Source organism: Pyxicephalus adspersus, chromosome 9 (genome assembly GCF_032062135.1).
Source record: "Pyxicephalus adspersus chromosome 9, UCB_Pads_2.0, whole genome shotgun sequence".
Taxonomy (NCBI): Eukaryota; Metazoa; Chordata; class Amphibia; order Anura; family Pyxicephalidae; genus Pyxicephalus; species Pyxicephalus adspersus.
The window spans coordinates 14,031,782-14,103,870 of NC_092866.1; positions in this window are offsets into that span (position 1 = coordinate 14,031,782).

Consider the following 72,089-nt stretch of genomic DNA (forward strand, 5'->3'; position numbering starts at 1 on the left):
ACTGGGGAGGGGGGGTGCACGGGCCAGACCCGCGGAACACTTCCCCCGGATCTGAGCCTGCAATGGGGGAGTGACACAGCCCGCCCACTCTCCCATTGCAGGCTCAGATCTGCGATAAGAGAGTGAGCAGGGTTATGCCATCATGATGTCACGTTCAGTGGCGTCATGATGGCATAACCCCGCCCATTCTCCCATCGGCCCGGCCCCTCTGTCAAATTTTATTTCAGATTGTAGTCCCTGACTAAAAAAGTTTGGCCACCCCTAGTCTAATAGATATCTACTTCTGTGATTTTAATTAGGCTTTCCTGTTACAATATGTGTGACCTCATATATGGAATGAATGCGTCAAAGGATGTCAAGGCATAGAATAATACCTATTTGCAACACATGAGCTTAGTTTTATATCTTTTAGAAAGGTCTGCTCCTATCTTGTTCTTCAATGCTCAACCAACCAGTCTTGCAATCTGGAACCCTAGTGTTCCTCCCGAGGCTGATCGGGCTTCCCTGAGCAATGAGCTGTTTGTGCATCTCAGGTGAGTTTAAGTGATATCAATGATCTTTTTGGTTATATGTGTATTTTTCCCAAAAGCCCACAATGTAGATGACATTCCTCCCACTCACCCCCACGATAATATTCTGTGATCTGTAGATATTATACTTAAAGCAGGAGTTCCCTAAAACCCCACAAAGGTTATTTTAGGGGTTCCCTTATGTTAAAAGGCAGGGAAAGGCTGCTATACACTTTCCATTTAACATAAAATTAATTTATAAAAAATGTGCTAATCTTTTTATCTATTTATACCATTTTAGCGACTACGCCATGGAATTTTCACAGCAGTAGGATTATAAAAGCTAAAAAAATGTATATTACAGAGCCTAAAGGAGGGCAAATGAAATGTATTGTTTTATCAGTAAAGGTTCTTTGCTGAAACAGCAGCTAAGAAATTAAAAAAAACTAATTGAGAACCTGACCTTCAAATAGAAAATACTTAAAACTGTGCTCTAATCAGCTTCTACAGACATACATTTATTTGGTTTTATAATGAAGTGTTTCTTCTACTAATTAAAAAAAATGGATATTTTCTTTGCTTGGGTGACAAAAACATTACTCATAAAAATATCAATTATCTCTTCTGAATAAGCTCCTTTCGGTTATCAATGTCTGCAAACGCCAAGCAGATCTGTGAAAAGATTAACAGCTAGACATTCACACTTGCTTGTCTTGACTCAACAAAGTATCTTTTACTGTTGTACAAGTGAAGTCAGCTCCGGGTTCGGGACCTGCACTTGCCCTCTGGAAATGAATATGAGTGAGTCATGTTGTAGCTGAACAAATTTCAATCAAAGATCTTCGTGATTAAAATACCTTTCACAAAGGGTAGAGGGAAGATTTTAATTAGTTTAAAAGACCCCTCGTAGTCCTTGGCTTTCACCTCTTTCACCTCCATTGCAAAATTGAAAACGCCATCCTTTCTGGAAAGTTCTGTCACATGTCTGCTACAAAGATAATTATATATATTTAGGCCCTGCATTGTGTAGTAACGTCTAGCAGGCTCTGAGATTATAGCCGTCAGATGTTCACCGTAGCCAGGCTAGCACATTCCGGTCTTTTAATGCACTGAGAACTTTGGTTTGACTAAAGTAAAGTTAAATAGATCTGTAAATGAAGAATTTTAAGACATTTAATGCACAGAAGGTTAACATGTTACTAATGGGTTGAAAGTGAAATAATCTTATATGTAAAATTTGATTTTTGCAGATCCCTCCAGTGACCCCTGTGTTACATTATTCACCCCCTACCCCCCCAAAAAAAACAAAAAAAAAACAAACAGAAACACTGTGCTCCATCCTGTTGACTAGTGTTGGTTGAATCTGTCTCTGGTTAGCCCCATTGGACCCCAACGTTCAGGATGATGTTTAGCCAAATTCAAATCCCAGGGGATTTTGCTGCAGCAAGATTCATTGGTTGCTTCCAGGACTGAACCATGTGACACGTTTATCTTAGCAGACTAAAATATTCCACAGACATGCTTCATCTGCTGGTGGAAGTATAATCCCCACCTGAACTGCCTCTGCTCCAACATCACTATACATTTGGTAGTGGGTTCTGTTACCTGCTGGTCACATGGTCTCCCTTTGTCACATGATTGTCCCGTATATAAGGAAATACCTGGCATAAGGACGTTGCCTGAACAAGGAGTTTTTCTAAGCTCTGCTTTTAGGTTCCAGTTTACATTTTCTAATCCTGACTTTTTGGTAAACCAGACTATACTTGATTGCCATCTGCCCTAAGATTGGCCCGTCTGACTACTATTCTGCTTTATGCACTTGTCCTGTGCATTGGTTCTACCCAGTCAGCAGTTGCGCACCCCTACAGGGGCCGCAACCTAAGTACCGTCTCCTAAAATATATCACCCTTTGCTGGGTGCCCTGGAAAAGCTTGTGGCTGGTGCACCCCGTTCATGTCCCTGCTAAGCCGGGTGGTGACATGAAAGGTCCACCACCTGCCTGTGATTACCATGACACCACGATAGCTTTATTGCGTTGGTCAAATTTGCATCAGTCATTGACATCTATAAGATTCAAATTGGACTATGAACCTGAGCCAGTGCAACTCAAGCAATCAGATTAATTAAAGCGCACAACATGGCTATACATACAAGCACATGGCCCTATGCATCTCACACCCCAATCACCAAACATCAGGCCAAATGATTGAAGTTTGGGTCAAGATTGGCACAGATCCCAAACCGAACACCAAGCCTAATCCTTAATGTGCAATAAGACAAAACTAAAAGTATGTTGGGTACAAAACTTAGCTCTTCAACATACTGTGACAATTGCAAACTTAGCTCTACAACATAGTGGGAAGCAGTGGCATGGGCAGGGCAACAGATGAGTGTTACCTTAACCTAACCTTTAAAGGGTGGATATTTTAAATGTCATCCAGTAAAACTATTCCTCATCAATTTCTTTTAGAGGTCATGAAGCCCCCATATATTCTTCTAAGTGGGTATTCAACTACAGATAATATGATTCTGTCCTGAAAACATATTCTTTCTTTTTGTTAGAGAAAATTTGTCTGATTTAATAAAGTTCTCCAAGGCTGGCGAGGATACACTTTCATTAGTGAAACTGGGTGATCCAGCAAACATGGAATGGATCTGGTTCAGGTTTCAAAACATTTTCTAGCAATGACAGCAAATTACTTGATGGATGATCACCCAGCTTCACTGATGAAAGTGCATCCTCTCTAGCCTTGGAGAGCTTCATCATAAATCAGGAACCGTAATAAAACAGTTGCACACATATATATATGTATATATAAAAGTCATACCACTGTCCCAAAAAACTCTGCATGTAGGTTCTTCTTTAAACTTTGTAAGTACCGGTATATTCTAATTCTCCTTATTGCTACAGTAACACAAAGGTCATCAGGTTTATAGCATCTGAAGGACCCAGACATATGCAAAAGCAATATGTGAGACACATTAGAACACTTACATTAGCTCTGAACACGGGTCTGTGCATTCCCAAGGCTATGCTGTTTTAAGCTCAGCAAGTCTTAACTTCAGCACAAAAACATCAAACTTTTGTAGAACCTTAAAGCAAATCACTATTGGTCTCCAAAGTCCCCAGTCACATTTTCGGAGCAAAGTTGTGCTGCATTAATTGCCAATGAACTCATTGTTTCCATCCCAGCTTTAGATTCAAATTCTAATTTTTTAGACATTTAAGCAGATTAGACTTTGCCTGTTTTTCAAATCATAGATTTTTTTTAAGATCATATTGCATATAGTATACCTGTTTTACTGGTATGTTTCCTGTGCAGACAGAAAACCATTTCAGCTCTAGGAAGATTTTTTCATTTCATGCCAGCTTTCAAAGAAACATTTTTTCTTTTCGCTATGTTCAATTTTTTCCACATTGGCTAAGTGGGTTCTCTTCTTCTCCTAGAAAAAACTGCAGTGAAGAGTAGAAGTAGCTGTGCAAAGCTGTTCAGGTAAATGCAACACTGTAACTTTACCAATGCATTGAAGTTCTTACCTATTTTGTAGCTTTGCCTGGTCACAGTTGAAATTCTTGTGGACCTTCCTTGTCCCTAGACCACTGAGCAACTCAAACCTATTATTCCTGGGATTCATTAAAAGTATAGAAATTTCACTTGATGTTCACTATCAGTGGTACAATCCAAAAAAAGGATGATGCAAAGGTGAAGGCCATAATAGGAAGAGATCACATCATGGAAGTGTACATATCGGGCCTGATTTAATAAAGCTCTCCAAGACTGGGGAAGGTAGACTATCATGGGAGAACCTTGCTGATTCAGTAAACTTCAAATGGATCTTGTTCAGGAGTAAAAACATTTTACAACTAATAGCAAATATTATTATAAAACCCTTTCCAAGTTTGCTGGATCTCCCAGGGTCTCCCGTAATTTCTACCTTCTCAAGTCTTGGAGAGCTTTAACAAATCAGGCCCAATGTTGACAAGTCAATTGTGGCATGCGAAGAATGAACCCTTTACACTCTGTTGTAAAGCCATGGATCATACCACATGTTGATCATCCAAATAACACTAATACTCTCAACTAGGAAAGAAATCTAAGAAACCATTATTGCACTTATTGATGAGATATAATAAAAAATGTATTTTAAAACATAGCTGATGTAAGTACATGAATGTGTTGCGCTGTACAACACCACTTGGACTTATAATGGAAAGAACCAAAAGCCAGTCAGGTATATTGCATGCTCATGTGCTGACCAAAGGAGAGACCAATGGAAGATGTACAGTTACTCTGTCTTCCTTGTCCAATCAAAGGTTGGAGAGGGTGGCATGGCACAAATGCTTTAAAGCTTGATTACTAAGGGAACTGCTGGCTGTGGTGTCTAGCCAGACTGCGTAAATATCAGGACCCAGTACACAAATATTTGGGCAGGTAAAAAAGCCCTCCTTAATTTTTTCATGTGTAAATTTACCTTACCTCTTTGCTTGGGGTCAAACTTTAATTATTTAGTAAACGTGAACCTACCTAGAAAATGTTTTGGGATAAGGTGCCAAGACATTGCCCTTGCTGAATAATACCAATCATTATCTATGGCTCTGAACAAACCAGGCCACATACTCTACTAAAAGCAAGTAGAATTGCCGGGAACTACATAATACAGGGTTAAAAGTAGAGTTTTATTCCTTCCCGCTATAAACAATCTATTGAATATTATACTCAAATCTGCTGATGTAAGAACATTGCACAATTCGACTTGCTTTTTGGTATTTTTACTAAATACACAGGTTGACACTAATGGTTTCATTCTGCTTCTAAGTTTTCCAACCCACGATCTCCTGTAGATAATCCTGTGCCTGAAAGGTTTATGGCTCAGCATTCATACGCCATGTTACTCTTGCAGAGTGCCTTTCCTCTCGATATTTATGACATGTTTGTAGACTACTTCCAGAACTCTGATGGGAACATAAATACGGTGTAGAGTTTCTGATGTCAGTCTAAGTCAGGCCATGTTATTTTCTCTTTTAGTTTGAGAAATGGTGCATGGAGTGAGTTTTCAAATAAAGTACATTTTCATTAATCTTGCACTTTCTTGTTCTGACATAAAAATCTGTCAAAGATATAAAAAGTGATGATACTCCTCGAGTTGACTTAGTAAAAACGTGAAAACTAACAAAATATCGTTATTGTTATTATAGAGAAGACAATGAGCTTTACGAATAACTGACTAGAATCTCCTTATTATACCTACGCATATAAAGTCACACTTCAGATCATAAAATTATGGGGGTTCACAGATCTCTAGCATGTATTGACTTCTAATTCTACAGGTAGAATAGATGAAAAGATGTAGATAAGCCATTATTCTGTATGCCTAATACTGGTTTCCCAACCAGGAACCCCAAGGTCCCTGCATCGATTGCTAGGGGTTCCTTGAGCAATGAGCAATTAGTGACTCCCGGGTCAGTTTAAAGATACCAAATTACCTTTTTGGCTATCTGTAAGGGTGATTCTCCCCAACAGCCAGCAATGCAGGAGGCATTCTTCCTTTTAACCCCCCCCCCCATTAATGTACCTTGGGCTGTGTATATAGTAATCATAGCAGGGGTTCTCTGAAGGGCTTAAAAATATTTCAAGGGGTTCCCCCATGGTAAAAAGGTCAAGAAACACTGCACTAGAGGACACATAATAATGCAACGTAAAAACTTTATTATATAAGTAATTTCTTAGAACCTCCATGGACCTTTTACCTGTGAAATGTTTTCCTTCATAAAGAGCTGTAAATCAACTAAAAAAATATCAGTTGTTTTCTTTCATTTTTCCCCTACAATAGACTCAAGGCCACCATCAGAAGTTTCTGGGTCCCGTATTAGGTTAACTTCTTGGGCCCCCTTTCCCCATGTATAAAAGTTCCAGCATTGCAAAAGTCAAGCTCTTTTTAACAGGGCCGGGTACAGAAATACCCATGACCCCCGTTCCCCATAATGTTTGGCCTGATTGCACCTAGCAACATATTTTATGCATTTAACAGTCATAAAACACAGATAAATACTTGGTGATCCTACCAGTCCCTTTCATGAAGCCCCCTTACCTATTCTGTTCTGACCATGCTAAGTATGGAAGAAGACCCACCATAGTGTGATAATTTGCATGCCTATTTTCTATCTTGGATTTACATGAATGTGACGCATCAGAGACCTCGCATACAGTGCGCTCCCCTTAACCAGACCCCTCAAATGACACCACACCCAAATGATGGTTAAATGTTCGAAAGGCTTTTTTTAAACAAACAATTTCTTAAAACAATTAAAATAATATAAACATTTTTTCATAAATAACCAAAACAAAAAAAAAAACCCATAAATAACCAAATAGAAAATAACATGAAAATAGTAATCCAAATAACAATCCAAATACATAAATAACACATTTACTTATAACCTTGACTCAATAAACCCACTCTCCTGGTTACTGGTCCTCGAAGGCCCCCTCTACTATACCCCCAAACTTATTTGGGTCTGCACCGCCATGATATATATGCTCCCAGCCGCACCACAAGCTCAGGAACGATATCAGCAGCACTCGCAGCTCATTTCAACCAAGACCTATCAACTACCAATAACCAAAATTCCAGAGAGATTCAAAGGGAGGGTGGGCAGGAAACTTTCTTCACTCTCCCCGTACTGCCATAAAATGATCCTCCCCTTCCGTTCCCCCCCACTTTTCACTCCTCTTCCCCCTCCCTCGGCTACTCCACCCCCCCTCGCTCCAACTCCCCCTCCTAGCCACGCTGCAATTAGTTAAACCTAGCACAGCCTGCTCCCTACCCCTTCCCAGTCATGGAGGCCTTCCATTATGCAAGATCTATAATCAGTCAGTCATAAATCCCACTCAGCACTTTACAATTTAAGTGACAGCAACTCTGGGATCTGGAACACCATTGCCAGCATTGTTTCTAAACTCTGCAGTCCCACCTGGCCATGCTTGAGTGACAGCTCCATAACCTTGATGTTGTTTTTTGATCCTAGTTCTAACCTATATTAGTGAAAAAAGAAGGAAACTAAAGAATTTTTGGTTTCAATGGTGGAGTTATTTGACTTTACAGATACATTAAATAGGACAATGACTGATGATCCTGTGACAACAGCCAAGCAAAGAAAAACCAGTAGGCACTGGTAAAATCTGAAGTCTTCCTGCAGCTGATTGTTTCTCCATTGCTGACTAACCAAACCTTTTTTTGCGCTGAATGCTGTGTGCAGGTGGCAATATTGGCAGAGGCAGAGGTTTGCTTCCTCTCTTCTGTCCATAAGCAGCACAGCAGTCACGTCACCTTATCACAAGCCAAATCTCCAAGACATACCCACAGAAATTCAATACAAAGGTCAGGATATTCAGGATACTACCAAAGCCACTGAACATAGAATAGTCACAACTTTGATGGGGCAAGGGATAAGGGAGACCTGCAGGAATATGTCCCAAGTAAAAAAAAATATTATTAAAATTATGAAAAAGACAATTATGAAAAAGGGTATGATTGTACCATTCTGTAAATATGTTTTCCTGGCTTAGTTGTATTGATTTATGAAAAAGCTACATAAATGAACATTTCTAGATTAGACCCAGCTCAGTGTTTTCAGTTTTAATGTATGTCTGAGGTATGGTTGGTGTCATCATTATTTAGATTGTTACAATTCTTCTAGTACAGAATACGTATTATAATTACCTATGGTAATTTTTATTATAAGGCCCATAAAAGTCACAACAATTATGTTCAGTCATAAAAAAATGTTATATTACATATATTTATGATACATGGTGACATAGTATCTATTATCATAGAGCAGGTAAGGAATGAACAATATTTTATCTGGTTTATCTGGTTATCTGTTTAGCAAAGAACTAAACAACAAACGACTAAAGGCTCCTACCTGACTAAGTCAAATCTTAAATTGTGTCCCAAATACCCTCCATTAGGGATGAGCAAGAATGTCTCTGGCATTCTCATGAAAATTTACTCAAACTTCCGATGGGTCTGCGAAATTTCCACCAAAACCGATTTCGTGAAACCATCCGAAGATCGAGGAAATCATTATGATCCTCGGCACTAGAGGTTAATTAACCTATAGTGCCGGGGGATCGCAGTGGAACTACAGATGAACTCTCAATGGAGAAATTCAATTGAGAATTCATCTGCAGTTCCAATACGATCCTTGGGTACAAGTACAAATGCTAGTACAAGTTACCAACCTAAAAAAAATAAATAGGTTTTTCTTGGCATAGCCTGCCTTGATAGATGAAGCTGTACATTCACACATGTGTGTAAATGCATCAAATAATATGAATGGGCCCTAAATTACACATCTCCATTTGTGTTAATGAGTTTACGCAGTATATACATACAGCACACAACAGTATTATATTAATAAACAATTTGCATAGTGATATTATTCTCTGCAAACTGATAAATGTACAAGATGGCCTTTTTAATGTACAAGTAGCTTGGTTTACTAGCGCATGGTATTATGAAGTTACCCACCAGATGGTGCTGTGTTTGTTTTCATGCAAAAAATTCACTTCCATAATTGTGATCAAAAATAAACAGTGCACAACCAGTGGACAATTTGAGAATTACATTGCCTTTTAAACCAATATATTTTACTTATATTTGCCTAGTTCAGTTTGCACAGGACTAATAAATAGGAACTTTTCTTGGAATAATTACTATTTTAATGTTTATAAATATAGCACTATATGTGTAATGTTCTGCAGGTGCTTTGGCAACATATTTACTAGTGTGTTAGAATGGCATTCTAACAGGCGGGTTTTGGCATTATAACGTCACTTGGGGGGAAATTTCTACCCCTCTTAGTGACATCTGGCTACCCACACATGCGTGGTCCAAAACCTGTAAATTTAGTGGTCCGTGGGCCAGAAAAGGTTAGTGACCACTGCTTTATGTCATTTCAGAATCTTGGGAAGAAGAGATATATTGACGACATTCAACCACCAATGGGATCCCAGATTCACCCACCTGCCTTTATTCAAGTCTTTCACTTACTTCATTTTACATTGTGAATCGATAAACAGAGGAGAATAAGGCTAAAAAAGTATATAATTAGTTGGTTATATGTTTAGGTCATTTTCCTGTTCTCTAAAACCTTTTTGGAGTAAATAGGATGTCAGCTTATTTGATTAAATAATTAAACCTTAAATATAAATTGAATAACTTTTTTAATAGTCTGATTTTCAACTAAATAAATGCACAAAAGCAGCAACCAAATGTATAGTGCTAAAAAAATAAAAAACAAAAACAAATAGAATGATTGCAAACTTGTTAAAATGAACTCCGGTAATAGAGCTGAATTCTTTTAGACACGTTTGCCGTTGTAAATAAAATTTGAAAGCAGCTCTGGGAAAAGTGCTGTGCCCGTCCATATTTCTAACATCAGCATGTTCAACAAATAAAAAAAAAATACAAAAAGTACAATTAATATTTGCCGGAGACAAAATCCCAATAGCGGCGTCTCGTAGAAACAAATGGTTACTCTGTGTTATGGCTGTTTTACATTCCTTTGCAATAAGGCTTTCTTGTTTCCCTTTTTTCCCCAGTCTCTTGTATATGACTTTGCTTTATTATATGAGCCGCGATCTTTATATTTTAGTCACAGCGAAGGAGGATAATGGCATCATTTTCATGCAAAGACACAGAACCTGGCAGCTGAAGCCAGTTACTAATTCTTATTGCAAATAAATGCAGGGAATTAGAAGATATAATTGTTGAGCTTTTACTGCTGACATTAAGGCAGGAACATCAACATTCTGCCCATGTACAAAAAAAAACTGTAATGTTCCTTTTGAATTTTAGGTGTAAGTTACGGGGATTTAAAGCAGAACTCTGTACAAATAATACAGGAACTTAGATTCTCTTGTATACATATATATATATATATATTTATAATGTTATCAAAGACTGTTGACCTAGGAAACATCCGACTGCCCCACAGGAAGGATTTTTTTCCTTTTTCTTTCCTTTTTCTGCTTTATAGGGGTTTTTTCGCCTTCCTCTGTATCAGCTATGTGTATATGTTTTTATTTTTCTGACAAAGAAAGTATCTTTTTTATTTTCTTTTTGGTCTAGGAAATATATATAAGGTTTTAGTTATATCTGCCTCCTAAAAAATTCCCCAAGCCTGTGGGTGCAGTGGTATGATCTGGGGTTTCTTCCATTAGTTAGGTCTAGGTACAACAACATTACCCACCCAAAAAATTAGGTCAGCTGACTACCTGAATATACTGAATGACCATGTTTTGACCATGTTTGACCATGACCATGTCTCTTTTCACCAATGGCATGGGCATGTTCTATGACAACAATGCAGAATTCATCAGGCTCAGATTGTGAGAGTTGTTCTGGGAAATGAGACATTTGCACACATGGATTGGCCACCACAGGCCTTACTCCACTGAGAATTTTTGGGATGTTCTAGAGAAGACTTTATGTAGTGGTCCAACTCCTCAATACAAGAAAATATGTGTGCAAAAACTAAAGCTTTTTTTTTTGGCTAGGCAAGCCAATTTTCATTCTTGGGCTTAAATGCATTGAAATACACTTGAAATACCTTGTCTTTATATTAGATTTCAGCTACCCAGCCATCAACTAAAGCCAAATCCTGATGACAGTTCAAGTGCTACTTTCCCTATTATTTTTTACCTGCATTCCATTCCTTATATAACCTACTTCCCTCCTCCCCCCATCTTTTACCCAGTAATTGGCATGGATGAAAAACACTTCATGGTGATGAATTTCTGAAATATGTTTATGTATTTCAAAGGAAATATTCATTTTTCCTAATACCCAGGGATACTTCAAAGAAGCTCTGTGCATAGTTATGTAGGGAGGCAATGCCCCACTCTTTAAGTGCCCCCAGGCTTTGAAAACCACCCCACCACCCCCAAAATAATTAAATGGATAAGAAAAGTGAAATTTACTTCCCTATATTCTCCTCTACCTTCATTACCTCTATAACTAGTTCCCTGAAAGTATTAGAACGTTTCTGCAGATGGATGGTTGAAAGCTTATCCATTTGGTTTTCTCAATGTTGCTGTGAAATGAAAATGTCCTCCTGCAATGTATTAATATTCTCTCTACTATCAGTGAATAGAAACTGTTGACAGTATTAATACAGTCATTTTGAGTCTTCTTTCAGTCTTTGCTTTGTTTCATAACATCATTTGCAAATAAGCCTGCTAGGTATCTCCTATGCTCCTCGGAAATCCCAGTAAAACGCATTAATCTCCGGTTGATTTGCATAGAAATGGCAGCCATGCAGAGCCATGAATCACATATGTGGTGGGATCCAGAAGAGACATAGATATTGCACTGACACAGTCACATAAGATGTCAGCTAAATCCCTCAAAGAGCTTACAGTGCTGGCTGAGTGTGACACATGAGGGATAATAGGATAATATTTTTTTAGGCGCAGTGATCTGACGAAGATACAGCTCCTTAGACGATTTGACAACTTTATGCAATTAAACTAGGGAAAAACTGTGCAGATCAGCAATCTATGGTACTGTTACATGACAAATAAGTTTTTGGCTTTTTTGAAGACCAAAGGACAGCAAGTGTAGGGAAATTTATATAATGCTCCTCTAATACTGCTGATATAGATAAAGGAAAAACAAAAGCTTGGTTAGGCAGTCGGACATTTTTCCTATTATTCCAATGGAGTGAAATAAAATGCTTTACCCAGGCACCAATTACCCAACCTGTCTCCACAGTCTTCGTTTATAGACCCTAAGTTCCTGCTCAATCTTGGGAGGCACCATCCCAGCAATCAGTTGCCTACAGGACTTGAGAACACAGGGGATGGTGCCTGGGATGGGGCAAAGAATACCAAACAGCCAGGGAACCCCCTTGGAAGACAGAACCAAGAGAAAGGACTAGGACTAGAGAAGATGTCTTTGGGCAGAAGGTGGTATGAAGAAAGGAAGATTGAGATCAAAGCAGGTGGCCTGAGGGTACAACAGAGTTTAAGGTCTGGAGGCTAGATAGAGAACAAACATGGGAGGTGCGTCATTCAAGTGGAGTATCCAAAGGAGATAGAATGTTTGTGTTTGGGAGAAAACAAGCCAGTGGTCGGTGCAGGCAGCTGATCATATAAATAATATATGATTAGTAACCAAAAATCTGGAGCAAAAGTGCATCTTATCAATTAGAAAACACTAACCTATTTTCGGTAAGGCAGTCATACCTAACAGCAGGTTTGTGCAGATTCCGGCCAATCCATGGTAAAGTTCTGGGGTCAAGCAGGGTAAAAAAAAGCCTGAGGGGCAGACTGCCCGCAGTGACCACCAGGGAACAGCAAATAGATGTCAGAAAATTTGGGGGAGGAGATGCAGGTGTTCATGAAGGAGAAAACATAATTCTGGCCCGCCAAGTAAAGAGAAGGAGCAACTGTTCCACACATCTCAATATACACATCTTACACATCTTGTTCAGAATAGGGTAGTCCCCTTACTGTTTGCAATGAACATTTGGTGTGAATTTCTCTACATTTTACCTGCAAATCAAAACTGCTTTCTGTGACAGTGTTAGGGTTGATCAGGTCATCATTCCTTTTTCCAGACTGTTAGACATTAGATATCCCGATGTGCACCAGAGATCCATTTTACGTGCAGCATGTAATAATGAGCTGTAGACTGTATTGGTCAATTAGGTCTATGGTATATTTAATGGGAAACTTCAACCAAAACTGAAATCTGACAGCTACAGGCAAGAAAAAGTTGGGTTTTTTTGAGCAAAAACAATTCGAAGATATCTTTACTAGAATTTATTGTTCTGAAATCTCTTTTTTTATCTATTATAAAACAAATGATAGAGTTCAGTCCCTTGAATGCATTTATAGAATCATCATTTTGAGAGAGAAGTCACAGCTTGGTATGACCTTGGTTGGAGGGGATGCAAAGGCTCCTACAAGGAAACCTCACCATTAAGGAAGGTGTAAATACTGTAGCTCACCCAAAGTTGTAATCTGAAATCATTGGAGCACCAGGGTACAAAGGCTATGCATGACCCTGCCACTTGTAGAATGTTGCTTTTCACAGTGCACTGTCTGTTGATTTCTATAAGAAATGGACTGGCATTTAGTATTGAGAGAAAGTGATAAAAACTGGAAAAGTTCTATTCTGTTTCCATAGGTGGATTGAAGGTAGGAGAGTTTGCTTTGTTGATGTTGCATGGGTCTGAAAGGATGTGAGTTTAAATGTTAACGAAGCTTTTGTTACAAGGTGGGCATGATCCTATTAGCCCAAGATTGATATAAACAACATAGAAGGAAATAGTATTTTTTTTAATATTTATTATTAAAGCAGAATTATCAATAAAAAAACAAATATTAACACTTATCTTAACAGGTGGAAAGTTGTCAATCTTTCTGCCATTCTAGCCCAGTTGGTCCCTCCCCCAACCACCATCCCTTCTTAACTCCAACATGGGCTTTTTCCTCTTCTTTTAGGTTCTTTTTCCTATGTCAGCCAATCTCGCACTGCACAGACACGAGATTAGGATGAGGTGCCTTCTGTAAAAATGTAAAAAACATTAGAAGAAGGCCCATTCTGCTTATACCCTAGATCAGACATGCGCAGAAGGAGCAGTCGCAGCCTCCCGAGAGTTCTTGACATATGTGTCCCAGAGGCTCTGGGTTTCCCATTTAGTTTTTATTGCCGTGGCAGTATAGACGGAAGGGAAGGGGTCACTCCTTCAAATGTTAAAAACTGTATAAAAAACACACTTTTCCTTTATATTATTATTATTTTTATTATTATATAGTATTTATATAGCACCAACATATCACACAGCGCTTTACAATATCCATAGTAATATCACAAGCTGTCCCTCATAATCTAATGGGTTCACAACCTAATGGGTTATATAAAAGGGTTATGTATCCTTTTATATAAAATAAAAAATGTGGTGATCAGTCCACTTGAAGTAGAGCAAGGGAAGGCTAGAATGCTTGTTAACCTTTTATTTCTCTTTATATCTTTGTTGCAAATTTTACTATTGAGTAAAATTTGTATTATCAAGATAGGAAATTAAGAATAATCTCTAACCAAGAACCATTACTGTTTTATAATTCTTGCACACTCTATCCAAAGCTAAAAGGAATAAACGAAGGATGGAAGGAGACATGGGCTGCCCAGAGATAAGTATTATTGTTCTTCTACTGCAGTAAACTTTCAGCTGGATTTTTTATTAGACAACTGACAGGTTCACTTTAAAATATTATCTTTCTCTGCCATTAGGCTGCCATGCTTTGTTATATATAAAGCGAGATAATGTGAGCATTGCCATAAAATGAACACAGTAGATGATTTGAAAACAGTGTGAGCAAACAATGACAAAATGCTGAATGAAGGTGTTTTGCTAAGGTATAAAACCATTTATTTTTATCCTTTGCTACTTCAAAGGAAAAGAAACACTAAAAAAATAAGTAAATAAAAAAAAAAAACTCATTGCCTTTTGCATTTACAGTTTACCACCACAAGAGCCATTTATTACTTTCGATACGCTGTCTTTGATGTACTTATCGACTAAGTGTATTAGTTCTGCTTCACAGTGGCAGGAAAAAATGGCATTAGGGAAGAGCATATTAAGTATGTCTATGTTAATCGTGGCAGGCAGCGAAGCAGGAACCATAGTGATAACGGTAGGTGAAAAACTTCATTTGGCCCATCATGCAAAATATTAATAGCCCATTAAGGTAGATGCAAAATCTAACTTAATGGCATTTGATTTTGCTCAAGTAATGTGCATGCTAGACAATTGCCATTAATAAAAATACCTAATACTATTTTAATCCTGTACTGCTGACCTCCTGCACTTTTTGCAGCCACTGTCTGTCTACATCTGTCTGTACTCTATTGATGGCTACAAGTACAGCTACAACAGTGGACCATGCATACATGGAGTGCTATTGTAGTCACTATTAAAAGACCATGCAACAGGGTAACAATACAGCAGCAAAGTTGGAAGACAAAAAGAAAGTTGTCACCATGTAAATGGAGGTTCCTGAACACAAAACCTTTGGGCAAAATCATATGGAAATATTTTAAAAAATCAAGTATCCTAAATACTTTGTAATGCTGTAGTGGCTAGCAGTCTTTTCCTAGCATAGCCCCTTCCCATTATTGTTCTCTCTATTTCTGGGAATGTATAATCACTGTCTGTGCTGGCCCAGCATGCTCACCCCGTCATCCATTTCCTACATAACCTTTAATGGATCGGCTAGGGGAGTAATGAAGGTAAATACTATAAAGCACCACTTTATTGACAGCTATGATTTTTAGATTGCTTTTAGATGTTTACAAAAGGGAAGATGTTAAGAAACATAATAACTATTAATGCCAAACACCTACAAATAATTGACCTAAAGCCCCTTAATGCACATTTGACTTATAATAAAGATTAGTTAAGACTCCCTAATATTTAATTTAGTAAACCCAACAAACTGGAATCTTCCTTGGGTTGTGGTATTTCCACTGAGTAGCACACACTGAGTGTCACCCGAGACGGGCAGTCTAGAGGATGCTATGGCCTGCACAGAACTGGTGTGAGCCCTGAGAAGGGCCAAGACGCTGAATCCAAGCAGTAACCAGGCCAAAGCCTCTAGTGGTGAGGATGTTGCGTTGCTGCCTACTGCCAGGTTGCGATCCTTAGGCACACCATGGTGGGCAGATCGAAACACGGTACAAAATCACTAGGCAGGAGAATTGTCAAGGAAGGCCGGGGTCAAGGCAGGCTGCTAGCAAGAGAGGTCAGGAACAAGCCAGCAGTCAAGAACCAGAAATCCAGGAAACCAGTGACACTGGGCCATGGCAGACAGAGGAAACACAGAAAGTGACAGGAGGCACTGGTGACACGAGAGACACAGGGATCACTGCAGACACAGAAGAACACCCAAAAAGCACAAGGGAAGAGAAAGGGAACACAAGGGCAATAAGGCATTAACACAGCCGCTGGACAAGAGAAGCGCTGAATTAAACACCTGGTGTAGAGGAAATGCTCAGCAGAGCTAGGGGACTCGGCACTAGTGGAGACACGTTGCACGAACACTGAGTGCTATGTCTAAGCTAGCTAAATAGCCAAGGGCAATTAAGAGCCTGCTTCTTGATTGGCTGGTGGGAGGAGCGATGCTGATTACCTCTGGAAAAGCAGGCACACCTGGGCTCAGAACTGCCTGCATGCGCAGGAGAAAGGTGCCTGAACTTTAACGAGGATGAGGTAAGTGTGACACACACTGCATAAAGGCAACGCCAGCCTGCCACTTTATATGGACCCAGGCAGCATTTTCTAGATAAGAGCTGCAACAAAATATGAAAGGCAAGGGACAAAAAGTCTTTGAAATTCTGGGGGTCTAAAGCAGCTGCATCAGTCCTTCTGCCCAGTGGCAGTCAATTGTGAGCCTCTGTGCACAACTGACTTGGGCCTGAACTGCCCTTGTTGGCTGTGGAGATTTAGAGCCCTCATGCACTGGCTCACACAATGTACTTTGCACCTCGCTATGTCAACCCCTGCCCCTTCCTTTGAGCCATTCCTGGAAAAGATACAGATCAGCCCAGTAATCTATCCAAAAAATGCATTGTGGTTGCCTGCACAGTGAAAGTTATTAGGCAGTACCTCCTCTTCACCATAATGTGTTGAGATGAGTTAGATGAGCCCCAAGTGCCAATCATTTTAGAAGCGTTAAGACATATATTGAGTGCAAGGTCTCATGGACTGGACAGGGTTCCCTAGGAGTGGGGAGTGGTCTACACCCAAAAAGTGTTCCCAATTGTAAGAGCCATTGAAATGTAGAAAAATGTTGCAGAGGAGGACGGACATTTTAGTGCATTTACAACATAGCATATTTATATGTTTCTAAAAGTAAATACAAAAAGTAAATTCTAAAAAGTAAAATACAAAGTTCACTTACATTTATAGAGTTACATGAGGGAACATTGATGCCGAGGCTTGCTGCTCAAGAACATTTTTTTCAACTGAATTGAATGGAACTTTTGGGTATTTTTTTAAACTGACTTTGTAGCTATGATAGCCTGCTATGATTTACTGAACTTTGTACATTCTCATGCTGCTTTATTAAATAAGCCTGTCTTTGTTTCTTGTTATACACAGACAGGCATGCTTAAAATTATGGCAGGGCTATAGTCCATAGCAATCAATCTGATCCTAGCCTTCATCAATCTGTAGCAGCTTACACAAATTGAGACCAATGTCTAATTAGTTGTAGAGAGTTACACCTCATTTGTGCTATTTCAAGTACTTTTTGAATTATGCGTGGCAGGGTTATCATTACAAAGTAATTAAATTATAACCATGTTAAAAGTCAAAACAGAGACTGGATTCAAAATTGCAGTTGAATGTAATATATTCTCTTTAAATCATGAAATAATGGAATGTAAAGGGGGCTCTGTTCAAACAGCTAAATATACTGTTTAGACACATATACAGGAACACAAGTACTTGCCAAAGGATTAGTCAAATAATGCACACAAGATTTAATTCACAAAGGATGTTATTAAAACAAATCTTACTAGTCTATTTATCACAAACATATATCCAAGATTCAATGTAAATATTATAAAATTCTTTATGTGAATAAAGTGGACCTATCATTTTATTTTTAATATTATATAAAAGGGTGGAAAAGCCGCAGCAGTAAAACATTAATGGGAAATCAATACTATACTTCACGTATTTGAAAGGGGCTTTGGGCTGCTCCTTCTGCGCATGCCCAATCTTAGACATGTGCAGAACTGAGATCAGGACATGCTTTTAACATTTTCAGGTCAGCTTACATAAGCACAAGACAGAGGAAGATGGTGGCCACCAGTGTCCAGTCTCTGCTGGAAAGAAGAAAGAATCCAGGATGGCATGAGACCTACTGCATTTTTTTTTTTATAAAAGTTCCACTTTTGGACAAATAGTGTACACTGTAGGAAAAGTTTTTACTGTAATTCACGCTATTCAAGAAAAAGGGTGAATGTCATCATCATTGCACATTTAAATGATATTACCTGTTTTGTAAATACCATTTGCTTGGTTGAGCTGTTGAATAGTTTTATTTTTGTATTATATTGATAACAATGTTCAATGGAGAGTGCTGATGGTATGTTGGCATTGGAGCAATGCTAAAAAACCTGCATGTCCTGTGGCATTAGGGGTGATTAAGGTGGGGCTTCCTCAAAAAAGGGGGCTCTCTCTCCTAAAGTACAAATGGAATTGGATGTTGTGCTATATAGCATTGGCCCTCAACCTTTTGCCCAGTGAGGCCACTAAATGCACGGACACTGGACGATGCATGCGCGGGAAGCCATGTGCCACTCAAAGGGGTAGAAATTTGCCCCCAGAGTGACATCATATTGACAGAACCCGCCAACTCTCCTATGGCAGGTCCGAGCTTGTGATGGTAGAGTGGGCAGGTCCTCTCCAGAGACACAATCTGCTCACTGCCCTGAGCCTGAGACATGGTGTGCGTTTCTGGCCGTTGTACCCCCTCAAGCGGGGTCCTTCTCCTGACCCTGCTGGGGGTGCACTGACCAGAGCCGCGGCCCACCTGTCAGACACCTGGGGACCAGGGGTTGGGGACCCCTGCCATATAGGCAGTGTTGTCCATATGGGCATTGACTAGCATAACCCCTATTTTTAATAAAGGGAATTTAAGCATCAAGGATAGAGACATATGCTTATTTTTTAGCCATTTTGGCAATAATCTGAAAGACCCTGTCTGCCCAACATACCTTTGTGTCTATGCATATGTGCTTTTGGGAGCCTTTAATATAGTTAATGTAGATTGTTTTCCAAATGATAACAAATAGTCCAACAATGTGAGTTGGGTGATTGTTTCAGCATTGTGGATTTTTGTAAATCATTTTATTACTTTCAAAACTCGTAAATATTTTACAGTCCTTACATGTATCCTAGTTGCCATACAAATATGGCTGTCCTGAATTTCTTCTAATGGCTAGAAAACATTAAGCATGGCATTAACCCTGGAAGCTTTGCTTATGGACCCAAAGCCTATGTAGGGTATTGAAAAATATAAACATGGCCTTATTTTTTGACCCTTTAACTCACCCAACTTAATTTCTTTGAGTAAGACAGAGATTAGGGCTCAAAGTGTAAGAGCCAAACAGAATCCAACAGTTGTCCTCAGGCTGATTAAAAACGAATGAAAAGGGAAAAATGATAGCACATATCAATTAGAAAAACACATAGATACAGCAAATATGACTTAGGTTTAAGCAATTATCACATACCTTTGTTTTCATTGATCCCCTTAGGACAGAGAGATAGTCCTAGCATTTATGATATCACAGTGTTGGCAGCAATGATGTACTAAAACATGTAATATGGACCAGTTTTTAGTTAACTGCAAAATGTTATTATACAATTAGGACAACAATTAAATCAATGCAGACTTGTTAAAACATCAGCAACACAAATGTCAATAGAGATTAAATGTTAACAGATTGTAATTATTTGCAGTTACCAGGCTGATGAAACAAGTTAAATTTAGTGCTGGATAGGGACTGTATTTTGGGTCTCATTGTGCCATTAGCCCAAGAAGATCAAGACTTTAGTTGACCAAAGCTTTCTTAATACACAAAAGAAGTACACAGTGACAACAAATAAATGCAGTTAACAAGGTCCAACGTGCACAATTCCAGGTTTCATTGCAATAAGCTGGAGCTTCAGGTGAGTTGGTTCCAGTCTTCAAGTCACAGACATATGACATTCTATGCACATCTGGCCACCAAAGATACTTACTGCCAGTGGTCTAATCCTTGAAAGAGAGAGGTGTTGGTCTTCAAAGTACTGCAGTAGGATGTTAACCGAGTGATTATTTCATCTTCACCCACAATGCATAGGCTTTCAATGACCTATGAATATACTAATACTCATCAAAAGTTTTTAAGAAACAATATACAGGGCATGATCCCAGTGGCAAGCCGCATAGGTTGCATCTTTGGCTTCTCAAACCAAGAGCTTTCAAAGTTGGTTTAAAAATTGACAATTTGTCATTCAAATAAAAAGGTATTACAAATATAACTTTAAAAATGTGAAAAGAGAGTATAAAAAAAGAATTCTGAATAGAGTTGAGAACAGACAGGATTGTGTTTGGAATTTCTGTAACTCTTCGGGTTCCCTGTGGACACTTTGTTTAACTTGTATTGTGAAGACAGTGTGGCAAATGTGTCTGTATCCCCAGATGTAAGAGTCAGAACGACTTATATCTTTTTTCAACTGTGAAAATGATTTCAGACTTTGTGTGGAAAGTAAATGGAATAGCAGTAATTTAGCATTCACTTTCCAGGCCTGGCAGAAAGTTCCTGACATACCCGGTGGGAAATCTGGGCTGGTATTACTTAAAGCCTCTGCTGTGATGGAACTGGACAGGTGCGGAGCCTTAGATTGATAAAATGTTTTAGAAGAAGACTTTTCCAGTATGAACGACTTTGTTTTGTATAGGGTACTAATGCTTAAAGGGGTTATCCAATTTCAGCAGTAAACTGGAGAACCTTTTCAATTAGAAGTTCATTCTTCTGGTGATACTAGAGGCTCAAGTTGCAAAGCTAATACAGCTGGATAACAAAAAAAAGTAATGCTTTTTTCAGTCTAATGAGATTTGATAATTATGTGCTAAATGAACAAAAAACAATCCTTATCCCTGTGTAAAGCTTTGTGAAATAGGCATTTTATCAAAAAGCTCACACACATGTGAAAGTAGAAGAAAACCATCAGGATTAAGCTCTGGTTTGGGTACCCATGGGCTACCATAATGTACATAGCACATTAATGGCAGACTTGCTTGCCAAAAGGAACAAACCTTATCAGTGCTCCTCTATACCTAGTCTTCTTCTAGGTTCTGAAATATGGTCTTCAGCCATTGTCACTTTCCAGGCTCAGATGATATAACTCCGTCCAGAATAGACTGAGACTGTTCACTAAGCTGCATGGTCAGTTTACTCCACCTTCCACTGACTTGATTCAAATTAGGATCCAATAAAAATGATCAGATCTGTAGCTATCTGTGGAATCCAAAGCCTTCCTTTTGGACCATGGAAGTCTGATTCAACGTTACACCAAATATACAAATTAGGCCCACAATGGTTCATCAATATAGGAATATATATAAACCTTTAAAGTACATACTTTGGATGTGTTGCTGCAGCTCCCTATGTCCAGTTTTGTTTGAGTGACTAGAAGCATTCTCCTTTTGCTATCAGTAGTTTACCCAGTGTAGAAGCTTTTCAGTCTCAAAGTTCCCTTCAATGAAAAGCTGAAAAAGTGCCCCCTACACCAATACCATATTTAGCCTCCTACATCTTCACCTCATGTCTTGTATTTTCTAGACCTGGGACATGGCAAATCACCAAGCTACTCTTCAACACTTCTGATCCCAGCTCATTGACAAAGTCTAGTTCTGCTCCACCATGCTTTAGTGCTCCATTCCTTCACCCAACCAATGGATCAAACCCTAAATAGGCTTTTTGACAGACAGTGTTGGAGCTTTTACAGGGTAATTACCTGTTCCACTCCCTTAATAGATAATATTGTTGCTTGTTAATTCAAGCCTAGGTATTGTATCTCAGGAAAAGGAGAGGAAATCATGTGCTGCCCCATATGCAGAAGCTCCCGGTATTTCAGACGGTGGTGGGAGAATGTGGTATGGTAAGTGGCACAAGTGGGCTAACATGAGAACCTGACACAATGATATTAATTTGGGGTAAACATAAAACTTTGTTGACCTGAATGTTTTATAGCAAGCAGAAAATGTACTACAAGCTTCATCAAAGATACTTTTCCTGTTTAATTTTTAATGCCTGTGCTCAAAATCCACTTGTCTCCAGAGACCCCGTGCTCTTTGCAAGTTCAGTAGGGAGCGTCTATAAGTCACTTGCTGTAAAATCTGAAGGGACATTTTTCTCATTACCCTATTACAGGTGCATATTTAATGGCTTGCCCAGCTGGATATGAAATATCACTATACACTGCACACATCATTTGTTTTCTTAAACCTCAAAGAATAGACCAAATTGTATATAGCATTTGTGCAAATCCTCAGAGAGCACCAAGCTGTGACTTTATACATATGTAATGCTTCTAAGAAGCGTCTCTCACTGCAGTGCCTAATTACTTCATATTTCGTTTGCTGGGGAAATTAGTAATATTTTTAAATATATCTCATTAACATTGAAGGATATGGTATTGCGACCGTCCAGTAGTCTAGCTGGCTTTCGCTCATCAATGCTAAGGAATAAAGAGCATTTTCTAAAGGATTTTTCTTTTAATAAGTGATGGAAAATGTTAATGATAATTCATGCTGATGAATATATACTGAATTTAAAGTTACACTCAAAATGGATAAATAAACCTTGAAAGCATAATGGGAATACAGTGTAGCAGTTCCCGGTTTCGTTTTGGATCCAGACATTGTTATAGTACATCAGTTACATCAGATACCTTGTTATCTGACAATTTGGAAACCACTTGTTCTTGTTTATTTGTAATGAAGAAGAGGTGAAAACATTCACTGTAGTTCCCCAGCTACGTTTTGGAGACCAACTGTCGACCATGTCAGAAATACAGAATTGCCATTTGTCTTGTGTACTCTTTCTGTTTTATCTCAAGGAGTATATTTAGCCTTTTTAATTATTATCCTGGGACTACAAAATGATTAGTCCCAATGTTTTAGAAAATAGAGTATGAGGAGGGTTTGAGTAGTGGAGTACATCTTTGGTAGTTCAACATTTCTCTGTACTTGGGTGGTCTGTTTTAAAAAAAAAAATTCTGCTTATACTTTAAAGACTCATATATTATTCAAAATTACCAACTTTTGGGCAAAAATGTACCTAAAAATAAAAAAAAATAGAATTTATCCTATCATATCGCCATATTCCTCACAGTGCCCAGGTGCAGATGAAGTCTCCGTTCTTGAGTCCTATGGAATGCAGAGTAGATAAAAGAAAAAGAAGGTGCTCTTGGAATGAACTGAAGTGTTGTGAGATTTCACCTGTTTTGTGTTCTACAGAGTGGCAGATATAGCCAACAGTTGCACGTTGTGCAGAACTGACTATGAGGCCCTCCACTGCACTGTTTTGGGATTTGTGTAGAGCCGCTGTCGGCTGAGGAGGGCCTGGGGTCCTTGTACAGTAGCACACTTTACACTTCCCATGTTTGTCCCCGGTTCCTCAAAAACATGGTAGCATTAAGCCTATTTTTTTTTTTTTCAGGTACATTCCACCTACTAAGTAAAAAAAAGCATAAAAATAAGTTTAAATGTGAGCAACGGGTTTTAAGAGGTTTTTGTTAACTCAAAGTTTTTACCCTTGCAGTGGGGTTTCCTCCACGCCAAGAAGGCTAAATGCCTGTTTTTAGTCTAGGTGAATATAAACAAAAAATTTAATTACCTTACCTTTGCCCACCTCCATGCCCTGAATAATGGGAAGACGTTTGACATCCGCACTTCAAACTACCAATGCCGACAAAGTGCCCAATAGAATAGGCTTTGGGAGATTGGTCGTACTACTTGGAGAAGGCTTTATTAAGTGAGGTATAAGGTAGGTTAAATCACTTTTTATGTTATCTCTAGATAACACAAATAAATATTTAAACCTTGAAATGATAAAGAAGCTCAAAAGCATGGGTAACCTTTTAATTTTACAAGCGAAGGCTTTCAGGGACAAAGATGGGATGAGGAATCATATCTCCATGTCTGGTTATAGAGATATTTTACATTAAGAACAATGTTTTAGAATAGAGTGGAAACTGATGTTATGAGCCTATGATTCCAAAGTGCTCCCCTGAAATAGAAGAATTTGGTGTGTCTTAACCACTCCATACTCGGTCTGAAGCTAAAATATTACATTGGTTGTGCATATCTGCTTTAAGAATATTTCACCTACTCCTAACATTGTCACCATGAAAGGAAGTCATGGACACAAATGGGATTAGGACAGCAAAAGAAAACATCCTTCCCCATTCTTTTCCTTGTTTTTTACTTTACACAAAAATGTAAAAAAAAATGAATATTATTTTAGCTGCTTTGATGACCAGATTTCAGTTGCATAGAATTGCCAAGAGTTAAAGCATTTCAGAGTTAGCCTGTCTTTCTGTGATTGGATGAGCATAATCAAATTATTCTAATGTGCTAGCATGATGTGCTTTACTAATACATATATATGACAAGATCAATTCTTCATTCCGCTACTTCCCACCATGTAACAATGTTTATGACACAGCACTGTCCATCATATTAAATGCAAAATTAATGTCACCCCCACTGTGCTCCTTTTTTTAAAGGGGGTTTGCAAGACTATCGGATTTCAAATGCTATGTGTTGACCCTTGCCACATAACCATATTGATGATATTTTGATCAAAGCATGGATAGCAGAGCATCACACAAATTATTAAAAAGATGAAGACAGAATGCTGAGCAAACACATCTGCCTTAATCATGTTCCAGGTATAGTTTATAAAAGTCCTTCTACAAAAATGAAGAATCATGGAGTATATAGATCAGCTTTTTATTTTATTATTTTTTTTGTAAAAAGTCTTTTTTAAAAAAAACCTGTAATTAAAGTATTATGGAGAATGCTATTACAAAACTGTCCCCCAGAAAGGGATTTTTGATTGGCTGGCTCTGGTGTCAATATGTTAAATACAGTAGAACCCCGGTTATCCGAAGCTCAGATAACCGTAAAATTCAGTTAACCGGCACCCGACAGCTCCGCTTTCTTTATTGCTCCTGAAGCCCTAGTGGAGCTGTGGCATGTGTTCATGCATCCAAGAACACATACAACAGCCCCGCTAGGGCTGCGGGAGCAATCAGGGGAGCGGAGCTGTCAGAAGAGCAGAACAGAGCTTTGGTGATTGCTCCGCTCCGTGATTGGCTGGGGAAAAAGTGGCTCAGGTGTCATCTGGGTTCCCCTTTTCTCAGCCATTCAGCACTAGAGGAACAACTTTCCCCATTCAAGTTTTCTCAGCCATTCAGCACTAGAGGAACAACTTTCCCCATTCAAGTCTAGTGCTGAATGGCTGAGAAACCTCAGTTTCATAGTAACTTCAGTTAATCAGAAACTACACTTATCCAGAATCAGCCATTCCCCATAGGTGCCAGATAACTGGGGTTCTACTGTAAAACTAAAGGCTTCCTCTGACAGTCAAAGCAAGTACAAAACCCAGTTACTATGTGATGACTCATATAGTAAAGAAAAAAACTTCCTTTACCTTGACTTGAGCAAAATCACCCATTATTTACAGATCGCAGTGGGAGGGTTAGTAACAGAGGCAGTGCTGCCAATCAACCAAGCAGTAGCAGGAATATTTGTAGCCAGGTGACCTTTGCCAAGCTACAGGCTTGTGAATCAATGGTGCTGAAAGCCACCCGCTGCAACATTTACTTCTTACACTGTGGTAAAAGCTGGCACATCCTACATGAAAGTGACAACTCTGCTCTGAATTCAAATGCAGCACAGCATTGTTGCCACACCATTATAGGAATTTGCATTAGGTGGACTAAATAAACAAGATCAACAGGTTTTTTGAGGATTATACAAGAGAACCTAGAGAAAACTGAAAATGCAAATGTACTTATATTAATGGATATAGTTGTATTATAAAATAGTATTGTATTGTAAAAAAAAAAAATCTTAAGATCAATTAAAGCTGAAAAAATTCTCTTCGGTCCTGAGCTGTTCCTTTCAGTACAGTGGTACCTCGGTATAATTCCACTTTGGAATAAGTCCAACTTGGTATAAGTCCTGTTTGGACACAAAAAATTTTGCTTGGTATACAACCTTTGTGCTAGAACTTGTATGGGTCAAAATGAGTCATAACCCCGCACGCTACCCTTATTTACCTCTCTCGAGACAAAGCCACGACTGCCCACGAGCGTCAGTACGCCAGTTGCTACCATTCAGTGAACAACCCGCGCTATAATTCTCTGTGAATTACATAACATCTCCCCCTTCTTCAACACCATCCTAGTAGGCACTCAACTCTTCTCAGTAAGGTAAAGTGAGGTTAAATTTTCATTTATTTCATCTAATTGCTTTCGTATTTATGTATTTTAATATAAAGCAGTGTTTAAATTATTTTATACAGCCCCATCAATGTATAAAATGCCAATAACAATAGGATTTTTTCATGGGAATGGATTAATCATTTTCCTTTTATTTCTTATGGGAAAAATTTGTTTGGTATAAGTCCAAGGATCTGGAACGAATTAAGGATTTATACCAAGGTACCACTGTATTCATTTTTTGGCAGTAAACTTTTTAGTATTACATGGGTGAAAAACACTCAGCATCATTTACCCCTCTTTCTTTGAACTTGGTTTTCATGGACCCCTCCACATCCAGCAGATGAACAGGTATTTAGAGTTATCATGTAATAAGATCATCCCTTCATCGCTCCGCTTTCCCTTATTATCAGCTATTACTATTATTATTATTAATAATACTATTATTATTATTACTATTACTAATATTAATACTATTACTTTTAGCTTTCCCTTATCTTCTTCTCTTCCCACTCTAAACTCTACTGTACAAGGACCGTAAGTGGCTAATTCAAAATCAACTTCAGGTAATTATGCTGCTTGTATTATAAAAAAAAATGCATTTAATGATATAAGTATTTATCTAGACTTGCAATAATTTGTAATAAATACATCTACATACAGTATCTTAGAGATGTAATTCTTACAATACAGACTTTATTCACTACTCAATATAAACACTTGCTGTCAACTAAATACAATGAAATGAAGATTTGGCAGCCATCTACACCAACTAGCACACAAAAATGGTATTGTGTACAAATTCTATGTCTCCTAGTTAATGATATGTTGCTACTTTGTGTTGTAAATAAAATGCAAATAAAAAGAAAAGTTTGTGCACAATAGAAAGGTAGTATCACAACATATAGAGCTGTATGAGTGTAAATTAAGGTAAAGTCTAGATCCGTAGAAAAGGGAATACCTTTTAAAGCTTACTTAAACTAAATCTTACACGAAAGGATATACAACCCTTTTATTTATAGTAAAAGTTTTGTTTGTGCTTTTTTCAAGTGTAACACCCTTTAAAAAAAGGGTGCAGCATCGCCCCTTAATTCTTGATCCTAAATTCCCCCCCTTAATTCCTAAATTCAGGATAACGCGGGAGCCGATTGAAGAAACCTCCCGATGGATAGACAGAGCTGCGGGATTTGTTTTGGGTTTACTTCCACTTTAACCTCCCCAGCGCTAACCCCAAGTGCTACTTGGGGAAAAAAGAAGATGCTGGAAGCGGTAACCCCAAAGTCACACTCGGGGTAGGTAAACCTATGGAAAACAATAGTAAATAAAGCGCTTACCTGATCTGCCGGTGTCCTCTATCATCCTTCACGTCTTCTTTCTTCTCCGGCCGGTGTTCTCTGCACCTGATGGGTCACCGTCGGTGCATACGAACGTTCCGCTTGGGGCAGGGAGGGAAATTGAAATCTATTTGATTGCATTCAATACAAAATAACTGTATTGAATGCAATACAGTGGATTAATATGTGTAAAAGCAGTACATTGTTTTTCATGATCATTTATTTTACAGTATGATATATTAGTATGAGTATAATATTTATTTTTTAAAAATAAAAAATATATATATATATTTTTTTTTTTTATAATTTATTATTTTGACATTATATTGTGTTTCAAACTTTATTATACTCATACTAATATAATATATTTCATGAAAAACAATGGACCGCTTTTAGACAAATAAAACTGGACAGAAATGAACCGCTCAGGAGGTTAAGGACCAATTTTCTGATATTCTACAAAGAAACATGCAATAGAATTACAGTTTTAAAGCTATAAATAAAATGAGTTATTTAGGTGTAAGCAATGTTTGCAATTAAAAGGTTCCAAATGTCTCTCAAGGTCCTAAGTAAAATGTAGTGTTGGGAATACTTCCTAAGGGCCCAATTTCTTGATATTGGGAGGCAATTGACATTGTTTAAGAAAAGATACTTTAAAATTCCCATACATAAATTAGCATATATAGTTGCAACCCATCTTATAGGGGCCAACTATCCAAAATATTGATATTCAGTGAGCTGCTACATTACCAGTTGCAATAAATGACTACAAATTGGTACACTTTTTCTTAATGACTCTTAAAATGGAATTTAGGCTTAAAATATAAAACTTGCAAGCAGGGAAGATTTCTTCTTTTTATTTTATTTGCAGAAGAGACAAACTTGGTCTAATATGAATTAAAAGATGTTTGCCCTTTATCCTTATAAACTTATTCGGGGTAGTAAGATGAAATCATGAAAACTATGTGTTCCAGCCAATCAAGATGGCTAAAGCTGCTGTTTTCACTGATCTGGTGCAAACTACCTCCTGCTTCCACCCTTCCTCATATACCATCATCAAACCTTGGGCGTGCACATTAGAAAGACATTCCAAGCCTCACTCCTGTAAACATTAAATAATGTTGATGATTCCCTAACTACTCAATTAAACAGGTAAATCAGACTGATGAGCAGCACACAAAAGTGTGAAGGGACCCTAAACTTTTCTCAATCTCCTACCTAGACAGTATTGCTGGGACCCTGCTACATATGTATTACCAAGCTAAAATGCTTGTTTATATTAACCTGATTGTAAGTCACAATTCATTGCATCTACGTTCTACCTGTTCTAGTCTTGCTTTTGCAAAGCAGGCCATTTAAATGTTGAAGTTTCAGGCTTGTTCCGCCCAATCAATCCAACCAATCCAACCAAGGCTGTTGGAACACACTTCTTGGGATTGCTCGTGTGTCCCTACCTGTCCGGAACCCTGTAGTTACCAATGTGACCTTCAGGTGGGACCATGGTTTACCACATCCTACATGTGCTTCCACTGGCAACCAGTGCTGCAACCAAGCTACACCTGGGGCTCGTTATTTGTAGGCCTATATATTCTGGTTTCACATGCCTTACTTTGCCTTGGACCTCAAACCTTGCTGGTGCGCTGCCCACTTCCTCTTTGATATCCTCTCTTTGATTTGATCTCATTATATGTGTATTATGGTTGGTTTCACTGTGTTTAAGCTATTACTATTTGTTGAGATTAAACAAAAAATGTTTACCCTGTCTCTGGATATTCAGTGTATGCTGCCAATGCTGGTTTCTCCTGGAAGAAATCCTAACACTACCACACACCTAAGGATAGTCCTGTGAGTCCCTACCAATGACATAATCAAAAGAAGGATCAAGTTTGTGGCTGCTCTTTAGTTATGGAACAAACTTTGTTGGAACAAAGCAAGACAGGGTGTGGATCTCCTTTCAACCATACAATTTGACAAAGTAGGGTATCATTCTCCAAAATACATTCTAACCCTTAGGTAAACCCATCCCAGGGCCGCCACCAGGAGGGGACAAGGGGTACTTCTATACCAGGCCCTGATCAAAAAAGCCTGATATTTGCAATTTTTATACATGAGGGAGCAGGGCCCATAAAGTTTAACTATTATGGGGCCCAGAAATTTCTAATAGTGGCTCTTACCCATCCTATTCACCAAGCCTAGCGGTCAATTTTTTTCTTATCTCCGACAATCTCAGTGGACTTCTTCAGAAAGCAAATTTCACCTTTTCAATCATCAAATACAGAACCCTGCAAGTTATTTAAATAATTTTAGCAATTAAGAGCAGGTGCCAGGAGCTCTTTGTAAATGATCGATTTTGGCTTCCAGAGGCAGTCGTGCTGTCTTACTGAAGAAGATTTGTTAATCACACAAACACACAAGTAACTGTATTGCAAGCAGCTTTAATCAATGTGACTGTACTGTCAAACTGTAAGATAATATATTAAAGAGCTAGACGATGGGTTAATTCATTAGATTACATCTGTGTGTCTGTCCGACAGTTTGTCTGACACCCCTCAGCAGACTTTGTAGCACTCAATATTACACAGGCATACTTAGATTACTAAACTTGATTTGAAGGAGTAACGAACCAAAAAACTGACATTTCAGCCAATAATGGTTGGCAATTGAGTAAATTTTTATAACATTCTTTTATCTGCTGGGAACTTTTAAAGGTTCTACAATAATGGCACACACATGACATGAACACTTTATTCTGTGTTGGAGTCTAACTCTTTCCTACTGGCATCTCTATGCCTCTTATGGTATAAGAAGTATGAATGTTTATATTAAAGCTTCATTTATTTGGAGAATGTTCAAAAGGAGGCTGTAGCATGATGTGTAGTCACCTCTAGCATTTGTACAATGGTCCTATGGTATTATGGTTTTGTGGTCCTCAGTGATGGTTCACCAAACAAGAGACCACAATTGAAATGATTGATTAGAACTTTTTTTGTTTTGCAATATATTCCTAACATTTGACCCACTGATATCCTCCCTAGGTCTATGAAGACCAAGGAAGGGCCCGATTAATATGGTTCTCCAAGCCCCAAATTGCACAAAAAAGACCGACCTTTTATTGCACAATCTATTTAGAAATATATGTTTGCTATTATACACTTCTTTTTTTTTTAGCTTTTGCATTCTTTGATATTTTGGGGTTTTTTTTGGTAGCCTAGGTAAAATACTTAAAACCCCTTTTGGGAAATATATTAAAATTCCCATGTTATGGAGAATAACCTACGAAGAGATAACTACAAAGTGAAGGAAATAGTCTTTTAGACATCTATCATCCATCAACAAGATTCCCCTTTAGAAAAGTTTTCTTCTATTCTTGTTTTGGCAACAACAACTTTTTTTCTATCTTTTAGTTCTGTAGAGTGATTACAAGAACAAATATAGAAGGTGAATCTCTCTAGAGGTGACAAATTTGGCAGGAGCTCTAATGAGTGTTGTTTCAATTTCCCCTAGTTCTGTTCTATGGCCATTAGACTAAACTTCTAAAATTCTGCACCTTCTGAATCTGAACACAATCGGTTCATTGGGAAAAATGTTTACATTGATCACTGCAGCTATAGCAGCCTTATGCACCAAAATTTCCCAGGAACACTTCCTAAAGTCTGAGGAACATTGAGCTATTAAAAAAGGGTTGAAATGTGGGCAACATGATAATGGTAGGAGGAGTAATCTTATGAGGCCTAAAGGGCAATATAGGAAAAATGTCAATCTTTAAATTTCCAGGAATATTGGGGTAATTTATTTATTTTTCCCACTGTAAAGAAAGTGCTACACTAACAAAATAATATTAACTGTCCCTCAGTTACATAAAGTAGGTTTCACAACAAGTAACACAAGTAAAGTGGCACTAAACCCGCAGCTACCACCAATCTCCGTTCCATTGCAAAGGCATCACCATCTTTCTTCTATACTTCTAAAAGACTATCTTTGGCCATCTTGATTGGTTGTGCTGGGATAAACTATCTCCAGCATAGGCCCACGGGAATTCATTTATCCCTGAAACAGGCACGGGAAGCTGGGATAGTCGGTTTTTCCTGGCAGATTGTAAGCTCTTCTGGGCAGGGTCTTCACCTCCTCCTGTGTCTGTGTCTGTATCTGTCCATCATTTGCAACCCATAATATTATATGTTATATGTTCTCACTATATAAACACTGTTTAATACTAATATTATTATTATTATTATTATTATTATTAATAATAATATTAATATTATTAATAATAATAATTTCCAACACCAATCTGTGCATATTGACAGCTTAGCGCTGGACGGGCAGGTAAGAGCAGGTATAGCAAAAGGGACATCACCTGTCCCATTTTTGCGGTAACTATCTGCCTGAATCTCAGAACTTTAAAGTGGGACCAAGAAGTTTAAAGTTTCCACCAATAGTGGAGAAAGCAATGCGGTCATAGTAGTGGGCTATATAATGTACAGACTATTGCAGAATGATTGCTGTAATATACCCTGCACATGTACATAACCTAATACAAGGAGTCTCAGTGACTATTGGAACACAATAATAACCTAACAAAAACTATAACTGTTTTGCAACCTAATCTAAAACCTAAAATAGAAACATTTTGGGCTGAAATTTAGCTCCAAAAATAAATACGCTATCAATGCCATTTCAGATTGTTCTAAAACACTTTGATCTTACATCCCATACGACAAATTCACTTTGATAGCTTAATTCATTCTTCAGGAAAAGCCGATGCCACATCTATCATAACATGATAACTGTACACAGAAAAAGATAAACCTTCTAATAACGTTTATGATTAAAAAAAAAAAAAAAAGAAATCTACATATTTCCTGTAAGATAATCATTGTTTTAATACAGATCTGGATCCGTTTGCCATTAAACCCCAGCAAAGCCTCTTAAGGGCTTTATCCTCTTTAAGTTTTTCTTTTTCAATTCAAAGGCTTTTTGTAACAATTGTGCTGCCTCGTGTGTTTTCTTTTTCTGTTTTGCGTTCTGGACGATAATGTCATCTTTATTTGCATTGCAACTTATATTTCTGCATGAGAAGCAGCTTGGGTCCTTGTTTTTTGTGGTTTTTTTTCTTCTTTTGTTATGAAATCTATTTATTGCAAAATAGGTGACGGAGTAACTATTGCTGGAGCATTTTAAGCTTTCCTCATTATTTTTTTTTTGTTGCATATATTTCTACAATTGTTGGAAGAAATAAGCAGTTTGTTAGGGATGCATAATAGAAAACAAAACTAAAAAAAAATAAAAAATAAAATTCAGTTGGCCAGCTGTAATTGGTGCTTAGTCTGCAAATGTTTCTAGATGACCTTATGAAATAACAAAATTGAAGAGCTAGAAAAAAACAAAGCTTGATACAGAAAGTTACAGTGTATACAATGTTGTTATACTGCAGTGGGAATGCAGTTTTTTTTTGTTTTTTTAAGCATGCAATCTTTTTTCTACATGACTGTATATGGACATAAGAAACTGGCAAATTTTTGTTTGGCCAGTTTGGTGACGTCTTCTTTTTTGGTGGTGCTTACTAAGCGGTGTCTGGTAATTTCAAGAACCTTTTTCTTTGGTCATGGTTACTAAGTGGTGGCTGGTCCTTCCTCCTGAATAAACAAAATGCCCATAATGCTCTGCTTTTCCTAGAATTGGTGTAAGCCAGGGGTATGTCATTGACATCCTTGACACCCTGGTCTCCCAAAAAGTATGTTGGATGATGCTGGCCAATATTCAACAAAGAAAAAAAACAGAGGACATAACTTATAAGTATAAGAAAGGCAATACAATAACAGAAAGGAGTTTTAATGCAAAGGCTGTATGGTTTGTTCAAGTTTGTAGGTTTGGAGTTTGGTTGTGACCATTTTTTTAGGTGCCAAGTAATGTTCTAGTTGTATATAACTCTTTATCCATTACAGAAAAACTGTGAACATAAATTTGTGTTAACGTGTGAGAATAGCTTCACTAACCAACAACATTTGTCATGGTGTTTGAGTTATTATTAATCCTAAGGGTAGCCCCATAAACTATGTATTTGTAGGTTTTTGAGGATCCTTGAGCTTGGGTTCTGTAATGAATTTTCAACTTCAAACCAGCTCTGAACTTTGGCATTGACATCTAAATTATTATTTACTTGTATTTACCAAGAGCCAACAAATTTCGCAACACATGGTCATATAACTAACTGTCCCTCAAGGGCACTTACAATCTAATATATTTAGCAATGTCATTAAAGTCTAAGGCCAATTTAGAGGTGGAAAGAGGTGCCAATTAAACTAATTGTAAGCTTTTGGGATGTAAGAGGAAACCTGAGTACCCAAAATAAACCCATGCAAACACAAGGAAATTATACCAACTTCTTGCAGATAATGTCTTGGCCAAAATTTTAACCTGTAACCTAGCGCTGCAAAGGCAAGGGTGCTAGCCACTGAGCCAAATATTTAACTATTGTCTTTCTATTGGTGTTCTTTCATCTCTTTATTGTTTAAGGTGAACAAAACCTTGGAGTCCTAGTAATGTCAAGGATTCAATTCAAATGTTTAGGGTATGAAGCTTTTTATGAGCACACAACGATGCTCTTCTACCAATTTGTATAGCTACCTTATGGCTGCTGTTAGATTGAGATCACTGTCCTTAAAAAATATTCACAATGAATTAGCATCCACCGTCCAAAACATTTATGATATTAGGATCCAAGATATAATCTGTGGTTTCAATTGCAAAAAAAAGGATACTCTACGTAGTTTAAAAACACACAGCTGACACTAATGAGGCTGCAATACTGTCATTTACATACTGAATGAGATAAATATTGAGATAATTAACACTGAAGATGAGTTTTGATGGTAATATACCAATTTTCCTAAGAACTATTGAAATTAAATTGTTAGCAGTAGTTACAGAATACAAAGTTCATATTTTGTCTGGGAGATAACTAGCTGTGGCCTGATTGAAATTCCCATAAACGCTAATTTATGCAGTTTAAACTTTCTTTTTTAATTTATAATATTGGCTGTCTAATTTAGAGAGGACTCTTGCTCTTGTGGTGGGCAAATTCCGAAAATAAAAAAAAACATAATGCTGAAAATAATGAGTTCAGCTTTTCAACTGCGTAATCTAAGAAAATAGTATAGCTACAGAATAGAGTTTAAGTTTGTTTGAACTTATAAAGACAATTCTTGTAGTACCACACAAGTAAGATGTACGAATGTGTGGCTGTTTTTTTTATATTGCCCTTTATTTTTACCTGAATCTATGTATTCCAAAAAGGTTGATGATTCAACCAATGTTGTCATCTCTACTAACTGGGGTGATGGATTCATCTCAATATGAGCTCCTCATGTTGCGTTGGCTAACACCACATAACTGGCCATTGGACCACACATGAGGTTGGTTTCAACAACTGGTAACGCTTTTTTAAATTATTATACATATATTCTTACATTAAATTTTTTTTGGCTTTCCACCAGTACCTTATAATTTAGTTTTAGGCTAACTTTGTTAAAAATTTGCTTTAGGGTGGAGTTGTAGTAAAAAAATAACCTTCTGCTACCCTGTGCTGTGTGAAAGACATCAAGAAATACTCTTGCTGTAAAAAAACACAACAGCTAATCCTATGATCAGTTGTCTGATTTTTGGTCATGTGATCTGAGTTCAAGAATTAACGGGACAAATGTCTGACCCTTCAAACCCTTAAATAACATGAAAAAATCCATGGCTTTTGGTCAAATGACCAACCACCACAGGATCACAAAGCAACATTTAACAGTTGGAGGGTTGCAGAGGTTCTCTGAAATCTGATTTTCCATTAAAGAGGAAATAAACTCAAAAGTCCCCCAAAACAAAAAAAATACACTTATCTTTAATCCTGCAGGGCAGTCGATCGATCCTGATATCTTTTCTATTCGGTCCCATGTCGTCCCAGCATCTGTCTTCACGTCGATGCTACGGGGTGCTGCGCAGAAGGAGCACCCAAGAGCCTCCCGAGATGCGTGATATAGATACCCCAGGAGGCTTTGCACTCCCATTCATTCTTGATTGCCTAGGCAATTAAGAATTAGGTGGCAGTGCTGCACCCTTTAAAAAAAGGGGGTTGCACTTAAAAAAAAAACAAACAGAATCTTTACCTTACATAAAAGAGTTGTCTACCCTTTTATGTAAAGTGAGCATTGTGAGTATAGGTACGCTTAAGGACGAGGACAAAAAATGTATTGCCCCTTTAGCTGTTGGAAAAAACGGGGACGCTTTCTGTCCCCATCATTGGCGAAGGCCATCCCTGGGGGAGCAGGGTCTCTTCCCCACAACATGACCCTTTTGTTGTAGCGGTTTTGAGTTGTATTTGGAATCTAAAGCCCTCTTTTATAGTGATAATTTATTACATACTGCAATGGCTGTCTGATGCCCCATGAAAAATCTCCCATCCCATGATGGTCTGATGTCCCACAAAGCTGGATAAAAGAAGCTTTGTGAACATCAGACTATTGCTAGATTCTATTGCTGGAGTCATCACAAAATGGAATGATCACCATCATGTGGAACATGATAGACCCCTATGAATGGATCAGGGGACACTATGCATTGCAGTGAAGGTTCCTGCAAAGGTAAGTATTCGTTAAAACACACATTTTTTCTGGCGTGTGGTCGTGGTTATTTCAAGGGACTTTTTACCCCTCCAAGAAACGGGTAAGAGGTACTATGTACCCCTGTCCTGACTCCTCAGGATGAGGGGGTGGATATCTAAGGGTCCACCTATTAAAAGGAGACTTCCAGATTCCTCACAAGAATGTTAACCTTCAATCCCCACAACACAGGGGTCTCTTTGTGGGGAAGAGATTCTCTCCCCCAACGATGGCCCCTGTTGTTTTCAAAAGGAAAGTACTGAACCTAATAAAGGATTTGGTTTAAATATAGGACGGGGGGAGCACACTGTTTTTTTTAAATAAAATAAAAGCTTTAGGGCTCAGGGAATCTGAATGAGTCTGAATGCAGCAGTAACTTATAACAATTTGATTTATTTTGCTATATCTGCAAAGGTCAACTAGAAATTTAAATGTGCTGCTGTTGGTTTATGTCTTACCCTTTATATGAGGCTATCTCTGCGTCTATAACAAAGTACCATCTTTGTTGCAAGGTATTTTTATTTCTCCCCTTAAAACTGTTAACTTATTACCAAAGCACTGGCAGCTGTCTGAAAAGCTGCAACCAAGCAAGATATGGTTGAAGGAAGATGCTGCAAAAGCTTTGCACCCTCACTGCCTGACATATTGTTGCTGTCTCGGTAATAAGATCTGAGTGACTGAGGCAGTTACAGAATATGATGAAAATGAACAAACTGATTGTGCTAAGGCTTTTTTTCACCCACATTGTCGTGTAACTGACTAGATTGTAGTAAATGCTAAAATCCTGAGAGTTAAAGGAATTCCTTGCTAGAAAATGTACACAGGTTTCCATTGCATTGAAAGTTTTTTTTGTGTTAATGTTTCCTGCGTAACTTATAATTTAAAGAGTCCTTGTCACATAGGTAAAATGATTGAGAAAAGCCTATTCTGCAGCTCTGGGGCTTTTTATGAAACCAACAAGTCTGGTAGTGTTTTCCTTCTTCTCTGCAATGGTCATTGGTAGGGATGAGTGAGAATGCCTCTGACATTCTCGCAAAAATGTCCTCGAATTTCCAATGAGTCCACGAAATTTCGTCGAACTGTTTTCGCGGAACTATCGGAAGATGGAGGAAATCATTACAGGAGGAGTACCGCAGCTGCATTATTGAATAAGAATCCTCCTGTGCGTGATATCCAGGCACTAGAGGTTAAATGAGGGCAAGCCCTCAGGGTGAGGGGGTGAAATGCAGCAGCGGTACTCCTCCTGCCTCCCTGGGCACTAGGGCCTTGCCCTCAATTAACCTCTAGTGCCCGGAGATCGCGCACAGGAGGATTCCCACAGCTGCATTCATGAATGCAGCCGTAGTACTTTTCCTGTCAGTGTGAGTCCGGTGGCTGTGCTTATCAATGAATGCAGCCGTGGGAATCATCATAAGATAGTTCCCACGGCTGCATTCATTCATGATGAGCACAGCCGCGGGACTCTTGTGTTCTTGGATAGAGAATCTCTGACCTGGTAATTCTGCTTTTATTAGTCTATTCTTACCTGTTTTGACCTTGGATTTGCACCTGTTCTGACCAACAAACTCATGACTCTGCCATTGTCTATAGCTATTTTCCCAGATAGTCGTCTGTTCTCCTGATATTGACATTGGAAATGTCTGACAATGCAATACATTTTACCCCTGCAATTGATAATTTTACCCCAATGGATCCATTTGAACTTTAAAGTCTAAGTGATGCTAAATTGACAAAGTGACAGAACCAAAACCAAAAATGCCTCTTTGCTCACCCATATGTTTCTAAGTATAGGTGAGCGTACAATCTCTAACTAGCATGTTTGGGTGGAAAATTGTCAGGCCTAAACACTCATAGGAGGAAGGAGGACATGTCATTAACTTCTAAGCTCTGAAGCCATACAACAGGGTTGGACTCCCTTCTCCAATGAACAAACATAGTGACAGGTGAGAACAGCTAAGGTTTACAAGTGTGTACTTGCAATCCAGGATTTCACTTATTCCCACCAGCTATTGGCTTTCAAGGAATTTTTACTGCCATATTGTAATGCGCCTGGGCACACAAACCACAACCAACTCCAGATATCCTTCAATCAGGCTTTATTCAATGTCATAAAGCACGACAAGGGTTAAGTCCAAACAAGCAAAGTACAAGAGGGTAAGGCAAAGACTGGTCAAGAACAATCGGAGGTCAGGGCAGGCAGCAGGCAGAATGGTCAGTAACAATCCGAGGTCAGGACAGGCAGAGTTCAAGCAGAGTCAGCTTCAGACCAGGTCACTATGGAGATGACAAAAGCAGATAAACCAACACAAGGACGCACCCAAGCACACTGTGTTAACAGAGGCTTATAGCGGGCGATGGTGTACAGGACAGGCTCTCCTTAAATGGCCAGAGTGACCAATGACCTTGGGCCACCTGGCGCCGTCTGATAGGAGACTAACTGAATCCCCTGCGGCCGATTGGCCGCAGGGAATTCAGACTAACTATGTCCCGCCCCGCGGCGAGGCAGCCGAGTGCCACGCCCTCGGGGGGTACAAGAGGGACGCATGGTAGCATGCACACCTCTTCCCACAGCACCCCTAGGAAGTGCACTACTTTGCACATGCAAAGGAGTGCTGAGAGCAGGAGTTTCAGTAACCACATCCGAAGGGATGCAAGGGATGCCGCCTGACTGAACAGTAGTTTGGCCAGGGCGGATCCCTCCGCCTGCAGAGAGAGACAAGCTGCGAGCAGAGCAGCAGCCTCGGCCATGCTGCCTTCTACAGCGGCGTCTCCCTCTGTGGCTGGGATCCCCAGGGACACTGCGGGCTCGCAGGACGGGTTAAGTTCCTTACATATATTGTGTGATTGCCACAGCTGCAAAAAATCCACCCAAGACCCTGTTCCTGCATGTTTTTAATTCTCCCACATTGTCCTCCAATGATGCTTGGATTAATTAAATTGAAACATTTTCAAATGAGAGGATATATAGAACTATCAGCAGAAACATTACATTGTGATTTTTTTTTTAACTGCAGCAGGGACTGATAAGCATAAATTTGTGTTCTCTACAGGACTATAGAAAAAAATAAAATGTAAATTAATTATTTAATATACCACTGTATGTCTGATGTCTTGTTTTGATCATGTCCGGGTATTTAGCAGTAGTATTGATTATCATACCCTATACATATTGTTACCTAACCTGGTAAAGTGGCTGAATTTCACAATGGAGAGGGTGACAAAACGGGGTGAATGAAGGTTAAATGGAAGTAATGATTACATCTGTCCTTCATGTATACCGAAGACTGGTCAATAGTGCCCTAAAGGGATCATTTATGTAGTTAATAGCCAGAAACAAATAATACATTCTCAATGTTTCAGGTAACTAAATCCTATTGATATGGAGCCTACACAAATACTGTATACAATTTCTGTAGAGTAATCTTTATTGTTCTTGCTGTACCTCTGTTTTTGTCTGACATGATAATCAGTCAACCTAAATAAGAGCTTGCCTTTATTATAAGATAATATATACTGTGAGCTAGGCTTAAGGTAGCATGGTGTTTCGGGGGTGCTTTGGCTTCTTGGGTTGAGTCTATAGCACAGTAAAAAATCAGATTAGACTTTTCAAAGAGTTGTAAAATGTACTTACAACTATTTGTAAGCAAAAATAATTTACAAAATGGTTAGCAAAATCAAAAAATTGCCACCCTAGTTTACAACAAAGTTCAAATATTTGTTCACTAGATTACCTGGTCCAATACCAAAGTAGCAAATGCCAAGTAGCAAATGTTTTCGCCAACAATCCACAGACAACTGTGTTTAACCCCGACCAGAAAAATTTTGTTTGATCACTCCAAAGTTAAGTTTTTTTTTTAGTTTTATAATTTATTATTTTTCAGCGTCCATTTTGCACCCAACAGCCTGCAGTTTCTGCTGCACTCAGGTTGTGTTGCATATTTTCCACACACGCCAAGGACAGTTTTTAGAAGAACCAATTTTTGAACTTCATGTTTTTGGGAGCTGTGGGAAACACTGGAGTGCTTGAAGAAAACTCCAACATAGGGAGAGTGTTCCAGATTTGGAACCAACAAATCATTTACTTATTGAGACACTAATGAAACCAAATTCTGGCAGGACTAAGGGAGACCAGAACGCTTCATTTCATAAAACTAAATGTTGTTTGGGTATTTTATGTAGCAATAATGATACCATCTAGATTCTGTTCCAATCTATGACATTTTGGCATGCTTTGTTAAAAATATGCTGTAACAAAGCAACACATTTATAATAAGTGATGTCAAATTTTAACTCCAAAACAAAGCCTGGTTGGACCGAAAGGGAATTTTGATGGCAGAATTGAAGATGTAAATCTCCATGTAATGCAATTGCACCGTGTACCACACACTACTGTGTAAGACCATGTATTCCACTTTACCAGTGACTACTTGAAAACCTTATTGCTGGGTTGATATGAAGATACAGAATTGAATTGCCCTGGGAATATGAAACAAGAATTTTTAAAAATGCACCTAACTCAATGTAACCCAGGTCGTTGTTGGCAAGGGAGACATTTTTGACCATTTTCCTGTGTTTAGCTGTTAGGTATAAACATGATGAACATGGCCTGTATAACAAAGCTTATCTTTATGTTTCACACTTCAGTGGTTACTTTGTAATGGTCATTGGTAGTATTAACTGTTGAACAGATTAACTATTATTACTGTCCAACTGCTTTGACAATAAAACATCTACTTTGAATACTTGCCACTGGGACTGGTATTGCTAGCTACATTGGTCATCCAACGTGGGTGACATGCTTAAATAGATCACAACCAGAAAAGATTCTGTCTTGCATGCTAAATGTTGTATATTGTCTATTGTTTATAGATCATTGTAAATTTCAGTTAATCTTTGGCCCATGGATATAAGGCCTTTGTAGAACATAATTACTTATTGACTGGACCTTTGCTTCCCTATCCTGCTTTGTGTTGCTTTGGTTTATTTGATGGTGCAATTTTCCTAAAGTATCTAATTCCTAGATCAGTGCTGATGACATTTGATCTCTGACTTGTTTTTGACCTAGGACTTATCTTATTCCTCTAGTGGATGCTTTTGTGCAGGAACATGGGAAGATGATTAGAACAGGCACTTTGTTTGGTTTCTGGGAGACTGACAAATTTACATTTTTTTGCCAAATGCACATTGGTGAATGGTGATGAGAAAACGTTTCATCAATTGATCATCTGATAATCAATAATTAAGAAGGGGAATCAATCCATGGAAAGAATTGTATGTGATTTAATGTGTATAGACAGGCATGCTTTAGTAACTCCCTGCACATGCATAACCATTTACAGGGGTAGCTAGGGGGTACATTTGGCTTATTTACGGCAAAACATATAATTACAGGGACTTTGTACAGACTTAAATTTCATTACTTTTTGTACAGACCATCCATAGTTAAATTTATAGTTTTTTACATCCAGAGGATCCTGGCCTATTCACACAACCCAAAAAAAAATGGTAAGTTAGATTTTCTCAAAATAGTCTTTAGTATTTTAGCAGTTTTCACATTGAGAAATGTTAATTGTTTGAACATTTGTAAAACTAGTTTGTGTGTGTCTTTTGTAAATAAATTGTAAAATACAATTTATTAATGCAGTGTTAAGATTTGAAATTGTAACATTTAAATTTATTTTCACAAAAGCAAAACCAGTCACATAAATACAATATTCATCATGAATATTATCTATTATTCCCTAACAAAACATAATTAAATTTTAACTTATATATTTTTTTACAATGATATATACATATTTAAATAACAACAACCAAACTTTCTTTTAAAACCTGTCGCTGCCTAAAATAAACTCTCCTAGCATTGGTTGTTTTACCTACTATAGCCAGCTCTCCTGGTAAGCAACTCTACACATATATAGCTCTACCATTATACAAATATTTAAATATTATAATTTACTACTTGATTTGTATTTTCGGAGAATTTATTTTAACCTTAAGGGATGCTCTGATTCAGCTGTCCTCATTAATTTATACAGCATTATCCAAAATGCACTGCACTTGATTTATTATTGGTTTATATTTTTTTCTCTTTTTCTCTATGTCAATATGTACATGTGTGACAATGACTTACCCTTTTGTTTAGATATACCTTTAAACTCAATGTCCACTGAGGAAGCCAAGGGGCGAAACGCGTCGGTTCTTGAGACTCAGTTTGTCAAACACCTTATGACATCCTGATTTATTGTTTTAGGTGCTTTATTTGCTTAGCTTGTACAACTTGAACCACACAGTAGTACAGTTGACCTATGTTGGAAATAGGGTTCAATCACTGTGGGAATAAATATTAACTTTTTTATAAAATAGCATTGCCAGTAAAATCCTGCTCATTCCCTCACTCTGCCTTTGCTATATATATTTTTTTAATTAAAAATATTGCTTAGGTTTTCAGGTTATATAAAGTCTGTTTTCACTCTATTGGGCTAAATACTGGCATAAAAATACTTTGATCTGCAATGTTCTCCAACAGGGAATGTTTCAGTCAATGGAAGATACATTGCCTAATAAAGAGGCACTTATATGATTTGTGTTTTTTGCACTAGAAGCCAAGTAGTTCAATCAGACTGTGATGATAAGAGTTATGTTATCCCAGCTTGGCCAAAGTTCAGAAGGCAGAAGAGACGTATGGAGGAGATGGCGGCATCTGTGATATAACGGGGACATGTGAGTATCCTCAGGGTTTAGGTCAGCTTTAACATTTACTTTACAAAGTCTCTACTGTTTTGGTAAATCAAGCCACATGGTGCTGTGCTACTAATATGGATGTACCCAAGCCTAGCATAACATTTGCAGATATAAAAGTTTTTGAAACAGTGAAGCGGAATTATAGTTTGCAAAGACATTTTGTGGTTAGGCAGGTTGTTGAATCCAGAAGAGACAGACAGATCCCTTCTTCAATAAAACACGATTATCTGCCTGTTTGAAATCTTCTACGCTGAACTGCGCATGCTCAGTGCAGGATGCTGAGTATCACACATTCGCGAAGTTATGTTATCCTGGCCCAGCCAATCAGATTGTCCCAACAACTACAACCCAGAACAGGTGCAGAAGAAGGCGGTGGTACCTGTGATAGTATGTGGACAGGTGAGTGTATTTAAAAATTTGACATCAGGTAAGTAAGGTATTTTATTTCAGGTTCCTTCTGGAAATAGGGACCAACCTGGTTGCAGTTTTGGAAAAAAAATGTATTTCCACTTTCTTATTTAATCATAAAAATATTTACATCTTCAGTGTAAAAACTGGAATGTAAAAACTAGCTTTTGCTTCTTCTATAAAACAGCCTCTGATTAATAAATGAAGAAAAGTGGGCAAAGTTTAACCTCGGCCATGTGTGTTCTCCTTCGTTCACAGGGTTTTGGCTGAGAGATCCCATACATATGACAGAGCTATGCACCAGCAAGCATGGTTTTATTCCCGTAAGTCATGCATTCACAAATATCATCAGCATAAGTTTGTGCTTTCACACTTCATAGGTTGCAGTAGGCCAGAAATTTAATATTGCTCTATATTTTCTGGCGGATCTATTTGCATATCATTTAGTTCTTATCTCAGTCTGAGTCTCTCTTATGTTTCCCTCAGTGCAGGTATAACATTTTATATAGGGGAATACCAGTAATGGTAAAATAATTTTAAAGGAAGCATATGAAAAATGATTGAGGTAATGGATTACTATAAATACATTATATGGTCCAATAGCATCATCATTTCTGAAGCTAGCAATATGATGTATAGTACTAATGGCATGCGGTGCTTACAAGATCACCTGCCTGTCCTCTAAAGAGGGTAGAACTAAACATTTACATTAGCTTTCTATAGTGCAGTAGAGGGGATTCACCAGGTAAGAATTACTCAAAACACCAATCATATAGTGGAAAAAAACACCCTCATTCCTTCCACCAATCCCCTGGGAATGTTTAATAATTTTGGCATTACAAATTTATATTGTGCACTTGGCTGGTTGGTGAGTTCAGAAGGGTGCGTACATAGCTTACAGAAAACAACTCAGCACTTTGTTTCTGTAGTCCTAGCACCAAGCCCCGATGGAAGCAGTGGGCTTGCCTTTGAAAAGCGTAGAAATTAAAATGACTTGATCAGTTGATGGCTGGAGAAGTGGCTATTCCAAAGCAGACTTTCCTCAGAGATCATCCTAGGTAATACCTAAATATGTTGCTAAGTCTCTATAATGGAAGAAACTGAAATCCAAAGAATAAAAGAGACTAGTTCCAGAGCCTGTACAACTAGAACATGTATTCAGTTTTAACATTTTTTTTCACCCAGAATTTAGATATCAGAGTAGTTACATGTTGGCATTATTAGACATTTAACTATGGTGGGCAGATTTCACCTCTGGAATTGTCAGGAAATAGAAGAGGCTAGCAGAACATCAAACTCCAGCTTAGCATAATATAGATTGGTAACCTGCCCCTTTAAACTAACGCTGAAGAGCTAAGGAATTTTTTGAAGTTTCAACCCCAGGACCAACAGAAATGAGACCATTTGGTCAATTGGGCAGGAGCTTCAGATATGTGCAAAGGTTTTTAGAAACTCGTCAAAGTGAAAAAGTAAAAAAAATCTTGGGTGCAATATATGTTTTCTAGAAAGAGGTAGTTTAGCTAAAACGTATCTAGAGTGTTGAAGGGCTAGAACATATTTAACCTCCTTTTGTTGTACCCTTGGGGGACTGTCTCTTCGTGTTCAATTATCTTTTGATTTTAAAAATTGTGGACAGTAGGGTCCCTTATTGCAGAAGGGACAGGTGATGTCCCTACTGCAATAAAATGACCTTACTTACTTGATCCCAAATTTTTAAATACACTCGCCTGTCCCTCCATCCCGAGTTCCATTATGGGCGTCACCATATTCTTTCTTCTTCCCATCCTGGTTTCAGTCTTCAGCCATCCTAATTGGCCTGACCTGGATGATGTAACTCCTGTGCATGTGAAAAGGAATTCATTTAGTCCTGGCAGCCTAAGGCGATGACAGGATACCCTACGTGTCCTAGCATTTTTTTCAGAAGAAAACAGCAATCAGGTTGGTAAATATCTTTTATTGCAAAGGGGATATCACCTGTCCCTTATCCCAACTCAAAACCAAACTTTAAAGCCCATCTCAAAGCACCCCTAGTGCCTCCCCTTTAAAAGCCCACCTAGACTGTACTTAATTTTTTTTTCTGGTTTCTTCAGGCAGGATCCATAATTCCATAGATTGTTCTTCTTCCTAGTCTCTGATCCATGTTTGAGTGATATTCTAGGATGCAGATAAGGGTACCACCGTGGTGATATTAGTTCTGCTCTTTGCCCATTACACAGTGGATATATGGTGATATGGAAATGCCCTTTTGAGGGTTGGTCCATGATCCCTGATTCACAGTGTGCCCCTAGTCTTCCTGGTTAGGTGGTGCTGAGAGTCATTCACCCCAGAAGACTGAGGATATCTTGTGGCAGGGTAGAGGTACTTTATGAAAAGATTGGAGATGGGAAGTCAGTCGGGACATTTTATTTTTAAATTTCAAGGAGCCAAAAAAAAATAATGGTATTTCTAGATGTCATGAATTGTAGAGAATGATTCAAAAAGAGTCTCCAGTGCTCTGGAGGACACATAAGCCTGACCTTACACATTAATATTTGAGGTGTACCTGCACCCTGCTACAGGAAGCCCCTTCCTCTCTGGGCAGATCATGGACTAATAAACATATAGATAGTAAAGGTCACCATCCAGTTTGAATTTTCTTTCCATTTTAGATTTCATCCCTGACCTCTGTGTTCACAAGTCACGACTCATTCTCATCTATGCCAAGTACTCAGAGTTGCATAAAGAGCATCTTCAGATTTATGAAACAATTATCTCAGAAAAGGGGCCACAAAGCAGAATCTATCTTTGTATATTCAAATTTCTGATTTTAATGGCCATCAGCAACAAAAAGTCATCTAGCTGAAAAGGCAGATGGGGAATTTTTTAAACAGTCTCACAGATGTCACTGGCAATAAGAACCAAACAGAGTGATGATAAAAAAAAATAGTGGAAATAGTGGAATGGTTTTTATATGGGTCCTCTTTCCCAAAGCAATACATTTTTTCATTGTCTTGAGATTGTGTGTTGATCTAAATTTCACTTTAACATACTGATCTCCAAGCTGGCACCTTCTTGCATTTTGTATCTTTTGTTTGGGGGACACAGTCTTGCTTTTTAGTAGTTACTAATGTTATGAATTGGATCATATTTCTATTTCTTTATTATTTAACTATATTATTTTTTATCTATCTGTCTGTCTTAATATCAATCTACATTAACTTTGAATTATTTTTTATATGTTTATCTTTTTATTCTGTCTTTATATCTAATTAAAATTAAACATAATCTATGTATAGTAATATTTCATGATCTATCTATCTATTTATCTATCTATCTATCTATCTATCTATCTATCCAACTATCTATCTAATGATCTAATATATGTCTATCTATTTGTATAAACATCTATTTATGTGTTATCTATCAGTTTTTATTTTACTTTCTTTATTCTAAATACATTCTAGAATTGCCATTGGAAGATTGACTCAGTGCAAAAGCTATGTTGACTTGTAAATACAGCCATCATATAACACATAGAAGTCTATTTATAAATGTTTTCATACAAGATATACACAGCTATTTTTCATAAAACACTTTTCTAATTGGTTTCAAGTGAAAAATGTTTAACTCCGAGATGAAAGATGTGTAAAACATTTGTTTTATAGACATTATAGTGAAACACCTCTTTCTTTATATGTTACAATGACCTCTTGATCATGCCTATGGGTATTCCATAATTCTTTTCAGATTGAACAGCAGAAATAATATAAGAGAACATGATAAGCTTGCTGGACTTCCTTCTTCTTTTTGGCCTCCCAGATGAAAGAGTTGCAAAATAGAAGCACATGGATTCTTTCTAAACAGTGATATCTGTCTTTAAGGCTAAAATCCAGATATCCAGCTGATTCAAGCCATACTATATGGGTTATTCAACATTCTGACTTCAGGCAGTTTCAGGTGGTAACCAAGTAAATGCTCAATATTAGTTAAAAGACATGTTCATGCTCACTATATTGAGGGAAGCATTAATATGGTATATGGTAGCTTCATACAAAATTTGTATGCACATTTATGCCAGTAAAGTCCCACTCCTGCTCAAAGTGAACTATTTTGTAAAAGTTTATTGATTATTTTGGAACGTGGCACAATATGTGGAAGCTTGATAGTCATCCAGATACATGTATATAGTAGCTTGTTGGTAATATTAATTATGAATTGACATCAAATCAAGAAAACTCAATTCATTGACCACTGATTCTACTGGTCCCAAAAGATTCCAGAAAGTGCTCTATTGGATTCCATTATTTTTAGGATTAGTTTGTAGATTGAATTTGAATTTGCACGTGGTCCAATAAAAAATGCAAAGATCCAAAATATAAAATTTAGATCTCCAAGAAGACATAAGTATATAATTATTTAAAGACCTTCCCCTGCGTAAAGTACACCTGAACTGCAGATTTTAAAAGAAAAATATAGGGTATATGTATGTGCTTCTTTGAAGCATAATTAGCTATTTACCTTTACCTTGACTCAGTAAAGTCCCAAATTTTTCATGCTTGTAAATTTGATGCCTACATGCAAGAAGTGAGAATATCTCAGAAATTGGATTTGACAGAGGCAAAGTGAAGGTATGTGGCCAATTATGCTGCAATGGAGAGCATCAGATCAAGTACATTTTAAATCGGAACTAAACCCAGTCGACTTACTTGTCCATGTTCCAGTGGCAACCCCACCATCTTCCCTCTCTTTTTCCTCTTCTGGTCAAACTTCAGCCACCTTGATTGGCCATGCTGGGATGATATATTTCCAATGGAAGGACAGGAGCTTATTTATTTCGGCACATGCAAATGCACAGTTCAGCTTGAATTTCAGAAACCCAGAGCAATCAGGCAGGTAAGACACATTATTGCAGAAAGGACATCTCCTCCCCCTTTCTGCAATAATGAGCTGCCTGATCATGCATACCAAAATGTGGAACTTTATTTCCACTTTAAGATGAAGATAAAATAACTCATTGCTTGTAACTAACTCTGGCCGCATTATCTTATTTCCAATGCTGTCCCCCTCAGACTCACTCTTTTTTGATCAAGCACCTGTTTTCTTTTAGGGTGAATGACACCCTAGCACAGGTTACAGAAGAATTCAGCACCACATTATTGTGTGAGACCTTTGTCTGCAACTTTTAGGGCCCACTCAATGCCTACACGCTACTGCGCCTTCAGCCTCAAAGTTGTGTCTTCATGGTAAGGCTTTCATCACTATAGTAAGTCTTGGAGAGATTTGGTGATGTCTTAACTGTTCTGCTCTTTTTTCTTGTTGCTTGATGAAGCTCTACTTCTACCAAGATGGCAGCCTCCATACACAGACACAATACAGGACAAGGCATGGTGAGTGAAAAATAGACAAATAGCTGCTGGGAGACCAAAGGAAATGTTGTTGACCAGTCCCTTGTCTTCTGCCTGTTCTCCAAAGTTCAGTCCCTCTTTACTTTTACTTTTTTCCCTTTGCATAAAGATGCCTTGGCAGCAGAACATAAGAAAAATGTACTTCAAGAAAAATGCTACTTGTGTGGCCAGCCATATATTTTAATACAATATGCTATTTTCCATCAGTCATTTCGAACACACAGCACATAAACACACACACTAAACCCAAATTCACATGGCAGCGACTCCGACCCCAAACAGGCATATTGACATTAACTGTACATTTGTTTATATATAAAACTTCCAATACTATCCAGATGGGGCTCAGCACAATGTATCCTCTTTAACAGCTGCCAGATGGAAATGAAACGCTTCTGAGGAAAAATGTGAAAGGCTCAGAGCAAATGAAAAACACTATAGAGAAGATAAAGATGAATAACGTTAGCTGGAGGTCACTGAGTTATTTGTATCACACACTACATCATAGCAATCCTTCTGTGCCAAAAATGCCTGATATCTCTGTAATGCAATTATATCACTCTTCATACAACTATACTGAGGGTCATGGGAGAGTTGTATCATATGCTTTCCGTTTAGTGACTGTTCAAGCAAAAGACACTTGAGCAGTGTTTCAGTAGAAAAATTATATGATAACGGAATCAGGGTTTGTTGATTTGCTACTCTGATTCTGGTTTTCTAGGTTTTGATTTGCCAAACTTAATTTTAACAAAAATATTTTATCTTTTTTAAAAAAAAAATAGTATGCCCTCTCCAAAAATTTAAGTCCGTCACACCAGCTGTAGGTCTTTTATTTATAGGCGGATGTTTTCAAGTACAGTATTTACAATGTTTTGTGCCAAAAATAAAGAAATTTTAGAATAAAACTTTAGTTTAGTTTCTAACCAAATGAACAACAGGTTTAAGTGCAGTCCATGATACTTCTTTAATTCACAATAACAGGTACATTTTCAGGGCAAGCTTTCATGGGTTTACTCCTTCTCAGTCCTTATTTCTTGAGTCCAGTCATCTCGAATATTGTTTGGACCAAGAATAAGTAGGAAAGCAGACCCGTGAAAGCGTGTCCTGAAAATGTAACTTTTAGGGTTATTTCAAAGTTGATGTTGACCCTACTGTAGACCCAACTGCTCTCATTCAACTGAATGTCCCTTCTTGTGGTTGCTTTTCCTGAAACCTGAGTAACTGCCTTGCAACTGTAAATTCAACAAGTGCAAAGCATCAGTTTGCTTCACCTGGGAGCGGCTTACCAAGTGCTTTGCAACAACAAGTGTGAAAGTAAAAGTACATTTGAAAAAAGATCATGGACAGCACTTACCTTTTTGCAGATTGACTAGTATGGCTACAATCACTTTCCAAAAAAAGAACATATTCTGGCTATTAGGAAACAGCCAAGCTTTGTCCTACCATGACCATCACATTTAATTTCCCATTGACCAAAATAGGTAACCTTCAAACATGAAAAGCAATTTTTTTTTCTATACTTATCATTATCCTAGCTACTGTACCACTGTCATTGCTTGGGGATTTTAGGGCTTTATTACCTTGAGTGCCAAAGAACCTTTCCCAGTCACTGGACCATTAAAAGTAACCTGTGATTATATATTTTGTCATAATATCTCCATTTTGCCTTGCCCAAATTTGTACCAGGCTTATTTTAAAGTTGGCAGGAATGTGTCTCTATATAAATGTATTTGGGGGATTCCAGCCCTAGTATGAATAATCTAAATTTTTTTACTGTTATATGGCTTTCCAGTATAATTCCGACAACCACTCTATTGGGTATTTACTTTCGTCAGGGCACTGCTTTTAACCTCCTTTTCCACCATAATTTTGAGAGCTAGCATTATGTGTCAATTGAGCCAAACTTCAGTTAAATATAATACCCATAAGCTAGATACATATTTGACACTGCTTCTGTATTTGACAAAAGTACTGTATTTAGAAGAAATGTTAACGTTTTTCTTTTGGTCATATTGTTCAGTATACCATTAGATGTCAATCTGTGCTGGTATTTGTCTTTTAACAGCTCAAGAATTGTAGACTGCTTATTTGAAGTACATGTAAACCCTGAACGAATGATATTTTTTTAAACCAAAATACTTTCTACTTTTTTTTCATTGAGTTCTGCTGATCTTTTACAGGTTTTTGCTTTAAATTCATACGCATGACCCAGATAGCTAGGATGCCCGCCCTATACTTACCACCCCTATGTTCCCTTATTTTCACTCCACCCTCCCCCATTTTCCCACCACACCACGACACTAACACGCTTTTTGTGGGAAAATATCCATAATGACAGCTTTATTGGCACAACTTAATTTTAATTTACAATAACCAAAACATTTTAGTAACAACCATAATAACAATAACAACCTGAACCTTTTAAATCTAAAATTTGTATCCTTTCAAAACCATTACTGCTTCCTGGTTGCAAGCCCTCAGAAACACCGCATACCACACTATACCACCCTGAGGAGCTGCCCAAAACCATCACTTCTGTTCTGCCACTGGCTTGAGTATGAATATATTACTTGCCCCTCCTTAGAACCACCTTAAATGTGGTCCCAACTAACCATAACCTTTTGTAGATCCCACATCTCCAATAGTTCTCCCTTCTGCCACACCCGTTTAAAGATTTATTCCGAGGACTACAACCACAACCCAACCTCAAACCCCTCAGCAATTTATAGAGACCAGGTGGGAGGGAAGCTCGCTCCCTCACTTTCCTAAAACTTCCTCAACTTCCTTTTTCCTCCCTCTTTTAACTCCTATTTTCTCCTCCCTATTTTTAAACTTCCAATCTATCCCCTACCTTCGCCGATTACCCTATCAAAAACGTCATTTTATTCAAACTCCCTATGCTTCCTTTAGTCTCCTGGTGATGGCTGCCTACCCCCCACCTCCTTTTACTCGGCCGCTCTAGGCTGTTCTTGCATTTAATTTCCTAGAATAGGGTTTCTGACAGGGACAACAGTGGACCATACAATGCCTGCATATTTCCCTATATTTTATACATTTCAAAAGCTTGTATTTATATTTATGTATCTGCTTTAACTTAAAAAAAATAGTGAATAGGGATGAGCTGATATCTGGCTAAGTTTAATTCATTCTTTAGTCAACCCCAGACAGTGAAAAATCCAAAAGATCCAATTAAATCTATTGGGGATATAGTACGCTATGCACATTTTATCTACCCTTTTGCCCCACAACTCTCTTCTTCCTTGACCTAATAATAATGGCGCCAAGCACCACTGGCACACGTGCAGAAACCTATGCTGTCTCTAAACCAGGTTTTCAGAACTTAATATTGGGGGCCATTTAAATATTTCTGCTGTTAGCAGTGCCATTGTTATCAGCAGCCTCTACCTATCAGGAGATGTTTTGCTATGGAGTTATTTTTCTATAAATAAACCATTTATACTTTTTTGGTTTGGGAAAATTACCAGTTAATATAGTATAGTCTACATAGACACTTTTTTTTATTTAAAAAACTATTTTAAATATTTTTTCGCAAAAACGACTTTAAAATTAAAGGATTTATTAAATAAGGCTCATTGTCGTTAACTGAGACTGTTTTCAAAAAAGGGATTCCAAAGATCTCTTTGGCAACAGTCATAAACAGACCAAACGGTTGTCACATCCCAAACCAGTGGATACGCTTTGATTATAAGACTTTTAAGATGATGTCTTCTTTACAAGAAAATATTTCAGTAAATGATTTACGTCAAAATGTTGAAAAAAATGTTTTTTTTTTGTATTCCTCTTTCCTCCGAGTCTTGTATAATTTATTTTCGGTGTGAAAGAATGCAGACATTGTAGATTTCATGTTTGAGAAATGAAAGCGAGATGATTAGCAAGTCAGAGATCAGTTTCTCACAGCTGGGACAACATCGTATCAGGCACGCAGACCTCCAGACGATAGTATTACTGCAAGATATTACAGGGATGAAGCAGAAATAGACTTAAATAATCTTGGCAGATGAAACGGATTCACATTCCTGATTGAAAAAAATATATAAAAAAAAACTTTCAGAAAACAAATCTCATTTATAATATTGGGATAAGAGTTAACATAAGCAGGATCAGCTTGGAAGTATGTTAGATGGGTTGTGTGCTTAAGAAGGGAAAGAGCTACGGGGCAATTACACTGCATTATGGGGACATCTTACCTGGAAGTTCCGCTAGGAGTTAAGACCTCTAGAAGTGATGAATTGTGCATTCTTTTTTTGTGTTATAAGGGTAAATATTTATTGTGCATATAAGGGTAAACTTTGGATAAACATGACATGTTTGTTTAGATTGAAAGTTGAACTCCAAGTGGTGGAAAAACATTCCTTGCAGTGGAAGAGTTAAATGCTTCTTTTGTCTGTGGAATGTAAATAAGGGGAATCATTTCTTATTTCTCTGATGCTCCAAGAATGTGGGCAAGCCATTTTTATCACTGTTGGGCCACAGTGATATGCCCCCAAAGTGATTTTTTGTGCCCTTTGATGGGATATTACCTATGCTAGGTCACGCCTTTAAACTTCCTCTGGTAGGCCCAGGTCAAAAGTCCAACCCTAATCCCTATCCTCATTTACAATGTACAGGATGGCATTGGAAAGCTGTTACCAGTTGGTCAGTAAAAAGAAGGCTACGTCAAGGGACCTGTTGGGGATGGATGGATCTACCTGGTATTGGCCTATAAAACCTACCTTATTGGCTTATAAGCCTACTTGAAGTCTGTGAAAGCTGAACTTGTTTGCAAACCCCATTTAGGTCTATGGGGTAGGGGCAAAACTCTATGCTAAATTGTGAAAATTTTCACAGGTAATATTTAGGTTATTACAAAATAAACATGGTAATTTGTAATACTGTATAGCAGGAGGAATATCCTTTTATTGTGACTTTATGTTTACAGTAGAAACAATACTAATCCGTTGAAATTTAGGCCTGGGCCCCCCATTGTTGCATATACATAGTTAACATAGTTTTGAATTTCCTTTTTTCCTAACTGGCCCTCTCCTATCTTTTTATCTTTGTCCAGTAAGAAAAAAGAGAAGGGCAGTCAGCAACAAATAGAGAATCCAATCCTGTGGCCATAATCTGCACACTTGTCCCTTTAAACAATGATTTGAAACTAAAAAGCCGTTTTTGTGGAGAAGAAGAAAAAAATATACCCTAAACTCCTAACACAATCAATGGCTGTACATCAGCTTGTTACTTTGACAGCTATCATACCAGCTAGTAAAAAACCCTTCCACATATTCATATGTGCTTTGCATGTCCCACAATAACTGTTTTACACCCTGATCACTATTTTTAATGCATTCTTATTGCAGGATATTTACAGATTTATTTATATATATTTTTTTGTATCTGAAAACCTTAACCTGCCCTGGTCAAGCAAACATAGGCAGGATAGGCAAGACTGTAAAAGTAAACACCTAAAAGTGTTCATTCTAATTGACTACAGTATATCAAATATTATTATCATATTGTTTATATTCTTTATTGGTACATGGTTATATATTTATTAATGCCAGGATTGAACATATGGATCTCTAGTGGTGCTCAAATGTCAAGCATAATATAGGAAATGAGTTGACTCTAGATTCACTTTTTCTTTAACCGTTGTAGCCCCTTGTTTTTTTTTTTTTTTTTTTTTTTTTTTGGTGGTTTATTCTTTATTACATAGGTAGTACTACATTGGCATTGACTACGTTGACCTAAATCACTTTTGCCTAGAAGACCAATTTGTGCTTGTGTTTGGGAGGGCATTATTAACTGCTGTAGACTGAATTAAACATAGGCATACCTAAAATTAATAATTAGAGATAAATCATCAGTGTTAGTAGAAATATTTATGAAGTTACATTTAAAACAAATCAGTAAAATTGGACATAAAAAATGTTTTAACAAGAGTAGAGATAGGTGTGAACTAACAAAATATTTCAATAATGAAAAGATATTTTTGGGATTATTCATTCACGTTCCAGCTTCTCAGAGACTCCAGTTATGAAATATCAGTAAATTTCTATTTCTACTTGGCTGCAGTTGGCAGTACAAGGAGGTCTCATCTTACTTTTCTATTATTTATTATTAGGAATGTAAAAGAAGCCCTGGTGGTGGTGAGTAGAAAAGTTAGGAATGTGAATTTCTCTCTCCATCCACCCACTGCGATTATTACAAATGGTTCCATCTAACCCCATCAAACCACGTTATTACAATCTTTGCTAAATCAGCCTCCAAGCTTCCTAAAAGCCCCTGTAATTCTGTATTTGTGTATGGTTAGCATATTTGCCTTGATCTTATTTTTCTTGGATCAATGATTCCAGCAGATGGTAAAAAAGCTTTAGCAAATCTGTGAGAGATATGATGTTGAGACACCACATTGTCAATAAAGGTTTGTGTATTAAACGGTGTAGTCTTTGATTGTTTTGTACTATAAAGAATGTTTGGCATTGGATAATAAAAACTTTTGAAATGTGATCAGAAACTACTTGTGACTTAATCTATACTTGTACCTCTATACTTTCAGCCATGTGTGTTGGCCAACTTTAGGTCCTTTTATTTTCCCAAATTCCCAGTTTTACAAATAGAAGTAGTAAAGCCACACAACTTTTCTTTGTTAGCACTGCCAGGGACAGGATAACCATGCACTCTCTTTGACACGTTCTTCTATGTGTGGGGCCTAAACGTAGAGCAGGAGGAGTGGGATTTCATAGAATGAATTTTCTATACTGTAGTTTGTTGAGAATACCACTGGAACCTTACTTACTTCTATATATTTAAAAAAGATCTTCAATGTATGTATCCTTCTAAAAGATTAAAGGGAGTGATTGATACGAGGGGGTGCTGAGAAGTTCCAGGCTTTGCCCCCTTCCAGATGAAATAGAAAAATAGGTGTGGGGGCATACGACAGCCTAATATCTTAGTATGTACATGTGCAAATATCAGGTCTTTGTGATTCTTAAAACTGTTTTATCTTTTAGTGAGAAGCTGTGATGGCAGAGGCACAAGCAAGTTTTAAGTTGTTGGAGTTACGGGCTGTCATGAAGTTTTTGTTTCTCCAAGGAAAGTCAGCAAAGCACATTCAAACTGAGATGTCACAACACTCGGGGAGAAGTGTCCTTCCTTTCCCTGGAGAAACAAAAACTTCATGACGGCCCGTAACTCCAACGACATGAAACTTGCTTATGCCTCTGCTATCACAGCTTCTCACTAAAAGAAAAAACAGTTTTAGGAATCGCAAAGACCTGATATTTGCACAGTTACATACTGAGATATTAGGCTGTCATATGCCCGCACACTCTTTTTTTTTATTTCATCTAGAAGGGGGCAAAGCCAGGAACTTCCCAGCACCCCCTCGTATATAATATCCCACTTCTGCTCCATAATTAAGCCCCAACAACAAGTGTGGCTTCACTATAAACTTCTAAACTGTTATAATGGAGAAATTTCTGATACTTTTCATTGTTCACTGCAAATAAGTTCAATTGCTTAATGATGATATAAGATTGGCGTGATGGCACCTCTGTAGCAGGCAACTCCTTTGTATCAATTGATTTGCTTACAGGAGGCTAGAAGTGTGACAACTAAACCACACAAAAAAAAACCAGCTCACTTTAAAACTAAACAGATGGTAATTAACTAATTAATTGCACAAGGTCATTAGACTGAAGATAAGGAATGCCTTTGGAGAAAATCTTGTCTAGACTTAATTATTGGTGCTGAAAGTATCCTGGTACACAAGCAGACACTGGATCAATTAATATACCAGTAAAAATCACTAGAAGGTGGTGGTGAACCTATAAATAGAATACCAAAAAATTCTATTAGGTAAAAATAAGAAAAAATGCATGTATAGCATTATCAAAAGGAAACAATATGAGCTTATATGAGTTTGGAGACAATTGCTTTTAGACTGTACTAGGGTCCATGGGTTTGTGGATGCAAGTGGACAATCAAAACACGTATTTTCCTTACAATGCTAGAGTCAAAGGTTCATTTATGCCCTTCCCTTGTTTGTATTGGCTTCACTTCCTCCCTCAACAAATACATATTCATTGGTTAATCATCTTTCATCCAAATAAGCCTACGTAAGTGTCTATGAATGAATATGATAGAGATGTGATGATAGATGTATGAATTCTTTGGCAGCATAGGCAGATATCACTTTCCTAGAATATATCAGTCTCGTACAAAATAAATAAATACTTTGTAGAAACTTTTCTGTTTGTCATTTGATTTTCATTTATATTGTCTTGTCACATCTTCCGTCGAAAAACAAAAAGGTATATATTATAACAAAATAAAATTCTTTAAGACACATAAAATGCAGAGTAATTCCAAAGATTCTCAATTCCCAGTTAAGAACACACTTTTAAAAAACAATGTGGCAGAAATGAAGATTGTTCCATCATAATATTTCACAGTTCTTTCTGACAAAAGCCAAACAAGTCTCATGAATACACATTTTCCATAAGCAGATACATAATGCATTATTCAATACTGCCATGGTGGAGAATTGTTTGTACTGACTAAAGTGCCAATGAAACTGTAAATTACACAAACAAAGAAAATCCTACGTGTAATAGCTTTCTCAAAGATTTAGGAAAACTTGAGCAATAGGCCTGCGTAGGTAGGGAATACACATTTTAATTATCTTGCTTTACAAAGACTTTATATTCTGAGGGATAAATGCATTTTACCATTACTTCAAAGTGTCCAACAAATAAATAAGAATATTATTTGAAATGTTGTTTAATATTTAAACTCCAACAAAAACTTTTGGCTTTTATTCTGTATTGAATGTTACCGGAAAAGGAAGTGCTGAGACTCACTGCAGCTGAAACGCAAACTGTAATCAAATCAGTTTTTAAAGAAGAGCTAAGAAAGGTTAGAACTTTGATCAGGTCTTTAATATTATCTGCTCCAAAATCAGGATTATTTTGAAGACTTTCTTAATGATCAAGGGAGATAAAGGTTCTAACTCTCCCACACTAACCAAAGAAGTTTAGATAACTTGTCCATTTGCCCACTCGGTAATCAGAAACTGAAAGACGTATATGTAGAAATACAGACACAAATGAAATGGGTGAATGTTATTTGTTCACAACAAATCAAAACATCACAATCCTCTTGAATGAGCAAGTGTCGGTCCGCCTGATGTGTGTTGAGTCATATAATGAAATAAAAGCCATGAAAAACTGATTGGTCATTTTTTTGAGGCAAGACAGCTTGAGCTATGGAACAGGTAACGAGCTAACTTCTCTATCGACTGCCATTTGGAGTTTAATGAGACCTAGCATTATTCTGCTGTGTACCACCGCAGTGTACTCTCCTTGTGTATTCCTTCCACCAGCATTGCATGCAGCAGCAAAGGAGATCAAGTAACTAGCTGGAGGGGAAAGAAGGGCATGTACTGTGCTGATTCTGTCTTGGCATTGGCTGCTGGTCCTATATGGCCTTTCAGGTCTCATTCACGAGTTGGCCATTGTAGTGTTAAACATGTCTGACTGGCTAGTGGTGTGCCTTTCTAACTGGACTACCTACTACCTGTTTCTTGATCTTGTAATTTAAAACTTTGCTGTCTGTGACCCTGATTCTGCGTTGCCTTTAAACCTTGAACATCTTGCTTGGCAGCTCAAAAACCTATGCATGATCCCTGGCTCTGTTTCCTGGACTTGACTCTATTGGACTCCCTGTACTGGGTCGTCTATCGATCACTGGGTCCTGACTATGTTCTGTCTGACCTCCCATTGTTTGCTCTGTCCCTCTTTTGTTGGCTCTTGGTCCACCATCAATCTTTTACCAGATGCTATCCTTTCTGCACAGATGTCCTGGGGGCAATGGGATAGCACAACTAACCTCTCAAGCTTGAGTGGAAGCTTTCAGTAGGTGAACAATGCAGAGTTTGATTAAGGAATTGGCATTTGGTAAGCACTTTTGCTGGACGTGGGTCCTACACAATCAACCAATTTCCCATAAGGCCAGACACCAATGGACAAGACACGAGTGAAAAATCATATTAACCTAGAAAATGGTATATCAAAACTGGAAGGAGGGAGCTTTAGGGGGAAAAAGAAAGATATATTGAGAGTGATGTTTTGGGCTGTAACTTTGAACTTTTTTAGACATTAAAATGTTGATCACGAGTGCTGCCTTACTGCAAAGGTATAATGGATTGGCCTTCCTTTCCTCATGTAAACAGTGCAGCTTGCTCAGCTTTCCATCCAATCCTACTGATAAGACAATAAGGTATCCTAATCATGTAGATGAAGGCAACATATCTGGATCTAAGGTATGAATGCAAACACATTTTAAATCATATACAGGTGGTGGGGGGCTTTGGGTAATCTTTGGGTGGGGTTGGTTTGAATGGAGTTAGAGTTTAAAATGTAGACAATACACTAATATTAATACCTGCCTAACGGTATAGTTACTTACCCTTTGTCCAATAAAACTATTTAGGACAGCTTGGTCAGCTCCCAGCCTGCTGATTGGACGATACGGTATCATGAAGGCAATCTTTCGCCATCCTGTAAGAATTCTCTTACCTAAAAAAAGTTAGATCAACAGCACTGTGCAATGCAATGTAAATGGACAGGCTAACAGTTTTGCTTCCTGACCTTGGCGCCTGTTATAAATAAGACATCTAGCATCCAATTTCATACTCTGGTTGCCTGATAACAGTAAGAATATGATTTATTTTAAAGATTGATATGTCAGCTTTCAACATTCATTTGTACATGCATGCCCTATAGAGCAAAAGTGGACCTCCATACAAGAAACCCCTTTACATCATTATAATAACATTATATCATTGTAATAGGTTGTACGCTGAGGTAATCATCTGGAACATTTGCTTATTTATTTGTTTTGCCAATTGCTTGATAAAAGCCTTGCAGCAGTATATCGATCTATGAAAACATTAAACATCCTGCAAAGATTTACTATTAATCTTTAGTGAGTGGATCATGTCGTCCCTGTGTATAAACATTAGCAAAGCATAGAAATGGATAAAAAATATACAACCTGACACCAATGCTTAGTGCTGTTGCAGACATCATCTAAAAATTGAGAAAATGTGCCTGCGGTTCAAAATGTAACACAAAGTGACTTTGGGACTATGTAACAGATTCTTTGGAAAGCTGGTCCTTTTCACTGCTTGCATCTACTAACTACTTGTTCCACATCTCCTGCCCGGCAGAGTCCTTCAAAAAATGATTTGTAAGTTCTGGGTCAGAGCTCACACACGGCTAAGATTTGTCCTCCTGGCTGCATATGACAACTCTTTATCCAGAAGAATGGACACTCAGGTACCCAGTGCTGTATTGTACAGTCATCCTTTAAATTCCTCTTCAAAACTGCCACTAAATGTTCTATTTACCTGTGAAGAACATTCTCGCCATGGGCTTAGCAACAGCCAAAAACATAAATCTGACTCTAGTAGAATGTATTTTTGTTGCTGTAAGATTTTCATTTCTTCTTACTCTTTCCCAGGTGGCACACATCCCCAAAGCAGGAATTTGATGAAAATGTCCCTGATGGGAATATACCTTACAGTAGAAACCCAACAGGGACTCCGAGTATTTCTCAACTCTAACGAAAAAAATGCATGAAAACAATTGTCTAGAGTTTAAGCAGATCTATCAGGAAAAAAATAACACTTACTAACACTTGGAAAGCTATTGATCCTAGTCGAGTCTGTCCCACACCATCCTGCCTTCCTTCTACGATACCAGGCACTGTCATCTTCTTTCTTTTTCCTACTGGTTCTACTTCCTAAGTCACCCAATCTTGCACTGAGCAGACATGAGATCATGTGACGCCTTTTTTTTTTAACAGGCATGCGCAGATGGAGCAGCCAACACCCTTCTAGGATACGTGTCGTAGGTATCCTGCAGGTTTCCTCTATCATGGGTACAATAAGGAGAATTTTTCCCACCTTTGGCCTCTGATTGGGGTTCAGGCAACCTCAAGTTATGTTATTTGACCTACAACAACCTTTGAAGAAACCCTAAGGCTCCATGGATACCTGGTTGAGAAAAACTACCATAGAGGTACAACAAGGAGACTTTTCTAACCTTTGGGATCCAATTCTGGGTCAGGTGACCTCAAGTCTAATGTAATAATAATAATAATATTAATAATAATAAATAAATGCCGAAAACTGTGTAAAAACTTTATAAACAGATACAAGAAGGTCACTCACACTAAGTGGGAGTATAGGTCTATGATTTTGAATTATCATATTATACTATACCTTACTATATTAGGCATCCCAAACTATCTATTTATTATTACAAATATATAGTATTCTGTTTTTATATAAATTCTCACTTGAATAATTTGTGTTTCCTACTTGTATCTGTTTATACACAGTTTTTGGAATTTATAATATTATCATCATTATTATTATTCTCTGTTTTTCATGATATGTGTACAGTATGCTATCCACTCTCCCCTGAAGAAGCCTTACGGGAATGTGTCGGGTAATGGGGATAACCTCTTGGGCACTATGCCTTTGTTGGGAGAAGATTGTGTGCATTCGTTTTGTATGCTTGATATTCTAATTAGTTGAGCTTTGTATAGTCCAAAAATGTTCAATACAAAATCCTTTAAACTGCTATTGTTGCCATAAAGATTCCTTTGTTCTTCTCTCCTCTTCTTTCTCCATATGTTATTTAAACATAAGGCTTGGCAACTATGTTAAGTATGTTATAACATGTATGCTTTTTTGGCAACCACTCCTTTAATAAGGCCACCAGCATAGTAGAAGGAGAAGTCAGAAGTGTCACCCTACATTGTTCTCTATTGACAAATTCTCTTTAATAATCACATAGAGAATATAGAGGGAATGTGTTATGTAAAGTAAAATGGTTGTTTCATTCATAATTATGACTGTGATTATTTAGAGGCTGTGGGTGTTGAGCCGTGAATGTGTTTTATTGTGCTGCAGACAGTGTTAGTTACATAATCATTGAATGTTTTATTTATTCATCCACTAAGTATTCAAATGCAAATACACATAAAAGCTGTTTTTTACTAGATTTTATTTCATATATTGTCCAACTTAGTGGAACTCAGACAATGGTGCTTTGAGAGTCATTGAACTTTACATAGGTCGCCAAGAAGAAAAACAAAGGCATCAATAGAAAATAGGCTGCTAAAGATGAAGAAAATAATTGTCTTGACCTTAATGTTGAAGATGCTTGTTTTCACGGTTTAACCTTTTCTTTTAAAATAGTATCTGAAATCTGATTGGCAGAAGACAACACCTATAATTTTTATTTAGTGATTTTTTACAGAATGCATTTGGAGCACATATGTCTATTAAAAGCTATAGAAAAGCAAAAGGAAAAATAAATATTAGCTACCAATTCTTGCACACGGTAAACTCATACAGCAGTATCACAGAGTTGGGATTAATAACCTGAGAAACTGAGAATCTTTACTCAATATTTGTATGACCAATTACTTTATCTATTCCATTGTATCCAGATAAAAGTCAGATTTTTTTTTTTTAATTAAGATTCTCAAATCTTCTAGAAAATCATCCTCAGTAATTCAGGGTTCAGGTCTCAGTGCTCTGTAGAGTTCAGGATACCAATATGGTGGGATTTCTAGTTAAGCCCCCATGGCCATGGCGCCTCCCTGTATGCAGTGGTAGAATGGGTGCATACCCCACATGCTGCTCACTGGTGGTGGTGGGGGTTTTGTGTCCTGCTGACCTGGTGATCCATTTGGAAGCCCAGATTTCACTACCAGGCTCACCAGCTTTTGTGGGACATAGCTCCTGCTGGGAGCCATTGTCAACCAAAGTGAACAGGGCTTGGCATTGGCATTTACTTAGATAGGGGTATTTAAATAGGGGACATTCCCAAGCAAGGGTTAGAATACTAGGGAAATCTAAGGAGACTGGTAGGATGATTGACTCTTTAGAATCAGATTACATTTTTTATATTGTGGCATAACTCTTTAGTGAAAACAGTTTTGTTGCTAAAATTCTTCTTAATGGGTCATTCCAATCTGTATGGATATGTTAGATTTCAGTTTCATATATTTTAGATTTTAGTGGTCAATTAAGTCAGTGTAAGCCCTGCTCACCAATGTAACTCATTTCTTTTGCTGAATATTTGTGGAAAATGAGTATGAAGAATGAAATAGAAGAACAATTCTCAAAGTGGTAAAGGATACTCATGAATCTACAGTAGTCAGATACAAACCTAGGAAGTTGCCTTGTGCTCCCTAAATGGGAATAAAGACCAACACTCAATGGGGGAAAGTGAAGTGTAGGGGAGTCCCCATGAGTTTTAGAAAACCAGTGATTAACTCAACCCACCTGAAATATTACTTTATCATTTAGGTACCTGAATTGAATTCACATTATCTATATATAAATTCAAGCAGGAGAGAGTTGTGCTCTAATTTTTAAACTAGATAAGCATTTAACCCGTAAGCTTCTAGCGTCTCATTTCTACACAGGTCTTCAAAACCTCAGCAGAAGACTAATCACAACATGCAAATTTATTTTTCTGAAGTGAAACATACACATATTTATATACAAAGTGTAAGGCTTGTACATGCACTAAATTATTGCTCCTCTAACTCCATCAGGACCTTGCAGTTTTCAGACTATTTTTCTGCCTGGGCATTGATCAAGTAGTTGTCTTTGTCCTGTGCCTGGAGGGAGCTGAACAAAGAGAATCCAAAGTAATCAGATGCAGCCTGGAAAGGTATTTTCTGCACTTGCAGATTGACTTGTAAATAAGTTATGTTCCATACAGGAAGCTGCGCCTTCTTCAATCCAATGCAAAATTATGCACAAACGATTCACAGGACCGCATATGAAATATACATTAGATGAATGTAACCATATTAATTAGTAAACACAATGCATTTCCGTAGCAAATGTGTTCAGTGCAAGTCTGCGAATTCTGTGGGATGTGAGCAAAGCGAGGATGGTATAGCTGTGAGCAAGTCAGCAGGATGTTAAAAGTACATTTCTGCGAAAGATGAAAGATTAAAGTATATGTAATTTAGTTTAGTTTTGGATAGAGTAGGGAAGAGATAGACCCTTAATCATAATTTTATTGATGTGTCCCTTCTGGGGATACTAACCCATCTATTCGTCTAGAAGGCCATTGGTCCCACAGAAAGGGCTGAGGTATGTAATCCAATGTTGTCTATGATTGGAACTCCCCTTACTTTAAGAAGATTTCGTTACATTTCCATTTTTTAGTTCTCAAGGATGGGAAGTGTTTTCTTGATACTGAAATTACTACCACAGAAAATAACCTGATTAGGATTCAACTCTATCATTCTTTAAAGCCAGGCTTTCGTGGAACCCTAGGGTTTCTCCAGAAGTTCTAGAGGTTTCTTGAGCAATGAGCAATTTGTGACTCTCAGGTCGGTTTACCAGATACCAACAATCCTTTTGCTTATTTGTAAGGGTGGTAGCCTTCCCAATGGCATTCTTCTAAATGACCATCACTGAAAGATACTGTGACCTATGGATAGACTAATTAATATTATGAGTTCCCTGAAGAATTGAAAATTAATTCATGGGGTTCCCCTTGTTAAAAAGGTTGATAAACACTGTTCTAATGTGCAAAAATACTTTTGGATATAAAGTACATTAAGCAATGAGATACACAGTAACTTACAGGTACAGGTATCTTACCTCCTGAGTGTAAGGCACTTACCTGTCCAGTGAGCCAGCGGCATCCTTGCGGTTTGCAGGCAGAAAGGGAGTCGGCTCTGCAGCATGCAGCGTGGTTGCTGCCCTGCTCGCAGCATGTCTCTCCCTGCCGGCAGAGGGATTAGTTCTGGCCAAGCTACTGTTCAGCCAGGCGGCATCCCCAGCATTCCTTTGGACGTGAACAATGATGTTCTCGTTCTCAGCACTCCTGCGGACGTGCAAGGTATGGCACGTCCCAGGGGTGCTGTGGGAAGAGGTGCGCATGCACGCGTTCCTCTTGTACCCCCCGGGGGTGAGGCACTTGGCTTCCTCGCCGCAGGGTGGGACATAGTTAGTTTAAATTCCCTGCAGGAGATTCAGTTATCCTCCAATCAAATGGCGCCAGGTGGCGCAAGGTCATTGGGCACTCTGGCCATTTAAGGAGAACCTGTCCTGAACACCATTGCGCGCTATAAGCCTCTGTGTGTACAGTAAGCTTGTGTGCGTTCTATGTGTGTTGATTCATATTAACTTCTGTTGTGTCAATACCAATAGCGACCCGGTCTGATATCTGATTTTGCCTGAACCTCGCCTGCCCTGACTTTGGATTGTTTCTGACTACCCTTGCCTGCTGCCTGCCCTGACCTCGGATTGTTCCTGATCTGCCTTTGCCTTATCCATCTGTACCACGCTTATCGGACTGACCTTCTGTGAATGACCTTTGGCTTGTTTTCTGACTACGCAATAAAGCTTGATAAAAGGTTTCCTGAAGTTGGCTGCGGTTTATGTGCCCAAGCACATTACACTTAGTAATTCAATACACAAAATGCAAGAACCTGCCCACTTTCTTCAGCGTTGGCTGGTGGAGTGAGGGCTGGTGCAGGGAATATGGTAGGTATTTGTATTTATTCTTTTTCCTCCCTAGACAAACAAGCATTTTATCCATGCAGTGCAGGATGACCCCCCAATGCACAAGTTTATTTAACAGCGGTCTGTGTAAAATGTCAAGTGGAACTAAAGTCAACTTTACTCACCAGTCCCCATGCCGTCCCAGGGTACCACCATTTTCTTCTTTCTTCAATTCCTCTTCGCGATCTTCAGCCATCTTGATTAGTAGGGGTGAGATGACCTAACTCCCACCCAGGAGTGCACATTCATTTCCAGCATGTGCAGAGGATGTTTGGAACGCTCTGTATTCTTGCATCCAAAGCTGTCTCTCTGCATGCTTAGCCCAGCTTTGTTGCTAGAAATCAGACAGGTAGGAGAAATTATTGCCTGTCCCTTTCAGCAATAATGACCCGCCTGATCATGTTTTCCCAAAGGTGGAACTTTAGTCCCGCTTTCAATTCCACTTCCATTTTTTTATTATTGTGTGGCCATATATGTTATTTTGCAGTGACTTTATTAAGGAATTGCAATTGTCAGTGAAATCAAGCCTAGGTGTAGACTCATTTTTTAAGAGTGAGGTGTAGAATTTCTGAAGGTTGGTATAGCTGGATTTCAATTCCCAAAGGACCCATCCCATTTACAATACCCCATACCATACAACAACTGATTTCTATCTTATAATGAAAACAACACCAACATAGGATTGGAACACCATTCACACAGCTGCATCTGGATAGCCAAAATATCTCAGTCCAGGGCTGAGAAATGTTAATAGGCACAGACAGCATGTGTGATCATTTTTTTTTTAAAGCAATTCAATAAAGCCCAGTAGAGGAACGTAATTTCAAAGAAGCTGAAGCATGCTGGACTCAAGGGAAATGTAAGAGAGCATTACTTCAGAGAGCAGCTAATAGATTCATTGAATCGTCTCTCACTTTCTAAATAATGATATTACAAATATAGCTTTGACATACTTATCTCAAATTCCTTTTTAGATTCCATTCATTTAAAGAAAACCTGTCATTTACACAAAAAAGTTGATCTTTTTTTTCAGTAGAACAAGAACTTTGAAAGTCTTTCATCATAAGTGATAGCCAGACATAATCAATAACTTAGGAATAAAGGCACATACTTAATTTTTTTTTGATTGTAAATTAAAAAGTGAGTTTATGAAGGCAAACTATGTCTTGGTAATAGATATGTCTGCAGGGGTACAAAAGCTTTAATGGTCTTTAACCTCAAGTTTGGAAGAGATCTAAGACATGACCTCAGTTATGGCATGATGACACAAAATAAACCGCTCTCCTGGAGATGTTAAACCCCACCATTCTAGTGTCTATTGTCATCCTCCCCCACACCTCCATTGTACCCTCCAAAAACAGGATCCATTTTTCTACTTAATAACCTAAGCCCTGGTCATTTATATTTTTGTCCTGTTGAAAATGATTAAGTACAAAAATTATCTTCAACATCTCCCCTTCTGCTTAGCTACAATCTATATTTTTATTAATAAACGTGACACATCAGCATAAGGTGCTCCAAAGAGTTTTTTTGGTGTAGCATATCATATGGTGTCAGAACGTTAAAGTGAAAATGTAATATTAACAAAATACATTATTCCAAAATGGTTTGACTGTGTGCATAAACCCATAACCCCAAGGGAAAACATCTTTAAATTCAATCTATCATATTACATAAAAAAACAACTGTCATCCTGAGATACCTGGAGATACAACCATTCGTTTACAGCTACCTTTCTCCATCTAAATGCTGCTGCCTTCTGATTGGACAAAGCTTTAGCACTTATTTCATGATTGGCCTTCCCACTAGGGTTTATCTTCTAAGTCCATCAAAAATAAAACTATCTATCACACAAATGATCCCTGAATGGCAGATAAGTGGCTTTTTACATGACTGTTGACAACCATAGTTCTTTACTTCCAGCCTTTCATCATGTCCCTACCCCCTTCCTAAAATTACACCTGACATACTATGTTTGTGGAGAGGACAAGGCCACAGGTTTATTGATTTTAACTAACATATTATCCAACCAATTTTTATCCAAATAACCTTAACTCTGAGCACAGCAGTGTGTGAGGCCCAAGTATTATCTTCATAAACATGTAAAGACCTGTTTCACCATAAGTTCTAGATAGGACTTCAACCAGTCCACATTCTTATCAGGCTTAAAATCTAACCAGTGTCAGCTGGTGAGGTAGAAAAACCTGTGACAACCTATAGAAGAATGCCTTCTACCTGTAGAAGAAAAGAAAAAGGGGAGGGGAGTGAAAGACCACCATAGGGAGGGAGGGAGGGTGGTTGCGAAGGCATTTCAAGTCTTGATGGCCAGCTCCAATAGGGTCAGCAATTCCACCCATTCCTTTTATCAACAGTTTGATTACTCTGTTTTCATTTTCTTTCTATTCCTATCCATACCTTACAAATCCAACAATAGGATGACTCAGGGCGGATACCTGTAAACTCCCTGTACATCCTAAACATGTTTACAGCGGTCAAGGCTCCCTTTCCTAAGAACAATGGCCTTTATTTCAATGGTAGTCAGAGCTCCTTAACGTTCACAGTGTAAAAGTCAAGAACTGAAGCTCAGGGGCTACTAGTCAAAGAAGAAATAAATGCAATAAAATTGACAAACTGGGGTTTTCTTCATATGAAAGTTGTATAGGCAAACAGAAGATAGTGTGATCCTTTCATAACACTGCCAAAAATATCCCACTTTTCATTTTGAATTCCTGTAAGCAAGTAAATTCTAAGTAATGTCAAAGGGGCAAATGTGCATTCTTGGTACCTATGGACAAAACATTTTTCTTTTCTGAATGTTTGACAGATTCTTAAGTCATTCCAGTGGTCATTGCTATCCACTATGACCTAATGTATGAATCCATTGTTGCTTTGTTTGTGAGAGCTATTTTCTTTCTATAGATGTGAATTTCACTTGTTTGAGAGAGTCATCAAAACACTCCGGAACTTTTGAGTGGTTTAAGAGGCTCAGAGGGAAGAGAGGTTGGATGGAAATCCAAAAGAGAGAGCAAAAAGGGCGTGAGGAGGGCATATGTGATATGTCTTCCATCAACAAAAAAGCAGCAAGAGAATAACTAACTATTTTATTTATTCCATCAAAAAGGCATTTTGTCTGCTAGTACAGATTTGTCTCTCTGCCAAGGTCTTCTTGTATTTAAAATGAAAAGCTCCCTTATACACAGAGGACCAAGAGAGCAACCATGTCTGTTTTCAAATATGTTATTTCTTGTGTATTTTTTTAGGAAATAAACTATCTTATGAATAAAATATCTAACCCCATTGTGAACTACTGACATTATTCACATATGTGAAATAATTTAACGTGAAGTCTGGTGGCAGCAAACATCTCAATCTTATGGTTGTTAATAGTCGGTCATTTTTGGCAGATGCTGGAGAGTTGAAGTAGATGTAAATTGTAACCTAATAGCATTTTTAGTATAAACAATTTTCATTTTTTGTGTAATAATTTTTTTGTTTTATTATTTTGTTTACAAAAAAAAACGAGTAAGAAACGAACATGATGCAAAAGATGAGCATTATTGATGTCATGTGAACTTTTTTATCCTGGTGGTAGAACACAATGCAGGAACTGTTGTGTCACCAGCCTACCTTTCTTCCTCCAACATGTTAATATCATCCCTCACCTGTACATTCATGTGCCTTCCCATCAATCAAACTCTCAGGTCACATCCCTGGCCTCAGGGCTGGACATATAGAGATACAAAGTGGGCAACTGTACGAGGACCCCGGGACCTCTCCAACCCACAGGGGCTCCCTTTCCACTCCCTCTGTAGCAATCAGACTTCCAGGTGAATGTTTTGCACAGCTGTGCTGATGGAGGGAACAGGTAATGCAGCGCTTAACGTTTGTTCCTGTGCTTTGCTGCTGCTCTGTGACACTTAAACGCACAAGTAGGTCTTCTGGATAGGTAGGATAACTTGAAAGTTTTGTCAACTCATCCTTTCCGTCCATGTTACCTACTTGCGGTAGGGCTTCTGTATTGGTAGGGGATGTGGACAGTGCTTGGAGGTAAGTGGGGTGTGGGTGAAGGTGGACAGAGCTTGAAGGTGGATGGGTGGGACATGGGTGGAGGCAAGCAGTGCTTGGAGGTGGGTGGGGAATAGGGGTGGGGCATAGGGTGGCTGGGTGCATGGCATGAACGTGGAAGTCAGATGGCACCCATGTCACTATTGGCACCCATCACTGGTAGGCTAAGTCATCTCTATGGGGATTATTGGTTTTCTGTGTGCGTTCAAAGAAGTATGCCTCATTAGTTGACTTTCACGTTTTTTTATTTTGTTGATACAAAAACAAAAAAACAATAGACCAAGTAAAGTGTTTTTTTTCTAATTTGGTGCATACTTGTTGAGTTTTAATGCAGTGTTTAATGCACTTACCCATCTCTCCATCATTTATGTCCACTGCTGCATTTTAGAGGCCCCTTAATATTGACTGTTGTACCTTTTCATCCATCCTATTGTGTAAATAAAGAAGTAAAAACGTAAATAGACTCTAATCCCCTTTACAAGCTAATAGATTGAATCTAATATACTAATTTGTTGCATGTTTGTTCCTCCTTAGGGTTAATACATGCTCTTTGTTGTCGCAGATTATAATATTAACTCACACTGGCACACTCAGTAGTACAAGTTTAATCTTTCCACATCAGACATATTCCGTATGGTTAAGTCGAGTCTCTTACCTCTGCAAAAGCAGGAAATAATGAGCTTGTTTCTCAGCTTGGATACCAAATTATTATTTACACAGCCGCATGCATCATTTTCTCAATGTTGTCAAGGGAGTCTTGTCTCATCAAGGGGACCAGAGTCAAATGAGCAGAGAGCTGAAATTTCTTCCACCACAGGATCCCAGCAGGTGAGTGAGAGTGTAAGAGGCTGGTTACACTGGGTACGAGAGGCCTAATTAAGCCTGGTGTTTTAAAGCAGCCAGTCGAATCTCTAGTTCTGTGTCTAATGGTTAGAGCAGGCACGCTGGGGTCCTTGAAACTGTCCAAATTAAATATGATGTATTTGTTAAACATCCCAAAGTGTACTGAGCGACCCGTGGTGAGGGAAGTGAGCTAGTTTGTATGAGCAGAATAATTGAGATTCTTGCATTTTCCACATAATCAATGAACACTTGTTTTACTTGTGCTGTATTTGAACCGATCCTTGAAAGAATGGCATGGCTGAACACTTAAGCCCAATTGAACACTCAATTCAAATCAGATAAATACATTCCAGGTGCATAAAAATAAAAAGTCTAAGCTCATTTTCTTTAGAAGCCATCACAGCTTGAGTTAAAAAGGATTGTACCCCGCCAACATTTTGTAGACAAGGACATTTGCTCTGTGCATGGAAGCAATGGACAGTAATGGAAATCTGGCTAACCTTTCGGTAAAAAAGAAGGAAAACTCACAATCACCATGAAGTATGAGCCTAGTTGAGTGTAGAACTATAGGTCTGACCCAATGGAGGATATAGCCAACAGCCGATGGTTAAACCCACATGGGCTTGGGAATTAATTGCTCCATGGGTGCTACAACAAGTCAATCTGAAGCTTTTACAGGGTCTCCTTTCTGGTGTGCAGTGCTGGAACATAAAAAGGTGAGTATGCACTGCTAGAAAAAGGTAAGTGAAGTGATCCTTTTCCCTTGCATGGACAAACAAAGGGGGCCACTTTAAGACTGAGAATGAGCTTCAGGGTTAGAAATATCCACGAATATAAAACGGGTAATCCAAAATGTTCACTTCTTGAAATATAAGTCATTTTTTTCTAAAGACACAAACTTCCTTCTATCACTTCAATGTATGTTTTGTACATTCAGCTGCAGGGTAACAGCAATATTCACACATCACCTAGTAAATGCACCTCAGCATTCCAAACACATCACACTCGGAGTTACAGTAGTGGTGCAGAGAAGCGGATCCATCCACTGATCATGTCAAACAGCTAATGATAATCTTAATTAATCCACACAGCTTTCTGCATGACTTGTATTAAGCCACAAATTTGGTATGAGATAGAAAAGTTTAAACACATTTCCAATAATGAAGAAATTGATGAAGGTTTCTGCCTCGCTAGATACAAGGGGAAAGATTTGACGGGTGGCTGGTTTGATTGCTGTCTGCAGAATCCTGTGTGTCTGGCTGTATATGTATTCAGAGGAGTGTTGTCAGGTAAGGAGAATATGATTTACACTGAATAGTCTTCTGCAAAAATAAACAATCTGCAGCTTGTTAGACTCTATGGAATTAAAGATCCCTACAAGGTTTATTTCATGGATATGGCAACTAAGGGCCCCAAATATGAGATTCCAAAAACTCCAATAGAAGAAAGTTTG